The following is a 72,089-nucleotide window of genomic DNA, read 5'->3' as shown; positions in this document are numbered from 1 at the left end:
TTAATATCGTTGCTTGAGGAAGTAAAATCTAAATGTTGCTCATTCTCCTCGGAAGCTGTTGCTTTTATCTCTAGCCACGCTGCCTCAGCCCAGTGTTCTCAGCTTTTATTTAATAAAGTTCAGCAGTGCGGAGCAATGTGGAGGAACAACATCCCGGCTGCTCTGCAACACGCTCAGGACAAAAAGTCCTCGCACACTCCCATCAGCGGGGCAGTGGAGCGAACCAACCGGGCGCAAGAAAAGGGGAAGAGGCTGGCAGCAGTAAAACTAAATTACTCATAAAAGCCCCAGAATATTCAGCACCAGGCGTATAAACACAAAGCGCTGCCTTTGTCTCTTCTGTTTTCACCCAACACAGCGTGTGCAGCAGGCAGAAGAAACACAACGCTACCATAGGTTTGCCGCGTCTGCCTCTGCTAATACGTCCACGGTGTGTTCGGGTCTGTTCATCTGTTGGGAGTTCAAGTGGACATTTATGCCAGGTTGAACACGTTCCTGCACCACTGTGGGCAAACTAGACGAGATGAAGGTTTAAAGTTCATCCTTGAGTGGGCTGAACTTGAACACATTCCGTCCTCTTACGTACATTCACAGTGACTTTGACCTTTGAGCACCAAAGTGTGTAAATTTTGCTTTTTAGTAAGTAAGTAAAAATAGCAAATATGCAAATAATCAGATGTTGTTATAATATTATTATAATTATAGTAATAAACACAGATGTTGTTAATGACATGATTAAAACTTGACAATATAAAATAATGGAACTAATGGAAAACTCCAATGTCCTTAGTTGCATGTCTTTAAGAAGAGGTGCCCGCTGCATATAATTGCTATAAAACAATATCAAAAATCTAATCGCAGCCATCACGAGTTGCAAAGAAGTACAGAACACACACGTTGCATCAGGCTGCTCAGTTCTCAGGATCTTTGGTCTGGCCACTGCAAAAAAATGACTTCATTCTTCTCAGGGAGGTCAATATGAAGACAATTTTAGCCAATGATATATTCTCTGTGGCGTAGCCCAGCATTCCTCAGCTGTCGTCACCACCCCGGCTCAATAACTTTGAAAGATTGTCCTGGACAAGGTCAGCCCTCAGTCACGGTGTCCCTGTAGTTTAGTGGATCTTCCTGCAGTCCTGAGGAGACTGAGAATGATGGAGCACATGCTAATACGTGAATAGGGTTAAAGCAAACAGAGCAGTGCAGGGAGTGATAACGTTCTGAATGTGTGGGTGGACCCTGTCTCCACTTACACCTAGAAACATATAGAATTACCATAGAAGTACAATATATTTCATTTTGATGTGACATGGATGATCCTTACTGAACAATAATAAATCATTGTAATGACATTCAGAAGTATTATAATAATATATTTCTTTTCTTCAAAAGTACTTTGTTTTAATCTGAAAGAATGAAAATATCAGCAATGCTCCTATAATGACGCACAGCCATGAATAAATTTCTTGATGAATCCATCTGAAAAGAACAATTCATGCTGTGATTTCATTATTTTCTTCTCTTCTGCTGCAGTCAGTTTTAATAAACATTAAATTCTTACTTCTTCTGTTTATATTATTAATTATTACATTATTAGCAAACAAGCAAACCTCAAACTTCATCTGTAATGAAGTTGTATTTGTTAAATATTATTGTGAAAAATTTTAAATGATAACGAGATGGTGTCAAACCAAACAGTAAGACAGTTTTACTGTTCAGGTCCAAATGCTAACGTTAGCTCAACTCTGCTCACGGTGACAAAATGCTAATATGTAGAACTTGATGCTATGCTAATGCTAGTGCCACACACACAGTAAGACGTGCTAAAGAGGATGACGGTGACATCGTTGGTCTTAGTTTGTGGGAATAAACTGAGCAGGAATAATTAGATAACAGTTCATTAGCTAATATATTTTTTTTATAAATATCCAGGATTTTAATAGAAAAGAGACGTAGTTGCCCGGTGTCCAGTCAGTGATGCTACCTTCCCTGGAGCTAGGCTGCTACCACGGCTAAAAAAGGGCAAATTTCTTTTTACCATTTGTTGTTCATCTTTTTTTTTTTATATTAGCAGAAAATCTCTTCTGAATTCCACTGATATGTTTTTGGATTTCAGCATTGCTGCAATAACAGATGGTGAAAAAATGTCCTTCACACTGCTAAAAAAAAACAATTTCCAGCACTGAACCCACAGCACAGAACACCGCTCAGATTTGGTTCTTCTTTGCCACAGTCTCATGTATTTTTTTTTTAAACCAACTGTATTGAAGTAATTTACATTTTAAAAGATCATTGTGACACGGTGGAATAGAAATACCAGCGTACGGCATCAAAGAATGGCAAGGATATGAGCAATTATGAATCCATTATCGGGGGAAATTTTTTTTATCCTACAGTGAAACACAAAACAGGCCTGTCAGTCACTGGGGTTCAACAAACACGGATTAGCTGCAGTAGATCAGGAAATAAAAGCAGCAACTGCTCAGATTGGAATAAAAATAAAATCACTGACAGAAATGAAATCCGGCGGACTTTAAAGGTGATAGCACACTGTGCCTCGGGAACAAAGACAAACACTCGGCTCCCAGCGGTGGCTAATGTGGAGACTCTCCTGAAGGCTAACAACGCTTCCTCACCTGAAGACCGCGGCTACATTCACTCAGCTAAATGCTTCCTACCACCACCGCTGCCTTGTCTGCACTAATATAAGTTACTGCATTGATCAAAAAACAATAGTGATTACATTTATTTATTTTTTTTATATTTAATGCTTACGCCAGACCTGAATGCACTGATGTATGGATTCATGACTGTGATTTATGACCTGGGTGCGCGGAGGACACATCGCTTAAATAAAACTAAATATATTCATCAATATAGTTCTAGTCCACAGTCCCAGCGTCTATTGATCCCGGCCTCACGGGGCACAGGTGCCGGTCGCCCTTTGGCCGTCTCGTCATCAATACTTAAAACCCCGTAATGCACAATTTCACGCAAGAACAATAGGAGCAAGTGGCACAGACGAGTCCGCCTTTGACAGACAACCGGCGTTATTAAAACGCAAACGGCTCTGTGTTTTATGAAGCGCCTGTGCTGTGTGTGTTTAGACTCTCGCCATGCGATTTCCCGGCATATTGCGTGTTGTTTGAGATGCGGGTGCGTTTATTAGCCTGCGACCGCCCTCCTGTCCGTCTCCTAGTATTCAAACATCCTTCACCGAACGCGGGGTAACACACAGTAGCACCAGTCACAACCTGTGCTCCCAATATTGGTGTGTAATAAACATAAACTCCCTAAAACCTGTTGTTGGCGTCGCGCGGAGAGGATGAAACCGTCGCCGAGTACTTTAGTATCTTACTTCTCCATTGGAAATCCTCAAGTCGGGCCTCACGGAGTTGGGACGCGTCATTACATGGGACTGAACTCAATATCACGGTGACTCGCGGCGCGATCTTTAGCGAAAAGCACAGCTCGGATGACAAAATGTTTCATATTGGCCAATTAAACGGCCCTATTTGTGTGTCCGCTCCCTCCGCGTGTGTCCAGTCAACATCCAAAATTGATTTGGCTGCAGGCGCTTTAGAGCTGTCCTCCCCAGTCCGTCTTCCCTTGAACCCGGAGCCCCCACTTGGGGGCTTCGACTCCGGCCCCCTCGTCCTGTGCCTCTGTCTGACGGAGTTTCTGCAACACAGCAACATTTATATTTCAGGGGCTGAGTATGAATTATGCACAATAAGCAGTGAGAAGGAATTTAATGATGCCTCGCTGGTACAGTCTGCCTGAACAAACGGAGGGAGCGACTCCCCTTGTCTTAGCTGCAGGGATGGAGGTGCTGATTTGAACAAATCTTTGACCCCCCCCCCCCTCCTCCTTCTCCATCCCTCTTGTTGCTTAAGGTTTGCAGTCACTGCACAGGTTTGAAGACGGAGACGGGACCGAGGGTCCATCACCCTGTCAGAATATTGATCGGCTCTGACATCTAATCTAATGATTCTTTGTCAGTAAAGAAATGACTGGACAAGCTGAATTTGGGTCGTATCACCAGTGACTTTTAATTAAGACTCCCCTGCCATCTCCTTATGACCTCGTCATCCATAGCGCGCCGCAGCCAATAAGTGTTGATTTTCTTTCTTTTTTTTTTTTTTTTGTGATCATGCAGAGACTGAAAGTGAATGCGTTGTCCTCTGCGGCTCGGCGCGACCTTGATTTGCCGAATGAAACAAAAATCAAATATTAGTTTACATCTATGCGACACAAGCTACAGTGAATTAGTTTAAAAAAATAATGTACAACTAAACTGAGTCTTTTGATTATTATTCTGAAACACGATTGAAATGAATTAGATGCTGGATCTTTACCAACCATAAGCCAATATAAGTAAATAAAAACAAACAAACCTCGGTCCTGTGACGCGTGAGGTGTTCTTCCGCATGGGCGCGTGCCACGAAGCTGCAGGACGGCGGCGCGAGGAGAGTTCCCGCGGCTTTTGTCACGGAGCCAGTTCAAACCCTTATAATTAGAAGCTCCTGCGCGGGGACCGGCGTTAAAATAGAAAGGTGAGAGGCCGCTCGCCGGCCTGGCGTGCTGACTGGGGGATATTAATCACGCCCATTAGGGGGAACACATACAACTCGTAATGTGCAGTATTAATCTGATTTGCGCGCGCGCGGAGCGGGCGGACGCGCGGCGCGCGGCTCACGCCCTTCCTCGTCCTTGTGCCCGGGAACCCGCAGCTATCGGCGCGGACGCGTCCTGCCGCGCCGCGAAATAGGTCAGAGAATAAACATATTTCATAGTGCGACGTTGAAGGTGTCTTTGTTTATCAGGAGCCAAAGTGCTTCCTCCGTCTGAGTCACGGACGATTCGCTTCATTTTCATTATTTGGGGACGGATTCCTTTGTTTTCATTTGCATTTTACAACATATTACAGGGTTCAAAGGTCATTTAACCTCCTGAAGCTGATCCATACAGTAACTGTACTTACTAATAAAAACTCTAATAATAGTCAATTCATTTATATGTCCTGATATATTTATATATCAAGGCACAAACTAAAACTTACACAATAAAAAATTAATGAATAAAATAAATATTTGAATACAGCACAAGCTCTGTGTCTTTGGCTAATAGCATTTATAGTGTTTCATTGTGGCTGCGGCGTAGGGGCTGCTGGTACAACTGGCCCAGGTCCTCCCATGTTGTTAATCTGATGTGTAATTAGTGTTTTAGCTAATACACTCCACAACACAGTCCTCCTCTTCTTCCTTGTTTGTAGTTTTTAGGACCTGCTTTCTGCATTTTGGGCAGATGGGGAGGCTGCGTTAGCCGTTGCAGACATTAACATATCACTTGCTGTTTGACAGCATGGGCAGCAGGCAGGGAATACCTGCGCGCCGCTGTGCAATCCCGAAAAGGTTGATTACGCTAAACCCGCTCAAACCGAATTCCCGACAGGAAACATTTAACAAACGCACGCGCGCTATTTGAAGCGCCGCTCTCTCTATATTTCACGTTTATGGGCATTTTCCCTCCTCCCTCCGTTGCCCTCATTGTCATTCACTTAGCAAAGCCGCCTGATGCTCGGCACTGAAAGCAACGCTCTCATGTGCTGCAGCCACTCAGAAGTCTTAGTTATCTCTAAGAGACAAATTATGTCTTCATGCACTCACCATATTTTCTCCTTTGCATCGCTGTGCCCTGTTTTGCTCCGGAGTTGAATTGCTGGAGGCAGAAACCTGACATGACTTTGAGTCCTGCATCATTCATGCCTTGTCAGCATCAGGATGCCACGGTTGCGGCAGACTCAGTCCACTGAACAAACATATTGACAGTTGCCACCCACTGAAAGATTAAATCAAAGACTTTATTTGCTCCATATCGTTCCACTGGAAAAAGGCAGAGCTTTATTTAAAGTCGATACAGAGAGGAATGAAGGTAAAATAATGTTATAGGAATACACTGTACGCTAGCACAATATATTTTCCTACAGTATTTTGCTTATCTATAAACGCGTGGGTGAATTATAGTAATGCACAATAAGCTTTAACGCTATCATTGTGAATGATACAGTATGTTATGGGTGGAGTAACGCATTGAGCCTAAATCATCATCATCATCGCGATCCCGCCCTGATTCGCATTCAGTCCCACGGAGCTTTTCGTCATCCGCAGATTTATGCCTGCCACGCGTGGGGTCAAGTGTGCTCCTTCAAACTTTATCTCGGGGCTGACAGAGGTAGTGTCGGCGGAGGGGGCGATAGATCACTTAGTCACACTCATAGAGGAAAGCGTGTGCTGATGGAGATTGTAAAGCAGAGGGAAGACTGAGCCGTCCGTCACCGCGTCGCGTTCAACCGTCACATTAACAACGACAGGCCAGATTTGAACACATCCGCACTCATCCACTCGTCCACTCATCCGCAGAGGCTTTTATTTTGGTACTTTGAGAATTAACACGCGTCCTCTCTGTCTTTTCCCACACAAAATATCCTCATTAGCTCCAGACAACGGGCCGCTGGGCGTGAAGTCCCTGAAGGATGAGCGCGTCGGCTTCTCTTCAGCGTCGCGGTCGTGGAGCGCGAGCTCCTCTTCCTCCCACCCACACAAAAAGACCCCTCCACCCAAACACCGTCCTCTCACTCTCTAACTTATAAACAGCCTTTTGATTTCGACGGAGACGCCGGCGAGCCGCATTTTTCATCTTCTCTTTGCACGTTTTAAATATTTTATTCTCCTCGGCGACAAGAACGATGGCGCCTCTTTAGTCCCCTCCTTGTTCAATAAACATCTTTTTTTAATAAAAACCTCTCGCTACATGCCGCTGGTGACCTTCCAGCGTGTCAGGCCTTACTATTCGAAACACACTCGCTTTATGCACCTTTTTTTTTTTTTTTTTTTTCCACTTGCCTTGTTTCTGTAAAACTCCCGGTTTGGCAGAGGATTTACTGGACTCCTGTTGGAGATGCTTTTCACAGGAGTCAGTAAAAAATGATATTCCAATGTTGAATCCCTTCAGCCGACGTGAGGCTCATGTGAGCAGTGCTGAACACCAAACAGTAAGTGTACTAGTAGCATTGTCTGGTGTGGTCTATTATCCAATAATCACATGTATGTGGGATTAGGGATGACTTTAAAACTGCTTTTAAGTTGCAGTAGTTGGAGCATCATCAGTCTTCTAACAGACAGGGCACCACTCATGCAAGCGAAGGAGGGAAAATCCTCAGTTCTGGTACCGTGTCTATAAAATACCACAGGAGTCATCTCAACAGCTTCCACAACCAGGGAAATGAACCTCGGAGGATTTAAATCCTATTCTAAATGTTATTGTGAGGCTGCAGTGGAGGCGTGACCAGGCGCTGCCCAGGAATCCGACCGCCTCCTGCAAGTTCACGAGCATTCAGAGCATGATAATTGTCCTCAATGTCCACGCATGACTTCACAAAACCAGACACTTAATCCTCCTTGTTACGTCTGTGTGAGGAGATTAGATCAGTTCTGGTGTTGATTTCGACGGATCGATGAGCCGACGCTTCGAGGCCGGGGAGTCGGCCGGACATCGCGGAGGACCTCGAGCGCTGGGAGCCTATTAATTGTTTTGTTTATGTAGCTCCCATCACAACATACCACACCTCTCTCCCGGAAAATTAATGATTACTGGCAAAAGGTTAATATCCACTCAGCTGAAAATAAATCAACACTGAATTAATGAGATCATTACCTGCATGGATTGGTAATGAAATTAGTCTTCTATCAAAGCAGGACTTTCTGGGATGTGGACGTATTGATTTGAAAAATAATGCATCTGTTGGAGAAGCCCTTGACCAGATGGTCTGCGCTGAGCTGTTCTCCACTGCTGGAGGTCGCGGTCAATAAAAGAACTACTGAGGCTGGAACGAAATGTACTTCATAGACGGTAATGTTGTACTTATATAAAATGACATTCATACAGTATTAATTCATACGAAATATTTTGATTTCTATTTGACAAATAACACAATTTAGATTGTGATTTAGATTTTTTTGGGTACTTTTATAAACCCACTCCAAAAACCATGCAATTATCTCCAACATTGTAATAGTTATGATATCAGACTAAAGGTTTCATCCTGCACAAACCTGTTTTCGTAGTCTTGCAGTAGGAAAACTATCAGCAGGTCCCCGCAGTAATTTCAGGAGTGATTCATGCTCATGAAACGTGTCTCTGCAGAAAATTGTTCGGGGGTTATTAATTGGCAGGGATTCAGACAGTGCTTAGAAAAGACTCCAGAGATGCTTGATTCACGCATCAATCCTTCATTCAAAGTGAAGCGCTCCAACAGAACCTGCACCGGCTCTGGTTCCCTGTCAGTCCGACCGCACTGCAGCTGTGGTGTGATTTACCGGCACCATGAACCCTGAACCCTCAACCCCAGCTACTGTAGTTACCGGAGCTCCCACGCGATGATCCCAGTCAGATGCGCTGGAACACGTGAGTCCAGACTGAGCCACAACAGGACGCGGCAGCGTGTCGGGTGAGCAAATACAAGGGCTGTAACCGCCGTGTGTGCTTATGCAAATGGAGCGTCCCCCGAGCGGCAGCAGCAGGGCTGAGGTGACGCTGTGAGCTGGGATCACACGCCAAGCTGCAACCAGTTATCACAATAAACAGTCCATTCTATCAGGATGCTCGGTCCCAGCACCTTTTTATACTGTACGCTCTTATTATTACACTGACTGAACCAGCTGAACACTGTTTTAGAGTCAGAAACGACCTTATTTACCGCTTTTGTATTTTATCTTTACTATTAAATGTTTAATTACCTAATTTGTCCAAAAATTTCAGAAAAACAAATCTAATTAAAACTCTCCTCCCGGCGCTGCTGTCCTGCTTCTCATCATTATGCCGTTGTTGTCTGAAGCCCAAAACTACATTTTTTTTACGTTCAGTGGTTAATTTGAGACTTTGTTTTGTTTCTATTGCCAGTTGAAATGATGAATACAGGCAGGCAAATAGATTTTTTCTGGTCAGCATCCAGCAGCTAATTTGTGGAGCTAAATAATGTCCCTGTTAGATGCTGAAGTCCCTTCATTTAACAGTTTACTGTGTTTAAACGCGAGGACTAGTCCGACGCTGCCCGACTCGAAGGAACCCATTCAGTGTGAATGTGATATTTGGGCCTTTGGAAAAAACGACTGTGGAATTTAATATTTTTGAACCCGATGTGTGTTTGTCTGTTTGTTTGTCCTCTAGCTGGGCTCTGCTAACAGCACGGCCCGTAGCTGCATCCCCTGTCCTTCAGCCAGCTCTGAAGCCTCATGTTCATTAACATTGAGGCCTGGCTTCTGGAGTAGAACGTACTGTAGCTGAATCCAGCTCTGACGCGAGCGCCTCAGGCTGCCGGCTGCGCTCGTCATTACCAGAATTTACACCAACAGGAAGAAATCCAAACCGAACCAAGACAGTCTTACACATTCCCAAGTCCTACGCGTTTGGGAAAAGCCACTTCACGGAAAGGTCACGAGTTCACAAAGAAGCGAGTGAATCCTTCGAGTGTATTTTCCCAAGACCTTGAGAAAGGAGCAGCACTGCTTCTATAAAGGCCTCAATTCAAGGTGACAGAGAAACACCTCAGAAGAGCTTTTCTGCCGCTGGAAGTGCTGGGCTTCATGACAAGCCCCTGTTTTGGCCTCGAGCCTAGATATTCGGCTCGGCTCCTCGAGGACGGGCGTCCTCCAGGATTTTGAGCTCCTTTCTGATCTCGCTTCATCGTTCGCGCACCGCACACGGTGTCAAGGAGAGACACACCAGACCGGGCGCCTTGTTAACTGTTGGGGAGAATCAATCACCTTCAGCGCGCTGTGAGGAGCCGCGGAATTTAGCTCCGGCGGTGGAAACGCTGCCGCTCTCACTGCTGTTTGCCTGTCGGTACGTCGGCTCCACCTTCTTGGATTCCACACCTTTTTTTGCTGCTCCAGACTGTCTCGTTTCTGTTTTTCCATTATTCTGAGAGGACTGAATGAATAGTAGATGTGTAGTGATGTTAAAGTGATGCCATTAAAAAGCTCACTGAGGCAAAACCTTGATCTGCATCTAGTAATAAAACCCATGTATTTATAGGAATGCAGAACATTTCACAGAGAAGAACTAATATCGAGCTTTTCAGTGATTTGCCAGAAAGCAAACACTCATAATACGACTTATTAAGTGCATATACAGAAGCGTTGAGTGATAGCGTAGAGTCTTAAATGACCTCGCTGTCATGTTTAAGTCAGTTTATTATAAGAATGATAATAATTTCCCTGCTCTCATTGTCTCCAGTAGCTGTTTGTGGTGAATCACATCTCCGTTAGACATTGTTGTCGTCCGTTGAAATGATGACTATCCTCACAAAGACTAACACAGTGATTTCAGATGAAAGTGTATTTAATATCCCAAATACAAAATCATGGTTTCTGATATTATTATTTTGTTAAAAGTTGTCAGATGCACCTTACTCCATTGGGCTGTGATGGAAATCTGAATAATCCATTACACGCATGGAGGTTGATGTCATTCGCCCGCTTCCCTCGGCTCAGGCCTCGCTGGGCCCTTTCCCAGCTGTCAGTGGGGCGAGGGGTGGACAGGTCACAGGAGCTTCAGCTCATACAGTAATGTGTGTTTATTGTTCTGTAAACTAAATGATCAAACATCTCACCTGTACTCATTACTGTACATTAGGAGTGTTTCTCTGCAGTCCAGCGTGGTTTTGACAGGACACACACACTTTGGTGGTAGTTCAGTTGTGATTAGACTGTCTCTACAGTATGTTTGGTTTGACTCGGGTCACTCTGATCTATAAGCGGTTGAGGACCCCCCCCCCCTCCATGCACTCAGCCCCGTTCCTGTCTCCATCCGTTTCCCTCGCTCCGTAGCTGCACCCTTCGCTCTCTGTCTCCCCCTCTCTGCACCTTTCTGCAAGTCTGGAGTTTCCACTATGGAATAATACTTAACAAAATGTAAGGAATAAGATCTAGTATACAAGAAGGTTAGAATATAAAGGAGATAACAAAATCAATATCAATTTCTTTCAGCTGAAATCAGCTTTCTGTCATTCGTATACAAATATGTGACACGAATGTAACAACCTGTCACGACAGGTCACAATGTAATAACTTACCTTTGCAGTTTATCATATGCTGGAATGAATACTGATTAATTAGACTTCATGTAGCGTATTATTATGGAAGCATTTCTAAGATACTTTTATCAGATTTTCATTTTCATACGGTATTTACATTTTCAATGTGCTTGTTCTTGGGTGAAGTCGAAGCACAGGCCCGTCTGCCAGTCCTGGCTGTGGGTCTTTGCATGTGTCGGCTAATGACCCTTGCTGCTCCCTGATTAGAAAGGAGCTCAGCGGTGGTCTCCAATCCTTAACGCTGAGAGCATCCGTTTAGCCAGTGTTTGCTTGGATGCCACTACATGACAATAACAGCCCAACCGCCCCCTGTGTTGGTGTGTGTTAGAGGGACACTGATGGGGGTGATGGCATCAGGGGGGGTTGCACTGAGTAATATAATTCATTGTCATAGCGTAATTCAAAGTCACTGTGATTTTCTTCAGATGTCATTTACATGCAGCGATTGAGCCTAAATGATTTGCTTACATTATCAACATGTTTATCTTAGTCATTATTGTTTAATTAGTGATTTAGGTGATACAGTGTCTGTGAGCATGGATGCTCAGTGAGAGAGAGAGAGGGGAGGGGGTACTGTATATACAATACAAAATCTGATTATAAAAAAGGGAAACAAATTACTAGTAAACAACTAAGGGAGTTGGAAATTATGTAATACTAATCTAAGTATCGAGCCAGTCTTTATTTTGGTTATTACAAACCAAACTAGCATTTATAGTCATTTAAACAATTAAACATGGTGATGCCAATATTTGTAGGTATAAATCACGACTAGGGATTTGCAAGAGCACAGAAACAAGCAGGACTCAGAGAGTGTAGAAGGCAACATCAGCCCGACGGCACAGAGGAAAGAGGTTTTTGAGTCAAGATTTATGACAGGATGCTTTTCTTCTCCCGAGGTAGTTAAAGAGGAAGTTCCTGATTCAGGAAACAGCATCGGATGAAATGATTACTTCTGGCTGTGGAAACGGTTGGAGCTGGGTAGAGTCGAGTGTAAACGCTAGGAACCCCGCGTGGCTGGAGACATTTTACTCATTGTGGCGGTTAATGTGACGACGCTCATCCTTGTTTTGTCATCTGAAGTTAGCTGGAGTTTAACTTGGGTTTTAAGTGGACAAAAGTGGGAATAAAGAGCCTCACATTTACAGTATGCTGGGTTGTGAATCTCAGTTTGCTCAGTCACCAATGTGCAGGTTGTCCCTGGCAACCAGTGTATGCATTGTCCTCGTTTAGCACCCCCCCCCCTCCAAACACACACACACACACACACACACACACACACACACACACACACACACACACACACACACACACACACACACACACACACACACACACCACCACCACCTACACCTGAAACAAAGATATTGAAAATAGAGAAATAGACGATGAGCGTAACGGCACAGGGGGGAGTTAATCTGGTGATCAATACGATTCTATTTGCGTCCATAGCACTTGAACGCAGGCGGTGACTAATCACCTCGGGAGCATTTCCATACGGATGCAATTTCAGAAAGGGATGAACGGCCGATGAAACGGATGGGCGCGTAGGGACAGGGTACAGTGGAGCTCACTTCATTCGGTGCCTTAAACACCCCGTGCTGGTAATAATGAAACCAGTAAATAGACGTTGTTTTGCAGATATGTAAATGCCTCGATGAAACGGCACAGCACGTAGGAGCCGATGGTGAATTTGGCTGTCAGCGGGCGTGAATGCGGGGACAGCTAGGGACTACATTACCGGCTAATTCAGAGTGGATTAGTGCAAAGTTAGTTGTTGAAGTTTACGCCGCGATGCCTTTTTACACAGCTGGCAATCATTTACTCAAATGAAGTGAAAAACCAATTAGTTGGTCGCAATGGACACTTCGCATTTCCGGAACCAAAACTATTCACACTGGTTTCATTCAAACCGAGTTGCCTTTTTTTTTTATGCTGTACCCTTTCATTATGTCCTTCAGCAGTGTATCATTATAGATCATATAACAGGAGAGTGAATACAACACTTTAAAACGTCTGTCAAATGCAGATTACAGCCCTTCAACAAAATATAAACACGCTAGCTGCTGCCGCTAATCATTTCCAGGTACATCCAGGTACCGCGGGCCGCCGTCGAGGCTCTTTGCCAAATTAACGCCTGACAAATAGGAATTTGTACTTCGTTTTGAGATGATGACACTTAAGCGGTGGCGGTTTGATGAGCAGGTGATGCTCATTTACCGCAACAGCCTTCCTCGCCGTGCAGCGCGGCGTGACCCTCGCTGGGAGGTACACGTGAAGGGCAGCTTAGCATGTCTTTCATGCATGGCGCGTCCCGCCGGATGTATCACAGGACTCCGCCTGTACCTAAAACAAGCAGGAGGTAGGAAAGAAAAGAGGCCTGTGCGTGTGTGTTTGTTAATGAGAGGTTGGATTTTAAGAATTCCCCCATGTGTCTGCTGCTGGAAATGCAAATGATAGAACAAGTGCATATTCATAAATGGGAAATAGAGTCCTCAAATATCCTAATAACACTGTAGGGCGCCTGTTTGGAATTCTTGGAGCATCTCTACACTGAGTAGGAGGGACTGTCTGGTTTAGAAGCTAGATTATATGGGGAAAAATGGGAATAAATAATTGATGATGAAAGGCCTTTCTTAAGTTCATGATTTGCAAGTGTGTATACAGTTCAGTTATCCTTATAATAGGAGTTGCACTCTTGTAGAACAGCCTCCCATCACGCTGTATCAGCTCAAAGGGTATCGTCACCAAAGGAAAAAGAAAGTCGGGGGGGAGGAGGAGGAGAGGCGGAGAGGAGGTGAAAGCGCAGAAAGACAGAGGGATTGTCGGAAAACACAGAGGGATGGCTGCACAGAGGAAAAAGCTCAAAGTGGAAGTTGTGGCTCTGGGATAGTGCGACTCCGAGGTAAGTGTTCAGGCTCGGCGCTACAAAAGGGCAGCGCGGTGGTTACTTTGATTGAATCAATTGCTCTGTGTAAGTAGCTGCTGGTGCCGGCCTCCCCAGGGTGACAGAGAGGTCCGCGTGCAGAGAACCAATCCAGCCATCCGTGGCCAGAGAACAGGGAGGATTAACAGAGCAATGCATCAGAGCCGCGGCGACCAGTGGTGTGTAGCAGACTGTATTTATTGACTCATTGACTGTATTGATTGTCTCAATTGATGAAAAGTCCAGAGACAACAGGCAGACGCACATCGAGATATGCAACAAAAAAAACAACAAAGGTTAAACTGAAGGCGGGGGGGTTACGCTGATTTTTCATTGCATGAGTTAAAAGGAACATTTCACATCAAAACCCTGTTGCTTCGAACGTGACCGTCCGCCCACTTCTTGCCCATCGCAAGCACCGCGGCCTCAGTCGAGCTAAACACACACAGTAATGGCTTGGTAATTCACCTGGGCACGAATGTGGCTTTTCCTTGACAGCGGATCCTGTCTGACATTGACACTGTTCCAGTGGCAGCAGTTTATTTAACACGCCATTAATCTCTAACGGCGAAAAGGACCACGTCGCAGCAGATGTTTGTTAGCGAACGGTTAGCCGACGTGCGCCGCTCTCGCTAACAGTCGGAGCCCTTTTCGGAGCTTACCGGCGTTTTGGGTGCGTTTTTTTTTTTGGTCAATGTGCAGATGAGTCCGATGCACAGATGCCATGTGATATTTAAAGCACAGAGATTCATTCGTCAAATTCTGCCAAAACCACTGATACTGCACCACACGTGAGTGCCTGGTCATCAGTATGCTAATATTCAGCTATACAGGGAAACAACCCAATTATTGAGTGATGGTCAACTCTGGGGTTGTGTATGTGTGCAATTAACGAGTGCAGAGCAAATAGGATGATGAAACGAAAGCAATTATTATCATAACTTAAACTGATAAAAACAATGGATTGTCTCTGCTCAGCATTTGAACGAACACGTCAGAATGGACCATACGAATCTCCTTTTTCCAATCTCTCTGTCGTGAAGCAGCAGATCGTGTTAAAAAGAAATAATACAGAGCACTTTGTGGCCTCCGCCGTTCAAATAGAATATCTTTTTGCACTGGATGCTGGTGAGTGGGTGTGAGGGCAACAAACTGCAGGAAAGTAAAGGGAGAAGAAACAGGCAGAGTTTACCCTTAGGACTCATGAGGTAAGGACACTTAACTCATCGCATGCATCGCCATAGTCAACACGATTTTCATATTGGTGCTATGCTTTGGAAACAAAACAAATAAATCATCTCCTTTTTCACAAATATAAATATATTTTATGTTTAGTATGTACAATAATGATTTGCCATTGTCAACGACATTAGTATTGGAGGGAGAGAAAAAAGCATGTTGGAGAACTCCTGCTAATGGATACAGACACTGCAAAGACAGCCATGGTTTCGTCGGCGTGCTCAAGCACTCGCTCTGAAGATGAAGCAAGACAACGTCAGTCGTACTGAGAAGGCTGGTGGTGTGGCTGTGACGCGCCGCAGTCCGCTAGTCCTGAGAGCCACGGGTTTCGCCGTCCTCCTCCAGCTCCCACTCAAAGTTCTGGCCGGTCATTTGGTAGAACATCATGTTAAAGGGCTTGTAGAACTTGTGCAGTCGCCGAATCACGTCCGGGTCGATTTTGGGGTGAGTTCTCCCTTTGGACTTGCCCAGGCACCGGGGGGTGCTGCTGTCCTCCGGCTTTTTCAGACACGGGAAGCCTTTCGTTTTGTTGAAGTAAAAGTGTTTGTCTGTGACGATGCGCTTCAGTCCCAGGAAGTCCTGCACTTTGGCCATCTCGCCCGCCGGGTCCACGATGAGCCGCTCTCCGCTAACAAAGTGCATTTGGGAGAGGGGGAAGTACTGCATCCAGCTCTCCAGGTGCAGCGCATATATTCCTATACGCAGCGCGCTCCACGAGGCGTCGATGAGGCCCAGTGTCCGGTTCTTAAAAGCCAGAACCTCAAAGGTGGGGATCTCGGGTTTTTTTGACAAAGTCTGTGTGTAGTCTGAAATGGCTCTGGTGACAGGATTACGGACTACAATAATAAGCTTGATGTCCCTGGCCATGGAGTGGATACGCTTTGGGGCATGGTTAGTCACAAAGTAGCTGGGTGTCTTCTCCATGGTGATCTGGCCCTCCAGCGTCGAAGGCATCAGGTCTCTGGGAACACAAACAGCAGAGGAGAAAGAGAGAAAGGCGGTTTAGCACGGCTTCATCCTCGACACCTCTCAAGGTGCAAAACAAAGGCCCAAGGACGTGATGCCAGCAAATTGGGTACATTTATTAAGCAGTTCATTATTTGAAATTACAAGTGAAAATAAGCGTTATTATCACTGGACATTATGTTGCGTGGAGAAACATACAGCTAATTACATCCATAGAGTAATACGCGGGAGATAAAAGAACGGAGATGAAACGGCAGGCAAGCGAGTATGCTCATTGCTTAATTGACTCCATCTGTGTTACTCCAGGAGCTGTTTTGGAACTTTAATAATGAGTTTGCTGCATATCATTAGTGCCGGGGGTGCCTGGGGTATTGTTTTGTCATACATTTATTATGCATGCTAGGCTCACACTCTGTGCAGTCGGGTTTATTCCTTATGCACACACGCTTCCTGAGCGTGGGGTTCAGGCGGCTCTTTTCTTCTTCTACTACGTTTAAGGTTAGGTGCCGCTCACTGAAGGCAGCGGTGACTAATTATCAGTTTCAGGGTGATAATTTGTAGTACAATAGAAATGCCCCCCCACCACCACCTGGGAGATTTATATCACTGACAACAGGAATCCATTTGCAATTTGCCTACAAATAATATGTTCAAGTTAGTCTTTGAGAGAGTGAGTTGTAAAACGACACGGGCGAGTGTGGATTACGCTCAGAAGCAAGTCTGGTTCCTACAGTTTCTATTTTTGTATCGATAATAAAGCGTAGCATGTGCCTCGAGCAAATCCTTATCAAATGTTTACACTGATGTTCAATCCAGTCCGTGCTGTTTTCTTTGTTTGTAGGCTATGTGATTCAGTGCTAAATTGGTACATGAAATCCTCTGTGAGACGTGCCATTTATTTAACTACTCACAAATGCGAGCGCAGGAGCTGCACATTGTAATAATAAAAGAAGAAGAAGAATCCAAACACCAATTTTATCATCCAAATTTAGCTACGATTGCTCGGCCAAAATCCAAAATATTCCATTCAGAGATCGTCATTCAATAAAAAAAAGCTGCTTCTTTTATCCTGCAATATGTTTTTTTTTCTCCCCCTTAGGCGTCGACGCAACACAAACTTACAGTTGTTACGATACAGTCACATCAATCATTTGCATCTCGGACACATTGTAAATTAACTGCTCTCCGGCAAAAGAATCCAATTTACTCTGCAAAAACATAAGAGCTGTTATGCACATATCGACCACCCCTCGCACACACAGATGCACCCATGGATACTGGGCTGAAAGTCTCACAAGTGGCCTGGTAATTGCATCTCAGTAACAGTATTGCCTTCCTGATGGGTAATTTCCCTCTGGATTATCTTTGTCTCTTGACAGGCTACAACTGTGGTTACTTTTGGCGCCCGGCGATGGGATAAACACATCTACACAAAGCATGGTGATTACGAATAGTATTAGTTTTCACCATATTCCCTCCATTTTCTGCATTTCCTCCTTTTACAGTAATAAACAGATTTTCGTAAGCTTTTAAGGACGTGGGCTCTGTCGCCTGTCAGCTTTCAGTACAGTAGGTTGTCTGAGGCGGCGGCATCGCTGGGAATGGCAACAACCTTGACCAGCTGATATCCTACGGTACAGACACGAGCCGCTAATGCGATGTGCATCTGTGGAGCACATCCAATCGACAGGACGCGCGGTTACAAGGTTACCTTTCGGAAGATGCGCGCGTAACAAGTCATCGACCTCATTGGACTCAAAGCTAAGCGTCGTACAGTAATTATAAATCAACGGCGACTGCACAAGCCAAACACTCGCGTTGTTGCGGCTCCATTTCTGATGGGGAATCAGTCATGGATCATGGCCGTCTGAAATGTCAGCGGGACGGCGGGGCGGCGCGCGAATCAGAATGCGGGTAAACACGCTAATTTCTCCGCGCGCGCGGCAAACGACTCCTCTGGCCTTGCAGTCGAGTGGAACTGGTGTAAACAAGAGCAATCAGTTAACTCCGGCTTATTTCTTTCTTTTTTGTGTGTGTGTGTGTCTGTGTCTCTGCATCAGCTGCTTAGTTCTACACGGGTCATTCAGGTGGGTAGGTAAATAGAATCCATAGCGCTAAAGAGGCCGCAAACCATCTGCTGTTTACTGCCTCGCACGGGGAACGCGCCGCGTGGCGTTCGCTTTCATGCATCGGAACACGCGCACGCGTCCAAAGTGGGAATATGGATCTGTGCATCTTGTTGTGGAGAAGAGTCTCCACAATAAGATGCACGTCTCAGTATGTTAAGAGGAACCGACGTTTTATTAAATAACTCTTGAGCAGAAAGGGGTAGTGGAAACCTAAACGCGTTTCCCGTGACTCGTGTACGAGACATAAAAACGCTGAAACGCAGCTGAACATCATTCCGCGCAGACAAACAAATGATCACAGAGAAAATCACCCTCTAAAACTGCAGCCGCGTCGAGGTCACGCACGAAAACTTAGGAAGGAAATCCATTTCACTCCCACTCCGCGAGACTCCGATGTGGAGGACGCCCGCTTGTCTCCGAAGGGTTGATTCATCATTCAGCGCGTGCACTATACAAAATCAAAGCCCATTTCTGTGTTTGTTAGGACCGATTCTAATCTTCGTGCATAATCACAAGTCTTCGTGGTTAAACGCCCACCACCGAAGTGCTCCGGAACATGCCCAGGCATTTAACTCAAAGTTTTATTATCATTATGCGCCGTCGAAACCGGTGCTCAGGGAATATTTTTGAGGCGTGATGAGGTGAGGGTTCACGCTAATTTACATTCCCAGATACTAATGGGTCCGAGCTGCTAGTGGGGGGAGAGGCTTTCTTCAGAGAAGCTTAGCTGCGTCTAATAAACTTTGGCAGAGGAATAAAAGCTCCCCCAGTCTCTCATTTGGATTGATCAGGGTTCGGCTGCAGAGTATCAATCCGCCCAGCCTCCTCCGTGTCATGTCAAATACAATCAATTATTCTAAAGAGTCCACTCATAATAAGCTCCGGAGTCCTTGGAGAGCAAATTTTTGTGACAGCGCCAGTGATGTGGGCAGACTTCTGTGATCCTCTGAGTAATTCCTAAAAAATAACGTGATGACATTCTGAATGAACCGTCTGAAATTCACTGTCTGTATAATGATTCTGTCATAATTGTGCAGCAAACTCAGGATTTTTAAAGCAGCAATTTTTTTCGCAGTGCAGGTCGGCAACGGAGATGAAAAAGGAGCCGTTGCTGTTTTGAGATTTTGTGACTCTGAGCCTGATTGCAAATATCAACAGAGGACGCGGCGCGTCGATTCACCGGGAACAGCCAGTCAGGACGTCTGAAGCGAGAGATGCTGTGGTCAGTTTGCAGTGAATAATCCTATTATTACACCCTGAGTGACATGTTTGTGAATAAACCCAGCGCCGAGAACAAAAGCATTGTTTCACGGAGGAAAAAAAAAACAAAAGAGTCAAATGAGTCATTCTTCGCTCGGCTTTCAACAAGTGGATGCGTGTGTTTGTGCGTATCTGGCACAAGCAGGAAAACAAGCCCACAGGCCAGAGCAAAAGGGTCCTGGTGGGTCTGTTTTGGAGTGGGAGGCATTGTTTTGTCACGGTTAAGGTGCAACTTTTAGGAGGAAAACAAATACAAGCGTACGCTGCCGTCCTCCGTGATGGGATCAGGCTCAAGTATCGGTGGAGAGTTTGGCTTGTTTTGTGCGCTCCATCCCATTCTGACCTTTTCCACCCGACTGTAGTGGAGAGGATCCTGCACCGGCTCAGTTACGCAACGCGCTGTGGCGTTCCACCCTCCCTCGCTTCCTTCAGGGCCGACGGACGGCTGACGGGAACACGCGCTGCCCGATACGTTGGCAGGCGCCGGCAGCAGCGGGATGCGTCACTGCAGCGCCCGCTTTGTCCACACGCTGGATATGTGACCGTGATGTGGTGGCCGCCTCGCCCCGACACCCCTCACTCACACCTTCACTTCTCAATATCCTGCCGTCCAATTCACATTCTTCACACATTTGCTCCCAAACGTATTCTCGCTCATTTCTCTGTCATTCATTCCGTTTTTGATTCTTGCCCGGTCCAGGTCCAACACGTTTAGAACGGAATGGTAAAATACAGTCTGAGGCCAGACGCCTAAAAGGAAGCTCAGCACTTGTCCATGTACTACATGGATGTAACATGGTGGTGAAATGCATTATATCTGCCTGTGTATCCTGAGTTTAGTCTTTAGTGACTGTGTTTGCTGAATGGCCACAGAGAATAAAATGGTGAGACTAATTAAAACACAGCAACCTCAGCACTGTGAATAAGCCTATTATACTGCTGCAGGACTGTGGGCTTTGACAGAGTAATAGAAGAGAGAAGTGACAGCTGGTCCTGATCAAAAAGCTATTCCCCGGTTTCTTCCCAACATCCCCAAAGACCGGCCCGTTTCTTGCCAGGTACTCTCCCTGCATCAGCAGACTGCAGCCATGAGAGTCTGCGGCTGCGTTGAGTCGCCCTATGGAAAGAAAGCATCACGAATAAAGTGCGGCGGTGGGGGGAGACGATGGGGTGTTTGAAATGCTGCATTATGAGACCATAACAGTGCACACGAGCCTGAAAATGAGTCTATTTTTAACTGGGTTGAAGTTAGAGAGAGAGAGAGAGAGAGAGAGAGAGAGAGAGCAGTCCTATCAACTCAAAGGTTATTGGACCTCTAAACTTACACATTAGTGGCTATAAAAAGGCCCAGGCTTGTCCCCACATGTGTAGCACAGACTAGTGCTAAAATAATATTCTTACATAACAGCAGGCTCAGCTGTTCTTTTATTGGGCCTTGTTTATTTGCTTTGAGACGAGCGGATGAGAGCAGTTCAGGCGACGTTCATTCAGTCTGATCAGCGTCGCCCTCCGTGCTCCGTTACTGACGTTGTCACAGCAGGAACAAACAGCGACGTGCTCATTCCTCATCGACCCAGGGCTAAACGTGAGCGCTCCCATTTTCTAGCAAATGATGTCATGTAAGGTACTTTAACACGTTGTTCTCGGTTTCTAATAAGGCAACAGGTCGATTATTGTTTGTTTGTTTTTAATTCAACCAAGTTGCAAAAAAACGCTCTGAAAATGTTTATTAACTCAGAAATAAGAAGCGCACGGCGACCAGCTGTAATTGGAAGTCACACCTGAATACGTCGGAGTCAAAGGCTAAAATTTACATCCTGGAAATGTTCGAAATGAAAAGGATCCGGCTCAGTTAAGCAGAACCAATTAATATGACAGTTTGAACATGATAGATCTCGTTGCCTGAGAAAAATGGCCAACGCTAAAGCATCCTGTCATTTCACTGGAGATGAACTCTGCACCTGACCGACATTTTATGTGAATTCTCTCCATTTTTATTCAGTATTTACATTTTATACAGCTTCTGTAGAACTTTGTATACAATGTGTAAATTACAGTAGTACACTGTACAGTTTATATGCAGATGGGTAAACAGTAGCTATAAAGGATAAAAACAATAGAAATACCGTCATAAGGAAAAAGGTGCTCATTAAAGGTGTCACGATTAACATTATGTGTATTTTCAGTTTTTAATTTTGCTAGATTCATGCATCTGACACTGTATCAGACTCGCAGCGTACAGGAGAATATGTGACAGGGACACCATCTGTCCTTTTTCCCTTTTTTATGTCTGAGAGGTTCTTTTTTGGCAGCACTATCAGTTAAACACCTGAACATGAACCATTCCAAGAAATTACCTATCACAGTCACTTTCTCTCCATTTTTTTTCCAATTCATTATAAAGCTATAGGTCAGCGTGACACCACAAAGGAAGGGGCTGCACAAACTCTTTCCATTTTCTCTGCCAGACATCGGCACCTACTACAATATATCCGGTAATAGAGACAGAGCCCGATTCAGGGAATCAGATAAAAATTAATCATTTTTCTCCCTTTTTAGAGGAATTGACGTTAACTCACAAAATGTCAGGATGAATACCAGGAAAAAAGTTACATCAGGCAGGTGGTGCTTTGACATTTCTTACATTGCTGAAATTGGCGATGTGCCATAAAACAGTAGGGAAATGTCAGTGTCAGTCTTTGTCTGGCCAAGGATCAGCAACACATACAGAGTCGGCATATTTAAGCAGTCTTTATGATCTGTATGAATCCAGGAGGTCAGAAGTGACTGATGCTCCGACTGTCCTGACTGTTGCTTGATTCGCATCATCACAAATCTGTATGGAACATATTAACAAGCTACTGTGTGACGGTAAAAACAGAAATCAGCAGTTTTGCGTTGTTTGCTCGGCTTTGCTCCACTTCAGCAGGTATTCCACAGGGAGCGCCTGGGACGCGTTTGCTTTGTCAAGAATGAAAGAAGCAAGAAATTTAGGATGACAGAAACATTAGCCTTAAAATATTTACATTAATAATTAGCAGAACAAATTCAGTTCAGCTCATCTGAGGCAACTTGAAAAGCAAAATGTCTGAAATGCAACAACCGACAACAACATATTAATTGGATTCCTTTGAGCACTGAGGTTGAAGAGATGAAACTCTCTTCATCTCTGAGCCGGTGGAGGTGAGGTTAGGCCCTGATCGCCTGCACCAGCCTCTGTGACATGTTGAGAAAGTAGGAAAGATTTAGTAATGACCTGTGTGTTACCTCGTTGTTAGGCGTCCATTAACATCATTACCGCGACAAGCTTTTATCCATTATGCCACTTCCTGCTATTTTCAGTTCCAAAATGTTGGACATTCTTATTTTAATTTCATTTGTGCTAAATTACATCTGAAGCTGATTTAATGAGGACGAGTAGAGAACTAATTACAGAATAAAAGTGTCGTCCCTGTCATAATTCTTCTATATTTCCAGGTGCCTCCATCAGAAGACGAGCTACGCATGCTCTGTGACTCGCGTTTGACCCTTTGTCACAAGGACAGCTGACATGGAACAGTAGGTGGATGCTGACCAGCAACGTAATATTTGCATTAAGATAAACTATGATGTGTTCATTCAACCACAGAACATTTCTCTTTAGACGGCATCAGAGGGAGAATTTTCTTATTATGTTGATAAACAGTGAATTCATTTTTTAATAGAATCTGAGAAATTCTGGTATCTGGAGACCGTTGTTTGATTTCGTCTTCAAATCCATGAATGACTTTTATTTTGAAATTCCCAATTTACATTGACATTTGTGATTATTTATGCTAATGTACTGGAGTCAAACACCAATTTCTTTTGATGCAGTGTTGATTTTCAAGTAATTTAATAGAACTATAGTAAATAGAGTTAAAACATGAGGCTGATCTGTTTTTAGTTCGCTCCTGTTTGACACATCTGCTCCAGTAATGGTTAACATTTTCCAACTTTCTGCCATTTCTTTCCCGTTTTTTCCAGGAGGAAAACCAAACCCAGACATGCAGGCATGTTGTCGTTGTTGTTGGTTTGTATGTTGCAGAGCAGCGCAGTGGGTTTCGTGGAGGAGTCCCGCCTCTCGGGTTCTGATAGAACGCATGTTGACAGGCCACGCCGCTTCTGGGAGACCGTTCCTCGGACAGATGAAAGACGACGAGAGCGTTTTGTTGAGTCGCATCAGCGCCGCGTTGGGCGAGGAACAAACCCAAGCCTTCAAAACAAAGGCGGACGCCCCCCACAGTGTAACACGGACGAGTCGCCGTCGTGTGAGGGGGCTGCTTTCGTGGCTTTGTTGTGTTTGGCTCATGGAGCCTTTAATCTGTGCAGGTAGCGGTGGATGGAGATTATCAAGGCATTGTGGAGGTTAACATACCCCCCAGTGGTACAAGTAGCATAACCACCTGTGTATTGCAGTATTGTACTGAAAGTATTTGTTTTACAGCAGAACATCATTTTGTGCTAGAACAGAGAGAGTGATTTTAACCTTCAACATCACACATCTTATTTAATTGTCCTTGTCACCCTGATGCTTTCTGGTCCAGGCAATAGACTAATTACTGAACAAGCCTGAAGACAACAGTGGGCTTGAAGCAGAGCTTCTGTCCACTCACCGCGCCGCACTTCTAAAGGCTTTGCGCTCTCTGTGTTCAGAGAACGCCTGCGATTTCGGGGGATCAAGATGAATTTAGCTCTTTTCACAGCTTTGAAGCAGGCGCGTTTGATTTTACTGCTTTTCAGCAAAAACGGAAAATTGTTTTAATGGATGCTAAGTGTGCCGACACTTTTCAGTCACGCACGTGACGATTCTGTGCAAATGCTGCGTGAATGAAGTATACGTGAAGATGCTTCGTATTCGTTGACTGAAATTTTGGTTCATGAGGAGAAAGTGAAAGAAAACTCAAAAAGGCATAAATAAAAGCATAAAAACAAGTATCTGGTGTCTTTATATAAGAAATTTACTCAACTGGCTCCAAGCATCACTTGAAAGACACAAACCTACACATACAGTACTTATTACACTTAATGAAAAATGGTGAGATCTGCTGCAAACGTAGTGACTGAGCCACAGCCATGTCGACCAGACATCAGGAGGAAAATATCAGATCAATCATCAATAGCAAGAGCTCCTGATGAAACATTTGGTTCAGGACGCCTCAACAGCAACTGATCAGTCAGTGCTTCTATTTTTATCTCGCTGTTTCTCACCACATCTGCTTCTCAAACAACACAAGTAAAGTCAAGATATCCACACGCTGTAAAAAAAAAAATCCTTTAGCACTGTAAAAAAATCAATGTTTCAATTCCTAATAGAGCTGCTGCATCTGATTAAATGGTATTATCGTACATATTCTAATCTGATTTCCTGACTAATGTGAGGGTTCCAACAAAAACCTGTTGTTGCCATTGTTTTAATGATGTAACTCGTGTAGTGTCAATAGCAGTAAATGATGTCATGAAACCCACGATCACAGGAAGCTGGGGACCTTCTTCTGCCAGACTGAACCGCCCAGCAGTTTACACAAACGCTGGAGCTGTCATTTTGCAAAAAGCAAAAGGAAGTATGGATTTTTTGTTCGAGCAATGTCTTCTTCAGCTTCATCGCTGACAAACACTCCTCGTGAACTTTTCAAACATCTTTGCTTGTTTATTGATCTGCTTAAAATGAAAATGCTGAGAATCTCCATGTACAGTAGACATCACACCCTTGATTCATTGAGGTAAGTGAGTTTACTACACACACACACACACACACACACACACACACACACACACACACACACACACACACACACACACACACACACACACACACACACACACACACACACACACTGGAGATGTCAGTGAATATGAGCAATAATTCAATTTATCATCTGTTTGTTTCATCAGAACAGCTGGAAGCATCTGGAGCAGCTGTAGCTTAAGGACTGAACTGTTTACAACAAATTACTGCTGAAAGCTTGGAGAAATCTTAGTTTTTGAACTGTGGCTATTTAAATGCAAAACGTGTACAAATGACAGAGCTGCTAAATATGAACGAACCAAAAGGCATTCTCCATTTGCCAGCGCTTCCAACTGAAGTCTCACGGCTGAAACATTTTACTGCGACTCAAGCAGTTAAACATTGTTTAAGTTGACATTATGCTACTTCATTCTATAAACAGACCCAACTGCAAAATCATTCACAAGATAATAACACTTACAGTACTGTAAATTGATTGTGAGGCATAAAAGATGAACAACTACAACTAGAAACATTTAATACTTACAAGCAATTATACGGACATTCATTAGCATCCAGTTACAATTAGGCCTCTCATCAAAATGCATTTTATGCCAAGATGCTTCAGATGCGTTTACAATTTCACATCCATGTTTTAAAAATGTTGTCTTGGGCTCAGGGGCTGTAACATCTGGATGCATGACAAATAGGCTGTTGGGACAGTTGTAATCAGGCGGACGAGGCCTAAGCTGCTCCATTAGGGGCTAAGCTGACCTATCAGTGGGCTTTTAATCCATAGGCCTGCTGGGAGGGGAGACAGGATCACACGGTCACCTGCCATCTGAACCGCTATCACCTCAAAGGTGTTGATCTCATTGGATCATATGGACGGAAAAAAGAGGCTCTTTTATTTATAAAACGCCATTTTCTTGAGGAATATTCCACGATGTAAATGTCAGCTATGACCAGTCTGGAGCCTTGAGCGAGCTTCCGTTTGACGCCAGCTTCATAGCCCGAGCTGCTACACTTACATCACGCTCAAATGTGCTGAGTGACAGCTATGTTTACAGCTGCAGACAGGGGAAGGCTCAGAAAGTCGTCTTTTATGTAAGAATTACCGTGTTTACTCGCACAGGCACCGTCTCGTGTCTGACAAAAAGCTTCTTTAGGGTGCGTCTGTTTAAAGGGTGTCGGCGAAATGCTTTTCCAGATTCTGGTCGAGTCTGTTTCTGTGGGTTTTCTGTTGTTTTGCTTGTGTGTGTGTGTGTGTGTGGGGGGGGGCATTCCAGGCCTAATACTGTAGGAGCTGACTCCATAGATGCGCATGGACGTTGTCAGCTAGGGTGACATGACACAGGGGAAATTAATTTGCTACGGTCATATAATGCTCGGTTATTTAATCACTGTTAGATTTAATCTAACACCTTAATCTCGGCGGGCGGGTGCCTTCTACCTCCCGGCCTTTTCATACCTGCGTATGCTGAGGAGATTAGCGAGCGTCTCCTCCGAGGATCAAAAGGCACGGTCACGCTTCTGTCAGAAGGCAAACATTCATTTACATTTAAATGCCACTGTTCATCATGCGATGACATTCTAGCTTTCTGGTTCCTGGTCACACATAAAACTCTCAAGATGAAAGAATAGTCATGTAAGCGCCTTTCCCCGCCCTCTCTGCAAGCGTACTGTTACGTAAACCCCGAGCCGGGAGCTCCACTCAGAGCACAGAAAGTGTCTGCAGGACCTCTAACCTGTTTATTATGGCTGTTCCACATGATTTCTGCTGGTTACAGCCCCCAAACCAACACAACGATATTCTTTATCATTGAGGAAATGGGCAGACAACACCTCAACTGTGAAATGGCTGTTGCAATTCATTGAACATCTCACTGGCTTTCAATACTCGAGATGGGGAGGAGATATGAGAATGTAATCCTTGAATGGATCTGGGTATAGCCCTGAGCCCTACGCGCTGCTTGTTTGAGCACTTTCAGCAAAGCCCTGTACATACGCTTAATCTCCCCAGCAGAGGTGGTTTCGACGCAGCGCGCGAATCCACCATAAACACACACGTCACAAACTCAGGATAAGGTTTTAGAGACATACAGATTAACTTGCGTAAATCCGAGTTCCCAAAGGGGGGAGTTTAAATAGCAACGTGTCAAATGGTTTTAGATGGAGTGAAACCAAACTTGATTCCTCAAAGATTCTCCTTCTGAATATCATTCAGCGTCTTGGTGCTGCGGCGTCACAAAGCAATTTGCAATTAATTTGGAAGACAAGGGTGTTAGATGCATAAAAAATGGATTCTGCCCCAAAGACATAAGCAAAAGTCATCCACGCGGGACACTCGCGTGGACACTCGACTGCTGTGTCAGCTGGACAAGTGCTAAGTGATGAAAATTGCAGAATTCCCATGTGGTCAAAGCCAAAGCACAGAAGCTCAGCAGGTTGGTTGACATGTTTCATCCATCCTACATGGAACCGTGCTTTTTAATGTGCATGTGACGGCTCCGAGTGGACCTTCGGGGAGGGAGCATGAGAAGCTGCACACAGCTGATAGTTCGGTGGAGGCAGTCAGTCGAGCACCTGCACCTTAAGGCGGACCCAAGGTTTAGTCTAAAATCTGAATATCTGAATTCCAAAAACTAAAACCAACTATTGTTGTTACCACTCGAAACTGCCCCCAACCGACGGACCTTCTGCCTGATAGTTACAGTAACTATGAATGAATTCCTCTAATTGCTCACCATGCAGGCCTGTGTGCCGGCTCAGTTCCACCCGGGAAGACACTGGGCAAGGAAACGCTACGAAGACCCTACGAAGAACGCTACGAAGACAGGAGCAGCGGAATCACAGCGTCCCCAGCACGTTTGCTAGCTGTCGCTCAGCCCAGAGAAGGATCGGCTGTTTAAAAAATACCCACTAACACTGTGCACACTGCGCTCTGTTGACCCTGAAGCTGAACTTCATGAAGGCTGCCGTACAGCGACTGTGACAACGCTCCGTCGCCTGCAACGCATCTCGTACGTCTTCCAAGTGTGAACCCGTTTCTTTCCGAAGCCGCCTGTTAGCTCAGTTAGCGCATAGAGCTAACTATATGCATTCACTTTCTCAGCGGCAAACTGACCATGAATCTCCCTGATCAATAAACATCACTTAAAGCGGCTACACGTCCAGCGCGGGCGATAAATGAGTTACAGCAAATTATCCATACGGGGCCGAGTAGCGTGTTTTAATTACTGGTGAAAGCCGCCCTGTTATCTCCAGCCGTCTGCATCTCACATCAGCATTCAATTAAGCGCCGTGATCCGTTGATTTGGCAGCGCCGACTGCATTGCGGCTTTCGGACGCGTCTCCCCTAAGCTAATGCAACGCGCTTCACAAAGGCCGCGTTGTATCTGATGAAGAATAAAACATAATTGGTGAATCATGTGGCACAAGTACTTTGAGAGTATCTAACAAATACATCAGAGTATTTATGCAAGCCCTTGCTGATGCGCTGCAGTAAATGTCGATCCTCCCCTTTAATGAAAGAAAAGCACTTTTGATTTCATTTAAAATGAACTTGAACTCAAATCCTGCCTTGTGTTGCTATTGAATTGGACACAGGAGTGTGTAAAGTTGTACAATAAAGAAATCGCCTAACATCTCCTGCACATATGAGCAATATATTCCACTGATGGCAGTGGTAGAAAGGGGTTTCTGAAAGCCTCACGCTTTAGTTGAGGGGCCTCACAAAGGCGGCAAACAAAAGGCCTTTGTCGGTCCCAGACGTATCTTGTAATCTCGTAATGACAGCTTAGATATCATTCTCAGCGCAACGATTTCGCATTCTCTTCAATTGGAAGCTGTTTAGGCAATAAATATGTGAGGAGAACTCAAAACAACTTAGCTGAAGGCCCTCTCCAGTGGCTTTATCAGCTCATTCAAAAACAGCAGAAATGTGTTAAGGGAAAAAAAAAAAAAACACTTTGAAGTTCGAAGTGATGTATGATTATCTCCTCCAGTCAGAAATTTGGTGTAAATGAGGCTCCAGTGTGAAGTACAAGATTTAGGGCAGGGATCTCCAGCTGCTATTTCATTTAGCAGCGTTGCACCTTTCTTTGGAGGAAACTGATGCCAGAAAGGTAAAGATGCCAGTAGCTACAGCACACGCGTGGATTTACTGTCTAAACTAAAGGAAATGACAATAAATCCATCAACAGGTTGTGTTTGGTCATCAAAGAGTCACCTACAGTGAGAGGAAGTCTCCATCCTGCAACCTGGAGGCACCTGATGCTAAAAGAGGCTCTGAACTCACGCCTCACTACAACCCAGTCGTTCTAATGAGAGCGTTTTACCCATTTGAGTGTGGGACACGTCGACCGGCGTCCGCGGGCCTCTGGTCTAAGCTGCATCAAAACACCTTGAGGATGAAGTGCGAACGCGGGCTGTCGGCCATGCACATCAGAGAACATCAGTGTCCAAACCAAGCTAAAGCTCTTCTGGCTTAATGGGAGCAAATCCCTGCAGCCAGGATCCAGGATCATTTGGAAAGCCTTCCCAGAAAAGCCTTTTAGCAGACGCACCAGGTTCGAATGGTGGTGTAATATCCACGGGATGATTTGGGCCCTGTGATGTACCCAGCAGGAGCAACAGGCACGATGTTATATTACAAGTCCTGTATAAATGACATTTTCCACAGTTCTTTGCTTATTGAAAATGTCATTATGGAAAACACAACGCAGTTGTGTTCGTGTGCTGTTGCGGAGTTTGAGTCTCGCTGCCTCCATTTTTTGCCGCTTCCTGCAGTTCCGCGGAGCAGATGTTGTTATAATTAATATTACACAACAGAGTCATTTTCACACAACAAGGATTTATGCTCCGTGATTTTAAACCGTAAAGTATCACACTGCTTCCCCCCCACCACCTCCGACCCTGTGCATTGCAATTGTTGTATCTGCAAGACGTTGCGAGAAAAATAAGTACGGTTCCATCAGGGATGAACCCACATGAACTGAAATGGGCAAAGAGATATTCATAGTTTTAATGGACAGTTTTTATATCTCAGCATAGCAGTTAAAAGCCTGTCGGAAAGTATTTTCTCCTCAATTAATCCTCCGCTTGGTGGTTCACATGATCGCGTTTCAAATGTGCATTTTCAAGTCAACAGGCACCACTAATCTTTACAAGCCCAGCTGAACGCGGCACGCAAACCTCCCCCAATTTACATGAATCGTATATTAATATTTCCAACACGGCTGAAACATGTAACGCGTTGCCGGCTGCTTCCAGATGTAACGAGCAGGTCTGCCGTTTTTGTTTGGGCGAGTGTTTTGTGAGTCATGAGGCCCACCTAATGATTGTCTCATTATAAATGGTCTGAACATTGACTTTTACCTCAGCGAGAGAGAGGGCTATTAAAATTTTTTTCTTTCTTCTCCTGCTGGATGTTCATTATTTGTCACAGTTAAGAATGTTGACATCTCAAACAAAAGCCCTGAAAGTGACCATTCTTCAGCCTTGCAGAGGGTGTTGAGATAAGCCTGGTCTTCATTAACTCATTGTACTGGTCAGGAATGGGTAGATATGATCACGATGCCGTTGTTATGGGCAAATGAGCATGCGTCCTATACACAATGCATCTCTTAAGCTAATCGCTGGAGTAGAAGCTTTCTATACAGCTACTGTACTGAACATGTATTATTGATGAAGCCATCATTCACACTCACTTTACCAAGAGAAGCGGAGGCTCAGCTTGTGGTAACTTCCAGCACAGCTGGAATCCTTATACTGAGAAAAAAAAGGACAGTATATAAACTAGAGGCTCCAACAAGCCAGAGAGCGACAATGACAGTCTGTCAGGTCGTTAAAATTAAAACCGAGGTTAACCATGTTAGCTTAGGCTAATAATCGGATCAGACGCTTCTTATGAGGATCAGGGTTTGGCATCAGAGTGGACTGGACCCATGATATTTCCCCGTTATTCTCAGAACAGATGTTCAGTGTGACATGCCGGAGCAACACGGGCACATGAAGAAGATGCTAAAACACATGTTCAGTGGCTAAACTGAGCTCGCTCGCTGCATTTTGTTGGTTCCATGTTTACATCTGCTTGGTGCAATTCCAATAAATCCCTTTGATGGATGAAAGCTAGTTTAAACCTTGGCTGCTTTATCTGTATATCACATCTGTATATCAACGTATACATGATTAGCTTCACGCTGCCTGTAACTATTTAGTTTTTATGTTGCTTCAGCTTTGCTTCACTTTCCTGAAACCGGTGAGTTTTGGGATGTTGTGATATAATGATGCTCTCTCTCTCGCTCTCTCTCTCGCCCTGTTTTCAGGTTCTCTTCTTGGCCTCCACCCCTGCCGCGAGCTGAGTGACAGAGCGCCTCGTCCGGCCTGACCGTGACAGGGAAGGCGCGTGGCTGCCTGCGACGCCGATCCCCGATCTCACCCGGAACGAGCCGTGTTCAGGCGCTGCCGTCTGTAACAGGAGCCCTGAATACCTGTCAAGACACGTCACTGTTGTTCCTCCTGGCAATTTTAACTAAAGCGGCTCCACAACAAACACAACAGAGGCTCATTCTGCCCACCTAGACCTCCTGCCCCACAACTGACAGACTCATCATCTCTTGTTTTGGTGCATATTGTCATGCAGGAGGAGCCGTCCTCTGCACAGCAGCATACTTCCCTACACTTCGTGTACAGTCGAATGGCAAGACTCTAAGCCAGAAGCATTTAAAATCCTCCATGTTTATTATAAGCACATGCCTTAAAACCTTAATTTGAGTATTTTCTCAACACAACAACATGAGACAAACCTGCTTGGTGTGCACATAACGCTCCTTCCCCATTATTTCACTGCATTCACGGCACATGTCAGAGTCTCATTAGAACAAGAGACTGATCAACAAACTCGGGATTTCTATAGGGAATAGCGCATAAAGAGATTGTCTGAAATAGCCTTCCTGTTCTGCATAACAATCACACGTCCAGAGTATTTTTAAATCTGTCAGGAGACTTTTAAAGAAGACAATGCTCAGCTTTGGCCTTAGAAACATGCTTTTAGCATATTGTCATTCTGCCTGTCGGTACACTATATTCGAGTGGCCACATAGGAAATAATCTGGATTTTTCTTACACTTGGATGAAGTGTTTGCACTTATTCATTGGAATAAATATGGTCTAAAAGTCCCATCATGTCTCTGGAGTGGAGCTATTTCAGAGGTTGTACAGAGGAGTTAGTGAGGCTATTACCCACATAGGCAGACGTGCTTTCATACAGTACTAGCTGCCTTCGTAGAGTGGCCTTGTGAGATGAAATATGTTAAAGAAGACAGTCAAAGCAGGTAAAGGTGATCTGAAATGCACAAGTGATCAAGGCCCAAAACGTCACGGCAGCCAATTAAAAGTAAATATGCCACGGCGGGATGCGAGAGGCGCCCGGGTGATCGGGTCACTTCCATTTCATAGCAATTAGTGGACTGTAGAGTCGAGGCTCTTCGGGCGGGTGCTGGAGGTGTGCGGACCCGGCACACGGCATCGGTTAGTGCAAATCAAAGTATCTGACCTTTGGTGCCACAAACAGTGTATGTGGTGCCGTGATCTCTGGAGCTCCACAGTGCCGCATATCACAGTGACGGCTGATTAATGGCCCCCCGGGCCGACGCCTGGGCCACTTGACCGTACACTTGTTATTCGCATTCACGCTGTGCATGTACAACACGTGGCCTTTATTGGCTCCAAAAGTAAAGAAATGCACGACCTTTTGAATGTTCTACCACTGCCATTAAAATTGACCCGCGCTTCCAATTATCTGCCTTTCTTGTATTCCGGCGCGAACGTCTGAGGGAGAAAGAGCAATTTACAGGCCGACAACAGGAGACTAAAGGGTTAACGTGTCATTACACGCACGACGACAACAGCCACCTCGGCGCGAATGGTTACAAAACACGCGCCGCTTTCAGCGAAGCTGCAGCTTTATTGAGTTTAGCAGAAACGACGATGTGTTACGAACCTTTTTGTGTGAGAGCACGTCCAGTCTGACCTCGGCCTGGCCACTCAATTAACCTTTGCTCGGGTTCGAATTGAAATGCTAACATCGCTAATACAGAAAGAAGGCAACAATGAATGAAATTCCAGCAATTTGTAATGAGGAGCCAGGCCAGTGTCCTTCCTACCCCCAGTTCTCACATACAGAGCGCATCACTGAAGCAACATCACACATTTGCACTCCTGCGATATTATTATGTTAGTGACAAATCACTGCAGTGATTTATTCAAGAGGGACTAATTCTAAAAAAAAAAAAAGCTTAATTCTAGGCAGCAGTTTAAAGGTTCGGCACAAACCGCCGGCTGAAGGCGTCGTGTTCGTGGGGAGAAGAAGCTTAAAGCAACGACCGGAGTGACAGCGACAAAACACAGGCGGAATTAAAAACCTATTAGTTTGTTAGTCACTCCCCGGAGGCTGGAGCGCAGCTCCCAAAGCCGGACATCGGAGAATCCGCCGCCTTTTTGGAAAGTTAAACCGATCGGATGGAGGGAAAACACTCGACGGACACAAGGATAATGTGAATAAAATAGGCGCCCATTAAGTGATTAGGTAGGAAAGGTTCTATTGATTTCACTCTTCTGCTGAGGTCTTCACATTCTCCACCTGCTCCTGAGCAAAAAGAAAAGCGTAGATACTGATTTAAAATCATCTGCGTCACTTTGAGTAGTTGATACATTATTGTGTTAGCCTGAATATTTTATTTATGGGCGTCTTCGGTGCCGACTTTTGACTGTTACGGATCCAGATGCGCCTGTGGCATGTGTTGTTGTAAAGCTGCTACTCCCCGTGCAATATCAAAGTTGATGTACTGTAGTATTGTAGCTACAGCGAGACAAACAATGCAACATTAATACCCAGCCCGTAGCGTTCAGCGCACCGTGGGCTGAATTATTGATGGCCTTTTGTAACTTTGGCGAGGCGGTCGTCCCCCGCGCTGCCCGGGGTCTAACAGGTTAATCACTCAACCACATTAAATGACAACATTTGTTCCAGGTCGACACGAAAAATAAAAATAACACGCTAAAAGTTTGATGATTTGATGCTATACATGCAGCACTTGGCCAGGATTGAGCTCAGGAGGCAAAGGAAGCCAGAAACAAACAATGTCATTAAATATAGATGTTTATTTTACCAAGTAATGGATTGTTCGAGTAGCGATTGAGACAGAGACAAAGGGTAGTCGAGCAAACAACGCCGTCCTTCGAGAGGATATGATCGCAGTGAAATATACACAGTTTCTTATGCGTAAGTGTGCGCAGACAGTGGAAGTGCCTGGGAAGAGACTACACACTCCAACTTTCGCCCGCTTGACAAGGACTGTCTCCGGTTTTCACTCGTGAACTGTGCTTTCTTTGATGTTTCGCTCCGACATCCGATGTTCATCGAGTCTGCTGCTTAAAATCATCTCTCAGCTGTTCTTTCTCAGACGCGTTTCCTTTGTCTCCTCTATTTTCCCTTTCAGTCCACTAATTGGCACACGTGAACAACTCGCCGCACCGGTGACACCGCGACGTGTTGTTGCGACGCGGCGACAGTGAGTTTGAAATCTACTCACTTGACTGAAAAGCGGCTGCAAAATAAGACTGAACAAACTGAACGGGCGCCTTGAAGAAGCAGAGATTTTCTGTCACTCTCCACAATGAAGCTGTAGGTTGTCAAAGCATGAGGCCTATGGGGTCAAAGGTCAGTGACATCAATATGGATCTAAGCGCTATCAGTTATTGCCATCTGTCTTCCTTATGATGTTTCAGCTACAGATTAAGGTTCAGGTTTATAGAATATCCACACACCAAATAAAATGTGACTCCTCGTGGACGTCGGTGCAGCTCAGCCTACACGTCCAGGGTCTTCGTGGTAAAAGTAAGCGCCACCACTTTAGCAACATCCTGGTGTGACTCTCCTTCAGCAGCGCACGGTTTAATACATGTCGCAGTTTTAAATATAAGAGCACTCGCTCATTCAGGTTTCATTTTATGTCTCAGCGTCAAGGTAGAAAATAACAGTTGTCCCAGTCGACATTAGGCAGATTTTTGTTGTGTCTCATCGCGCGTTTTAACTCCGGGGAACAACACAACCTCTGTTCGGTTTTACTTTGAAGGCCCGTCTGAAGCGCGCCAAGCTGCGGGGCTTATTTACTCCTCGCGTCCATCAGCTGCACGTCAAAAAACACTTTTGAAACTCGTATCGCCTCATCTGAGGGAGAAGAAATAAAACGGCACGGCGAAATGAGAAACGCAACTAATAATGACAGGCGGCACTGACATGCAACAGCAGTGGTTTGATATCAAACCAAAAAAAGGAAAAGTCCATAGATAGATTCAATAAAAACGGATCAAGCTTCAAATTCACTGTGACCTGGGTGAGGGATAAGTTTGCACCTGCATATGGTTACCATAGCAACAAAACGTAGTAAACAGCACACAACTGTAGCGACCTGTTGTCACAATGTTAACAAGAACTGATTCAAAGACACATACATTAAAAGGACCCTGAACAAACACTTAATGCAAGAACCCACAGAAATAGTATGAATAACAAAACACACTACGGACGTTTCAGCAGCCGCTAATGAGCAGTAGCTTAGAACATCTTTCCAACAGATCACTGAATTACTGTAAAACATTTTTTTATAAAAAGGATAAATGATTTGGTGAAAGGGAAATGATTATTTTCACAAAGGTCACAGGAGTTAGAAGCTCTGAAATGGCTTCATTCGAATCATATTTGTAATGTTTTTGCCTGAAATGAAATGAAAAGTGACTTTTCAGAGTGTACTGTAGAGATAGATTTCTTTTTAAACGCAAACAGAACCTCCCAGAACTGCGTAACCCTGGCAACCCCTTAAAGCAACACGTGACGTGATGGTCAGTCGTGATCGGCAGCTGTGGTCGACGACCTACTGTACAGGCGCGTTGCGTGAAGCCGTAGTTATTTTATTTGGGAATGAAACAGACAATGATCATTATTAAAATGAATGACAGCAAAAAAAAATAATAAAAAAAACAGACAAACTAATTGAGCGTGTTAAATGTCCCTGAGCCAAATGAGGTATGACTAACTGCATCCTTGGAAATACAAAGCTGCATTAGGTTTTGGAAAACAAAGAGTCATTGTGCTCTTCGGCAAACGTCGCAGCGAGCGGCGGCATATGGTTCCGTGCCAGATACATAAAATCAGCAATCAGCAGAAAGCGCGTGCCAAGGAACAACCCCATGATTTCCAAATTCGCTGTGACCATGATGGAAATCCTAAATAAGCTGTGCGCTGCGTGCTGGTCTTTTTTATCAGCATGTGATGTGCTGTCTGTTAAGCTTCAAACAAGCAGTGACGGCATCCAGACACGGGGAAATACAGATGGTAATGCTTCTACTAATTTACAGGACCGATGTCAAACATTTGAGATGAGCCGACGTAGAGCGAGTGAGAAGCGCTCTCCCTCCAGACTGCCGTGCTGCCAAACACTGGTCTCTTCATGAGCTCTATTGGTTTTATTTCCCTGTGACAATGAAAGACCGTAAAAATAGACATTGATCAAAGGCACATCTGGGACCGGTGAAAAGGAAGAATTCATCAGCCGTCAGAGAAAGTGGGTCTGTGGGCTCACGGCTAAAAGCAAAGTTGAAACTTGCAGCGCGGCTCCTCGCGAGTCGGCTCTGAGAGCCAGGTGCTCGGAAACCACCTGAGGTCACGGAGTCCCCTCCCGCGTGGGCTCCCGTGCCCCGTGCAGGCGCTATCAATGTTTAAAAGCTTTATAAAGCGCACGGAGACTAAGAGGCAGAAAAAGGGGGTTTGTCGGATAAAACTAAAAGCAAGGGGAAAAACTATTAGAGCAAGAATCGGGGGAAGGAGAAAAAAAAGCAGAGTTTGGGGAGTGGACGGGGGAGATGGAGGATGGATGGTGGAGGGTGGAGGGTGAAGGGGGGGGGGGGGGGGGGGGGGGGGTATAGCTTCAAAAACCTCTTATTTCTAAAACCCAAAGTGGGTCACTCAGTTTGGACAGTTTCAGTCAGGCACATCTAATAAATCGTCTCCCTAGTTAAAAGCGGAGCAGGACACAGGCATGAAACATTGATGGGAAACAAAAGACGCCGCTTCCCGATCACCAATTAAATGTCCGAGCTGCGGCGTCGAGGCTTTGCCCGCGATAATCACGCGGAAGTGTCTGCCGCACACTTGACGGTGATTCATCTGAACAGGAGCAGCGCCGCACCTCACAGCACGCGAGCTCACATAATTTAATTATCGCCGACAATTACGTCCCGGAGCTGAGACGCCTGTTGTTGGTGACGTGGCGCTTTGCGGGAGGATTCTCAGCAGCGTCACAGAGAGAGTCGCTTCCAGCGGAGCTGAGGTCCGGAAGCCTGTGGTTCTGGGCAGAAGTGGGCCAGGCGAGTCATCGCCACTGTAAGTGTGAGGGTATTCCTGGTAGAATCGCTCCTGATTTGGGGAAAGCAACACGGAGTGGGCTGCACAGTGTGTTTTCTTTGACGGAGCATGAATCACAGCTTTGCCCTCAACACAGAGAAAGACTTTCTACCTCCGCTGTCCATCACTCAGATGAAAGAGCCAGAGACATACTTTGACCCAGCGGGGGGTCAGAGTATCAGCCAGTTGCCAGCTGCTGATCGTACAGAGTCCTCTCCTGCACGTAAATGCTTAAATTCATGCTTTTTACATCATATACATAATTACTGACACTCACACTGAGTGGACGTTAAGTAGCTCGTCGTCAAACGGAGCCTCATTAGCGGCAGCATCATTAGGCTGAAGCAACACTTTGCCGCGTGACGAGGCCGTCAGACACGCGTCTCCAAACGGAATCTGTCTCCGGGCCTCGGACTCTCCCTTCGAGTCGCCAGCGTCGCCCCTGGGCGCTGTGAAAGCGACCCGCTGTGCTGTAAACGAGACGAGATGAGTCCCGTTGAGAGGCGGCCTGTCTGCTGTCGTGCGCCTTTTGACCTTCCGGCGGGCGAGTCACGAGCGCGAGATCGTCCGAGGAGGAGGATACGGAGGGTTGAGACCACGGTGCACAGAGACCCATTTCATACCCACCCTGGAACGCTGATAACAGAATCCCTTTGACATTAGGAAGGAGGCTGGGCTCCCATTTTAATTACCTGAGAAACACCGAGCCAAACTGTATTATTATTACGTCTTTGATGGCATTCCTCATTTTAGAGCAATAGGAAAGCTGTCAAGTAGGACTAACCCGTCTCTAAACCGGCACATAGATTTACGGCTAATCCAGGTGGGAGATGGAGAATGAATGAGTAAACACGGAATGGAACTGAGCAAGCAAACACTTTTAGCCACTGCTCAGAGCTCGGCCTGAAGTGAGACAGCGCCAAGAAACGCTCCTAAATTGCCGCACTCCAAAACAGAGGACGAGTTGGTCTCATTTCAAAGCGAGGGGGAAAGAAGCTCCAAACTCATATGTGGCTGGTCTTAGTTATTCATCACGGTTTAGGTGCAGCTCATCTCAGAATGGGTCGGAATAGCCTTCGAATGGGACTGTGCCAGTCCATTGTGAGCCACAGGCCCCGGGTGAAACGTGGCTAAAAGCCGGAGCTCCTGTGTGACCCGCGCTGCGTTTAATGGCATGGAGCCGCCCGGGGTCAGCGCCTCCATGTTTGCTTTGGTAATGGTGGAGCGTCTCCCCCGATTTGTGCTCGAGTAATTAATGAGGTCACAGGATCATGAGAGCACGTTTCTGCCCAGAGGTCGTGTTCGCTCAGAGGTTCTTATTAACGTGCGGGCGGCCTCATAATCTTAAACGCGACGTGGCTGAACAAAAATGAACTATTCATTTAGAGAATGTTTGCATTTGCTCTGATATTGAAAGCTTTGCTTCGCCGTTAATTAAGAAGAGGCTTAGAATTATATCACAGCTGCTGATATAATTCTCCTTATACAGGGTTTTATCTTTGCGTTGCAGCTAAAGCCAGACTTTCCTCAGACACAGGATCGACGCTCAAGTCGATGTCTAACACTCATCGTGAGCCGCTCTCAGCGCTGACGGGTCAGCACAGAGGTTCTGCCGCCTGACGAACCCGGCGCCGGTTCTCTCGCGCTGCAGATTCCTGTTCTCTGTGCTCTGCGCCGCATGTGTAAACACCATCTGGCAAATATTTGCTTAAGTACAACACGTATTAAATATATAATTATGTTTTTTGCCATAGTTTCAGCACTATTATCCAACGATCCAAACACAGCCTGAAATATGAAAACCTTTCCAACAAATACGTTTTTGAGCTGGTCTCAGTCGAGGAATATCGTGCCATTTGCTATTGTTAGTATTGAAAAGACTCCAAACATGTGGAATCAGCGTGAAGCCCGTTCGGCACCGCCATAACACCACAAGTATGTTTCTTTAAACCCGGTTGCTTACGTAGCTCTGGAATAATAAAAACCATCTCGCTCGAGGCCCAGCGAAGGCTTTAATTATATTGGCTTGCTATGGTGACGTTTCAGGTTTCAGACGGTGTTCTTTTTCCCGAGCAGTCCGTGTTGGGTATCATTCAGAGCTGTGGTTAAAGTAGCACAGCGAGGTGATGATGAATAACTCCGAAGGCGAATCACATTTCTCTTCCTGATAAATGTTATCCTGCCTGTGTTTTTTTTCTCCACCGTGTTCCACACTCTGTTCTTGTCCACTTGCAGTAAGTGTCCCTCGAGATAGTGTCACCAGAAGGGTACGCCGAGCACTTTAACGCTGCACCGGCGTAACCCCCCCCCCCTCCGGGTCTCCGGTTCTCTAGACGCTCCGTGTCGCTCATCAAGCATCCAACTAGACATGGTCAAGCACGTTCAAAGGTTATCTGTGGACATTGCATGTAGCCATTTAAGATAACACCCTGAGTCAGGGGTTCTAGGGGGGTGCTGGGAGGTGCATAGCAAAAGCACAAAGAAACTTTAAAAAGCTGGTATTTCGCTCCATGGCAGGTTTCCTCCCCAGCGCTGTTTCTACTACGGTAAACAACACCCTTAAACCCTGGCTAAACTGTGTGATTTTCAGAAAACTGAAACAAAATATGTCTCGGGAGAGGCGAAGGAGAGGAGCGCGCTCGTTTGATTCGCAGCAGAGACGGCGGAGACGGGGAACTTGAAAGACGCAGGTTTACTAGAGTGCAGCGAGGCTTCCCCCGACACACACCAAATTATCCTCCTCACTTTGAAATTTAGAAGCAGAACCAGAATTGGAAAACAGCCATTGGGAAAAGATGGACATCTGTTATGGGAGAGAAAAACACTATGGATTTTCTATGTACTGTGTCAGATCTTTACTGAAATCCTTTATGTTCCGATTTATTAACTAAATAACTACATTCAACATTTGAATGCATTCATGATCCTGTACTCGAGTTTCTTCACGTATGTAAAGTCAGAGCTACCATCACTGAGGACTGTTGCTTTTCCTGTTGTGACATTTAGCGAAGCTCATTTTTACTTTCCACAGGCCCGTGATTAGATGCACAGTATGCGACGGACCCTTGAGTGAGAGGCCTGCAGATAAATTGCGCGCTGAGTGATGCCATTTGTGTGCAAATGTTAACACTTACGATTTTCCTCGTGGAGATTCGAAACTGCTTCGCTACCAATTAGAGCCGAACACCACAAATCAAGAGGACGGTGAGGGATGTGGGAGACTTTATCTTGTCCCAACACTATTTGAGCATTAAAGTAGCATTTACGGCGAATGGGGAGAAGTATGTCTTTTTAACGTGCTTGTCATAAAGCACGGGTTCCTTAATATGCCTTCAGCGGCTGATGAAGAGGTGAAAAGGCCCTGACTGGGGTAAATTAAGATTCTCCTTTCTACTCGTGACGAAGCCCATGAGTAGAAAGGCTAAGCCTCTGGTTTAAGCCATCAGAAGTAGTCTGCTGGAAGATGTGCTGTCTACCCAAAAGCCTTTATAGTCAGTCAGGGTGAGAATGTGAAAAAAGACAATTTACCAAATGATCGGACTCAGCCCATCTACAGTAACCTGAATTCTGAGAGGTGCACTTTGATGACATAGCCCCCCCCCCCCTCCCCTTAACCGCCATTCATGTACAGTAGCTTGCGAAAAACCTGCAGGAGCGACGGCCGCTGTTCTTTGTAAAAGAGACCCTACTCCGTGGCCCTGAGCTCCACAGATTCAAACAGCCGCATCACAAAAGGGAGCTGAGAAAAGGCTCGCTCTTATTAAACCCACGCAACCGCCGGTTCAAAAGAAGCCTGAAACTGCCGGCCCATTCTCCAGCCGCACGGGTGGACGTGCGGTCAGGTCGCCGCACAGACGGACTCTCACCCCCCCGCGTGCGAACACGCAGCTCCACTGGGTCCCTTAGAACCCGAGAAGTGCACGCGGTGGTACAGCAGACCCCTCATCCCCACAGCTCCGCTGCTAATCAAACATTTGTGCTACTTTCCCACTGCTTCCAAATGCGCTTTTACTGTTTTTCGGTTATTCCTTACACTTCACTTGATTTAATGAGACCTGCATATATGATTGCTGACAAGATTCAATAAGATTCGATACAACATAAATATTCAGCGGATGTAAATGAGCCTCCTGAACCTAATTAAAAGACTGCGGTTGTTTATACAGTGTGCAAATTGGGGTTTGCTGCCCGGGCTGTAAAAATGTAGCACAGGCAGCCTGTAAACAAGACACGTGTACAGAGAGCGAGAAAGTCAGCGGATGAACTTGGCCTTGTTCTATCCGGAGCTTCAGCAGCCGATCAACACCCTCTTGGTCAGTTGAAGAAAGAGTACAGATGCTTAACTTTTAACGTGCCTCCTCACTTATTCATTTTCTGCATGCATGGTGCCTGGTGTCAAACATCCCGGCCTAAAGGGGGCAATCTTGTGCAGCAGAGGTAGACGGTCGTGTAGCGTACAGTAACAGAGCAGCAGGTTTGTGTAGTCTGTTGTGTAAATGTTTTAATATGAGCTAGAAACACATGCTCAGTTTACTCATTTAAATAATCCCACATCAGATATCCAAGCAATTAAACTATTAGGTCACTTAGGCTAAAAGCTTTTGTTCCGTAACGTATGAAATGTGCCTGGATGGTCATCAAATTCTATTAGTGCCAACGCATTTGAAGATGCTCTGACAGAGGCTGAGATGGACACAAGCAAGTCGCAGGGCGAGCGTGAGACGCGTTAAAGTCTTAAAATAGCCCCGAACGGGTGAAGAGGTACAGCGCGTGTATGGATGTGCAGATGAGAAGAGATTTTAAGTGCTGATGAGCGGGAACGTGCTGCAGGAGTGCAGCGCCGACACTTTGCCTCCGCAGAACATTTGTCACTGTATCCAAGTTCTTGTGTGACACGCGTTTTAGGTCACGGAGTGTCCGGCGTCGCCCGAACCGGGGAGGGGGGGGAGAAGAAGAATGTGCCCGAGCGGCATAAAATGCGTGGCAAACAGTTCATCTTGCTGTGAGCAGACAATGGCGGACGCTGCATGTTGCGCGGGGCCGTAATGAATTGTCGGAGCGTTTCCAGCGATGTGCCTTCTATGCAGGATGAGAACACAAGACAAAGGGATAACAGAGCAAGGTGTCTCCGATATTGGATAGCCACGCTGTGCCTGTGGAATCACTAATGAACTTCATCCAGTTTCATGCTAATGGTTATCGCAGTGATTTCATCCCTCTGGCCTTTGTGTGTAATTATTGATTGTCCTAAGAAAGGTGGGGTGGACAAAGCCCAGCAAACAGCAGGTAATTAGTATTTCTGGACCTCTGGCAGGAGTAATGTGCTGTGTTGCTTGGATTTGTATGCATGAAAGCAGGGAATTAAAAAAAAATCTTTTCACACGTGACCATAACTGGGATCGAATCCCGAAGCCCCGTTTTATCTTCGGCCTTAATGACGTTGACATTGCAGCTGGTAAACAGTCAAGTTTTCAATTAAAAGTTAGAAGAAGAAGATTCTGAGCCATGTTCAAAAGCTTCCCAAGCTGTTTTAAGAACATCACTCTCATCACAGTCGTTTTGAAGCTGCATGGAAATACAATTACCTGCATGTGTGACTTCTCCTCCTTCCAGAGGACAAATGAAAATAAAGAACTATTAGGTATAATTGAGGAGGCAGGCGTTTATAATCATGGAGGGTCTCAGCTTGAAGTCACAGTGGTGGTTCATAGCAGTCACAGCGTAGCAATTGTGAGGGGTTGTGTGTGTGTGTGTGTGTGTGTGTGTGTGTGTGTGTGTGTGTGTGTGTGTGTGTGTGTGTGTGTGTGTGTGTGTGTGTGAATATGGCTTTTGTCCAATCAACCAAATAATCTCAAAGATACTGAGGTTTTTCTCTTTTTTTCAAAATCACAGAACACTGATCATTTTCAATTGCAATGAATTTCCAATCCTTCAACAAGCTGCTCAGTTAGAAACTGAATCGTAGTGAAAGTCGACCGAGGAGCTTTCCAAAGTAAGGTCTAAATGGTTACACAACACAAGCACAGCTACACAGACGGATGAACTGTAAAAATCCCAGCCAATTACATCTGAGCAACACTTGTCAACAGCAAAGAGGAAAAACTCAAGGTTGGGATGGACGGCCGTCTGCCATCTTGTTCTGTTTATTCGCTTAGTACTACTGTGTGTATTTATCTGTGTAATTCTCCGCTTTATGCTTGAGCTGAGTTGTAGTACAGCCACGCTCACAGAGTAAAGACACCTGTAGTTTGTTTTTTTTCTCATTACACGGCCTCTACTTGAGCAGCTGAAGGAACATATCTATTAAGCTACCTTTAATGGCTCCCAGACCTCCGCTCCTTAGCACTGATTACTACACCTCTGCAGGTGAGTCGCACAATCTTGACTTTACGTCAGTAAAGCAGTTCACCATAAACGTGAGGTGAGTTAGTTTCTCATGCATGTGGAAGCTTTTCTTGTATTTTTAATTACAGGATGCAGCCACTCATCAACAATAGGCCATTTTTCGTGTCTTTGGAGCAGAGAGGAATGGGATGCTGGCGCAGCTCGGTGAAGCATCACCTCGACTGGCATGGTTGGGATCGCCTGTGTTGAGCTGGTAAGAACACAACAGACCCCCGTGAAATGCAACAGCCCATTAATGGACGTTTGTTGTGGATCACTCACTCCAAAATGTCAACACAGTTGCAGCTGTTTTTCTCCTTTCCAGACCTGGGAGCACAGGAACACAAACCTATAGCTTGAAAGCCCCAGCAGCTTAGTGAATGCATCATTTATGGTCTGGAAACAATATACATACTGAAAAAGAGCTGGAAAACACTGCAGCAAATGTCTCGACAATATGATTGTTTTGTTTTTTGTTTTTAAGGAACAGACTAACACAGTTTCACAGTTTGGCAATGCTACAATTACTGCTATTCATGATAATAATAATAATAATAATAATAATAATAATAATAATAATAATAATAATAATAATAATAATAATAATAATAATAATAATAATAATAATATTTAATATTCTGCAATGGATTAGCGACCTGTCCAGGGTGTACCCTGCCTCTCGCCCATAGGTAGCTGGGATAGCCTCCAGGCCCCCACAACCCCACATGGGACTAAGCGGTAGAAAATGGGTGGATGGATATTTACAGTAATAGTAATAATAATAATAATAATAATAATAATAATAATAATAATAATAATAATAATAAGAAGAAGAAGAAGAAGAAGAAGAAGAAGAAGAAGAAGAAGAAGAAGAAGAAGAAAAGTAAAATCAAAATGAGAATGAGAGGATGAAGGAAACTAAGGAGCAGGAGAAGAAAGAAGAAGAAGAAGAAGAAGAAGAAGAAGAAGAAGAAGAAGAAGGGGGAGGAGGAGGAGGAGGAGGAAGAGGAGGAGGAGGAGGAGCAGGAGGAGGGAAATGAGAATGAGAAGAGGAAGAAAAATAAAATATATTTGTTGTATATATATTTGTTGACTCATCTGTTTACTCTATTAAGACACATGTTTGTACAGTATGTCCATGAATTATTTACACCTGTACGGATTCTGAGGCTACAGAAAAATTAAATTAGAGTTTAAAAAATGAATTTCCTTGTCCTACTATTATAAGCAGAACAGACTATGGAGGAAAGATGCAAGTATGTTTACATTTCAATCAAAATTAAGAGTAAAATGATGATGGATTTAGTTGGTAGGTTTGTAACAAACACCACCTGCAGTGACATATGCTGCTTCTATCCTCATGCTGGAATAAATCAGGCGCAACACTCTAAAAATAAAAACACCAAACGAGTAACTTACAGGTGATTCAGCTGCGATCATGTCGTGAAGAGACTTCCTCCTAACATTTATCACCGATTTATTAACAGCCACTAAAGAGAAATGCTAGCACTAAGCGATGCTACAGTAGCTAATGAAACCAGTGTCTGCATGCGTCTCAACCCCAAATCGTTCTGATGTGAAGGCCCCAGAGCAAAACGTTAAATATTTTAGAGATATTTGCAAATCCTCTGAGTGGAAGCACAAAAACCTACTCTGGTCTGTGTACCTGATGCATTATTGAAGCCTGGTTTAATGACAGCAGGCTGTCTGAATCTTTAACTAACACCAAGGAGGCACCCACTAATTGAATCAATGCTTTCATTCACGCACATGTGTGGAAGAGGTGCCGGCAGAGTCCTGGGGCCTGAGAAGGTTGCTCCGCTCCCTGATGGACATTTTGCCTCTGGACTCAACTGTCTCCCCGTGACAACAGATGACCCGGCTGATTATGTCCACTGCCAGTCTTCCTGAGAGCTGCCAATATCCAGTGTCTTGCCAGAATAGAGGCATCAAGTGTGCACCTACAATTGCAAAGCTTCAAGGCCTCGTGTGCACCTGATCTGCAGGCGAAACCTTCCTACAAACTCCAGGCGCCGTCATTTTTTTTTCTTTTTTTTGAGTTAGATATTAAAGTCGTCACTGGCTCGACGCTGCTTTTGTTAAAGTTAAGAGAGCGAGATAAGCTCCAGCCGTTTCAAGGTATAAGATAATTACCGCGCCGTCGTCACCTACTCCCTTTTATCCACCGCGCCGTTAGATATCGCCTCGGATGAAATATGGAGCCAATACATCATAAAAGCAGAGGCAGGAGTCGAACCCGCGCCTGTTAAGAACTTCCCCAAGTGTTATTTAAAGGTGAAAAAACACACTTCATTAAAAAGATAAATGTGAGCGGTGACGAGACATGAGCGGCGAACAGGGATGTGTATCAGGACAACACACCTCTGCCTTTAATTAATTCCGCTGCACAGCTCTCACTATAGCGTCTCAGATTACAGAAAGCAAATTGCTATGTAATTACATGCTAAAAGTTGGACAATTACATTGATGCAGTAACAGCTGCATAATTACATGTAAATTAGTTTTGGGTGCTTTTATCACTTACGGATGTGAATGGCATGCTGAAATCAGCAATGCAGGGCAATTTGTCTCAACCATATCACTTTTCTGCCATTAGGAGTAACAACAATTCATGCCGCGAGAACGACAAAGGAGTCGGTTCGTGAAGCCACTTTTAAGGGTTCAAACATGTCTGCCGCGCGACTACAGCAACAGTCTTTCCAAATGACGGCGATTCGTGTATTCGGCGCGTTTAGCTCCGCAGAAACGGCGTCGCTAGGAGCGTGAGGCGACGCGGGGCGCGCCTTGGTTTCACTGCATTAGCTCCTGGCGATCACCAATCAGGAGGCAAATGAGCTCGGTCGTTGACCTGGTGCCCTTTGGCACTCATTAGTGCGGCGTGACAGTGATGGAAGGGTGCGCTTGTCGCGGGAGTGCGCTACTCAAGCAGCGAACGCACGGGTCACAACTGGTGGGAGGCCGGATTAGCTTGCGCCGGCGCGAGCCCTCCGCTGAGCCGGGCCCCCGGGCAGGTTCTGCTCGCTCCCCCCCCCCAACCAAAACCTTTATTCCAACATTTTTTTTTTCTCTTCTTGTTACCTTGGTAAGTGAAAGGGAAAGGGAGAAATGGAGAGTGGCTCGGTGAGTGATGTCATATAGCTCAGGCAAGCACTCAGGGCATTATGGGCCCAATGTGCTGAGTGCACTGAAATGAGAGAAGATCAGCCGCGGCTTTCTAACACTTTCTATAGCGTCGCCGGGCCGTGCACAGAGTGGCATCTCTGGAGGAGCCCTGGGGTCACTGTGGCACCGAGCGAACGAGGGGGTTGTTACAGCCCAGCAAATTATGGGAGTGGGACAGTAAGAGCTTTGGTGAGATATAAAGTCGATAATAGCCTCCATATTAGAATACAAGTCTTCTCCTCTATTGTGAATTATACTGTAATAGCAAACAGTTATTGTATAGCGCTGTGGTTATTTATTGGTCAAACAACAACCTTTTTCCTAGTGTACCCATTGTAGATGCTTTAAAAGCCCCCAGTCACAATAACATTACAATAGTGAGGCCTTCACTTAATTCTTTTTTAATCATCGGGTCTATTTTCGGATCCACACATCCCCTCCCACGTCGTCACTGATCCACCTATAAAGGCTGGATTTTCCTGTAGGTGCAGCCACTGACGCATTCGGAGGCTCCTTCCTGCAGCTTAGGGTGCCCGTTGCCCGCGCTTCCCTAAATAACACGGAGTGCGATGCGCACGCACGGAACCATCTGCAATTGGTGTAATTGCCGCATGCGACAGGAAATACGCAAAGAAATCGCAAATGAAGGAGAGGCTCGCGGACGTGGGCCGCGTGTCTAATTTCATTCTTTGGTACAGGCGAGTGTGAACACTGTGGAATAGTGCTCGCCCACACACTGTATTGTCCAGATTAAGCTTGTTGGACAGAGGCTCCCGTGGTATTTAATCAGCTTCCCCAGACCATTACCCCAGTATGGGGGAGTGCAAACACCCAGTATTGTCTTTTCTCTAATTCTATGCTATCTCTTATTAAACCAGCATGACAAGAGCAGACGTGGGAGCTGCGGCGTTGGAGTCTGTCTGCCTGCCTGCGTGTGTGCGTGTGTGTGTGTGTGTGTGTGTGTGTCTGTGTGTGTGTGTGTGTGTGTGTGTGTGGAGGACTGGACTTGTGTAACGCTATAAGGACGGACAAGAGCAAGGAAGTCCACAGAGAGAAGGTAAATAAAGGACCATCTCAACCTCTAACGAGGATTTTAATTGACTATTCAACGATGTAATTACACATACTTTGAGTAACAATTGCTCCAAATATATGACCTTCCGTGCTATTAGCTGTAACCAAATTGGCATTGCAACTCTATAGCGCTGGTGTCCTTTTCAATAATGAATTAATACTCTATTAAAAATTATGAAAGAACAGAGGCTGGAGATAAGCGGAGAACGGGTGCTTAAACCCAGACTCGCAGGACAGGTTCCAGCGTCTTTGTGAAAGTTGATATTACAGTGAAAAAAACATTTAAATGAAAAAAACCTGACCTACTTTGACCTGGTTGTAAACAGTACACGCTGCAGTGACACATTCCCAGCTGACCTTCCCCCCCGTTCTTGCCCAAACGATCCCGATCCCTTCATTTCTCTCCACAGACCAAAGAGTTTGTCCGGTTCGAGGATCAGCCTGTGGAAATGAAACGGGGGGTGGGGGGGGGTGCGACGACACGAGCGGACTCAGCTCTTTCTCTTGGTATTGAGTTAATGCAGTTGTGCCACTAAACCTGTCAGAGGCTGTAACAGCGGGGCAGATGTACAGCTGCTAGCGCTAAAATGCTATTACTGGCGTTACAGTCAACAGCCGCCTCAGAGCGAAGGACTCACTTCTCAGAGTCGACTGTTTTTGTCAGCTGACGCGGGGGTTTTATTTCCTATAACGGCTGCTTTATTTTTGCGATTTGACACGATGAGATAATCACGCGTTTAATTTGGCCCGGCACAAGACGCCGGAGCGCTCACCGGCGACAGGAGAGTCTGTGTTTGCAGTGTGACGCGTCTTTGTTCTGTGGATGAGAAGATTTGAAAGCCGTGTCGCACTTTCATCTCGGGCTGTCTGACTTCACAGGCCGGTCCCCTCGAATACGGCTACAGTACGATTTGAATAGTGTTTTTATGTGTTATAGATCCATCCCAATATTCAAAACAAGGACACGGGAGGAGCAACAGCAGGAACGGATCAGACCCCAGAGCATTTTTCTGCCAATACCGTTTTCTCCCTACATCTATTGTCTTCCCGCTTCAGAAAATCTCAGAGGGGAAGGGAGGAAGATTTACTTTGTCTAATACAATAGAGGCCGCGAGCCTTATAGCGAGGGCCGAGCCCCGCGGAGGATTGTCTGACCAGCTCTGGCAGCTAATCAGAGACGACCTCCGCAGCCGCAGTCATCAGACGAGGCCCACGCTGTACACGAGTGAAACAAGCTCAAATAAAAACGGAGATGATAACATCATGCTTTTATCAGCCACTAATCCCCCACTACCCTTTGTGCTACAGCGCGGTGCAATCCTGCAGGTTTATGATCATTTAAAACCACGTCTGTGCCTTTCTAGAGTCAGACGTGGGAACCCTTGCGCAGTCGTGACAGCCTAAGCCATACGGCTCATCCTACGGCCTGTAACGAGGGTTTTAATCCCAGCAGCGTGTTCAATGCATAATTTATCAGCTATTGTTTACACTGACGTGGTTGTGGAAATATTGTTTCAAACTTAATTATTGTGAAAGACTCATTAGATAAATTAAACATGGAAATTGACTCAAGCTCCAATCAGTTACTGGAGCAAGATAAAGGATTTTGAAGCTACTTGGTGCATACAGTATTATGTTGAAATTATATTGTGTGAAGCTAAAATGTAAATTAATAATGAAAGGTTTGCAGGTTTAAAAATTATACTATAGCATAAAAACTATATTATTGCTCAAATGATCTTGCATGAAAGATGTATTTATTTAACTAATAGTTTTAGAGAAATGTGTAAAGGAACAAATGTGAAAAGGTAAGTAGCTTATGCTGTAAGTGTAGAACTGAACTCAGCAGCATTTTGTTCACTGAATGACTGGAGATACTTGCAATCAAACTCAAAACACAAACGGAACATTCGTCCCAGCTCTGTGACTCGCATTTATCCGAGACGGATAACGTTCTTCAGCCGAGGCTCATTACGTGCCTTGATTCGAGGGCGGTTCTTTAGCTAATCTGTTGTGCGGTGTCAAGAGCTGGTTGTGATGAGCCAGCTAGCGCAGGGAAACGCTGCTTTACTGTTGCCATGGGCAACCGTGCTTCGCGCAGTCCTGTGATTGAAAAGACGATTGTGGATCAAAGACTGACCAATGATGAGTTCTTAAATGTATTAACCTGTTGCATTGCTAGACACGTCCACTAGCTGTGTTGCATTGTGATCGGGCGAGTCCGTTTGGAGACATCCATCAGCACGAGTGGAGTGGGTACTGTATTACCAGACAGGAATCACCACAGCCAGAATGAAAGAGGACAAGAATGAAGGTGGATATTAACATATCCTCTCATTTCCATATTAACAGTGTGCATGGAAATGTGGCCCCGGCACTTACCTCAATTAAACTACAGTTGAATCTCAAGGTCAGTGCAACGTTAAATCTGATCTTTCAAAAGGCACAATATAAGACGTGGCTTCTACCTGACAGAGGGGTCACGAGGGTGAGGGGGTATTTTTCTGTTCTATGCATTTTGTGTCATGATCCCTGTTCTGCTCACTCGTTATGGCTTCAGTGTGGTTCTGGCTCGGTCCATGTTGACCGGATACAGCCTGTAGCCAGAGAGGATTGGCTTCAAAAACCAACCCTTATTCACTAAAGCAACTAAAAAGCTTAGGAGGGCAAAAACTACAAAACACAAAATGGCGAGTGGCCACAAAGCATCATGGGAACAAGCAGTCTTAGTATGGCATGGTCCCAACAGAATTAACCTCCTAATAAACATGTATTGCACATATATATATATATATATATATATATATATATATATATATATATATATATATATATATATATATATATATATATACTGTAGTGTCTAATCTTCAGCAACAGGATCTTCTAGACAAAACATGAAACTTGGGCTGAACTAAAACATCTCCATAAATAATAATCAAAAATGTGACTTGAACCGGAATAATTTTGCTTGAAAAACTGACATCAAGAAGACTCTGCTCAAACAGGGGTGTTTATAAAGTGGGAAAGCACAGGGGGAGGATAGTTGGCTAATGAGGCAGGAAGTGGGAGTGGTTAGTGGAAAGGGGCGTGGCTGGAAAAGCTACGGGGAGCAATGTGGCTGTGACTGAGTATTAGTTGATGACAGTAGTATTAGAAGGTGAAATGGAAGTTGAAATACTGGTGTTTGTCCCTTTTGCAGTGTGACAGATGGGGACATGTAGGTTAACATACGCTGAGGCAGGAAGCTGCAGAGCCACACTGCTTGCATAATACTCCAGGGGGAGTTGAGAGCCTCACACACTATCGCATGATACCCAACATTACACACTTCATGACATTATTGGACACGCAAAGCGCTGACTTTAATCAGTAACTCATACGGTGTATAAATAAAGTGTAAAGCGCGCAGGCCGGGTTCAGAGGTGCTGCAAGTGTTCAGCAAAACATCACAACGGGCAGAATGTGCGATCCCAACGTGTCATGACTGTTGGTAGCAGACTGAAAGCAGCCAGTCTTCGGGGATTTGGCACATTGTAGTTTGATGTTTAACACAGAACAGCGTGATAAGCTAAAATAAACATGACATGGTGCCTGAAGATGGAGATGTTTTTTTGTTTTTTTTTTAATACCCACGCTTGAACACCAGTGTGCACCTAAACATCAGCGCTGACTAAATGCATCCCTTCAAGCTCAGAGTGTATCATTTTCATGTGACACAGTGTTGTTTAAAGAGGAAAAAAAAATTCCAAGGCGACTTTATTTCCCTCCAAACGCCTGTGGAGTCCTCAGATAAACCCGACGCGGCGCCTCGGAGATGAGGTGGAACATGTTTGCAGCAAACATGTTCTGCCAAGAATCTGCAGGAGCAGCATGATGCCATTGAGTCTCCTGTGGAACGTTGTTAAATCCATTCCTGGAAATTTCTGCATGGTCTTATCACAACTAGATACTGAACGAGGCCGTTATTAGGTACAGTTGACGTGTTTCTGTTGACTCAACTGGATTTTATGGAGGATTTGAGGTTTACGTTTGTTGTGATATTACACAGAATACAGAAGCCTGGCAGGAAAGTTGTCCCATTATTACCAGTGTTGGATATTGTTCTGTTCTTATGATGTGTTCTATTAAATTAGCACCATCACACTTCGGCAATAAGACGCTTTGTACTACTTTTACTTTGAAATATCATTAGAAATTCCACTAATTATTCGATCATCATCTTAGCTACCTGTAAAATAACAAGGATGAGAGAAATCTAATATCTAGAAAAGGTCAAATACGCACAGTTTATTAAATATTAAAAAGGGAAGATACCAAACTGTTGTGTTTACTTCCTACAGTATTAAACGATCTCCTGCATCTCCTGCGACTCAGCCGTCGCCCTCTTGTCAATACGTCGCCGCCGCAGGCTGTCAGCCTGAGCAATGGGCCGCCGGAGCCCCGTCCGCGGGGCGGCGCGAATTGAGTTGCACAGCTGGAGTTATGTTAAACGTAAGCCGAAGTGACAGAAATGCTAATCAAGCATCAAAAGTGACACGGCGCTCCCATCGATGCACATCACACCCTCCGTGATTTATTAGTCGACGCCGAAGCGCGTGTCACCGCGCTGAGTGGCCCGCGGATAAACACGGTGCACCACTTACCGGAGCCCCCCCCCCCCATCTGTGTTTCCTCTCCAGCCTGAACAGCACTTTGCACGAGGGCCGCTGAAGAGCAGCTTTCAGAACCAGGTAAGCCACACGCAGCATATATCCAACCAAGTCACTCACCGCCGACTAAAGGGCCATTATCGGAGCAGGAGGTGGAGAGGGGGGCGCGCGTCCCTACTTCAAATGGCATCTTCTGCTGAGTAAGCCGACTTCCGTTCCCCCTCCCTGTCCCCCTGATCACAGGGAGGATGGAGAGTCGCAGCACGGCCCAATTATCTGACAGCCACTCACAATCCTTCATTTACCTCCTCAATCACTAGCTCGACGCCGCGTTCGCTTTAGCCGGGATCTTCCAGCCGGAGCCTTTGAGAGGTTAAACACTGTTTCTGCTCCCCCACCTCACCTCCACCACCACCATACTGGATATTACCACACGGCAGACGAAAGTTGTCTGTCTCTACCCTGGTGTTGCCAATTAATTGTGCGTTTCTTTGTGAGCATTTTGCTGGAGCGGCGCCCGGCTTGATGGATAAACAATGCTCCGGTGCATAATTTAGGTGAGCGGGGAAGTGAAGAGCAGAGGATCCATCCGCTCGCTGTCCCCGCTGTATTCTTAGCATCCACTTAAGTTGACTGCGGACTCGTAATGAGACGACTGTAATCGAGCAACTCAAAATCTGATAATTGGGCGGCGCCTTTGTCACGCGACTGACAGCAGCGGCGACTAGTAATTATCAAACCTAAACACATATCATGTCAGCGCCCCCCCCCCCCCCCCCCCCCCCCCCCCTATAGAATAAAGAACACCGCAAACACGGATAAATATTGAAATAGCTGCTTTCTGCATAATTCATACACGCTAACATCTGAGACGCTTGCCTTCAAGACATTTCACTGGGTGCCCTGCAAAACAAGACGGATTCCCCGCTGCCAGGTTGAGCAGCTCTGGTGGGTGTGTTCATATTTATTAGCATGTGGAGAAAAACATAGAATGGCTAATGACCGTTATTTAGCTGAGCGGACCGACGGGTTCGGGTTTCCCTCCAGAACAGCAGGAGTCCTGACGGAGCCATGGCCGTGACACCCCCACCCACAGTCTCATCTCTAAGCATTTTCAAGTAATGTTTAAAGTGTATATTCCGCCCCACACACACATACACATATGTAATTAATGCAGAATGTTGAAATACTTCCATATAATTTGCAGAAGTAGGTGAAATGAATATTCTCCTCCAGGTGAAATTAGCTAAAGTGTATTTTCACAACATGTTAATTATGCATAATAGAATCTCCTCAGCCGTAAACATCGACGTCCCTGATTCTTTTAAGCTGTCGAGTCCAGGCGTTCCTCTATTACAGTAGCGACTGTACGAGTCGCTGTAGCATGGAACTAGCCCGCAGACATTCACTCCATGGTTTTATGTGAAAAGTGAAGGTGAGCGCGCTTTTGGAGATTACAGTTGCATAAACAATAGAGATAACGGCACAAAAGTGGAGCTCCGGACATATTTTGCCTTTAATCTTTGCCCATTATTTCCTTAGATTATTATACAAAGCCCAAACTCTGTCAGAAACCGTGCAGCTGCGTTTACATGGCTTCCTGAACACGCAGACCTTCGTGGATTATTCCTGATGATTTCCTAACTAAAAAAAAGCTCTTTTGGCCAGACCCGTGTCGCTGACTGATGGGACCCACATGATATGCATGTGCAGGGAGCGGATCGCTGCCAAGACAAGACCACACATCACATTGTTTCCTAAATAAAACAAATCGCTTGTCAAAGACGTTTACCAACTGAGTGAACATTACAGATCTTATGAATCTCACAGAACCATTTAGGTCCCTGGGAGAATTGCTAATGGGATGCAAATGGCGCTATCCCGCAGGGAATGCCACCTATATTAATTTAGACATAGAGCACATGTTTTGGTCTTGGAGATTGAGGTGTAAACAGATGAATGTGGGGCGATACATCTCCTCTATGTAATAAAAGTGTCCCCATAGTGCTCCCAAATAGCTCTAATATGCAAGGGAGGAAATTCACCCAGCGGTTTGATTTATTTGGTTGTTATTAATGGGGCGGTGTTGAAGGAAGTGGTCTGTGGCAGCCGGTACAATATCTGACCTCTGAGAGTGCATTAAATCAGGGCATTAGGGGACGGAGTAATAGAGAGGACGGCGAAGGCATCGAAGCAAACCGCAACAGCAGAGAGCGCCTGGTGTCGCGCAGCAGGGAGCTGCTGCAGGTACGAGCCGCTCTTTTCACACTGAACAGTTGATCAGTCAACGGATTAGTTGCACTTTCTTAGTAAGCGTCCGTTTCCAGCCTCTTCGGCCCCTCTCTGCTGCGGAGCAGAGTCACAGGCAAAAGCAGCTAATCTGTCCGGAACCCTGCGCTCGAAGCCCGTGGCACCGGCTGAGGCGCCTTCATGTACCGCCGCGTTACAACTTACAACATTGCAACAACAACCCGGAAAAAAAGAGCCTTTAACCTGCCTCTAGCTTCCAAATGACTTTCCACTTGTCAAAACTTCACAGTTAATGTGGTTAAATGCGGTCGTCTACTTGTGCCTTTTTTCCCTCTCGTCGATGGAGAGTGGAGCGTCGGGCCCGAGCCTGTGCGTCACTTCAGTCGCTGCACTCACCCGGAGCTGTCGCCGTACGCAAACAACCCTCCGCGGACGCAGCCCACACATAACCAGGCTCTTGACTCCCACTCACATCTACTTGATCCGTCAACACAAGCCCTTTTTTATTTAATCTTTACTTGCGTACACGCTTTATGCTTTAACGCCCAGACGTCCGCTATTAAAAAATGAAGTGATACGTCTCGGCCCCGAGTTTAGTTGCACATATATCAAAACGTATATTTTCGTCACTTCCGTCCTGTGTTCATAAAACAGAACGGCAGCCGCTCCTCGTTCCCCAAAACGCCAGTCGTGTGATATTCGCCCGCGCACGGAGCCTGATGGAGAGAGAGCAGCCCCCCTGTTTTACATGCTCATAGCTCAAAGTCCTGACATTCAGTTTTTTTTTTTTTTTTTTTTTGTAATTGTGTCAAAAACAACGGGAGGCCGGGGCGATTACATTAATTTTCGCCGCACGGTTTCACTGGCGACTTTCAAAAAGTGACAGAATGTGCTGCGGACATTGTCGTGCGTTTGAGAGCGTGAGCTTTTCATGAGCTACGAAAAAAAGAGTCTGGAAACAAAGAACATGAGCCGTGTCTGACTCTGTGGGCTAGCACTTATCTAGTGGGGGGGGCAGAGCCTCTACTGTATGATGTCAAACCCAGGGCATCGGGTCCGAACCCCTGAAACGTCCCCCGCGTGAACAGAAGACTGACAAGTCTCAGCAAAACGAAATGTGATCCAAAACTATGTTTCCTTTAAACTTTTGCCCAATTCTCGACGACTAATTACTGCAGAGTAGCTGGGTTTCAAAGCAAACGGGCGTTCTCCGAGACTCAAAGGCCCGCTGGTTCTCACTCTGAACGTTTAATCAGGAAGTTGTTTTACACCTGAGACGCCAGGTGAAGGCAATTACCTACAATCAAGTCGCTGGCGGGAGAGAAAGCGGCGCCTCGTCCCCCGACAGCCCGGAGCTGTACTCATCGGCGTCCACGAAGTCGCACGTGGTTTCACACGGAGCGTCCCGTCATGCGTCTGAACGGGAACATCCTCGCATTCCCGTTACAAGCGGGAGCTTCTCCAGGTCAGAGCTTACAACAGCCACTCAGGCTGTTTGCAAACGCCGCTCGCAGCGTGAAATCGGTGCCGCGTTCCACCCTCCGAGTGGAAACAAAGGGATACAGTAGAGCGGCCATGAAATAGCATAAAGAAACATATGCACATTACAGGCAAGGCAAATTAAACTATATATTATTAAACTCAGGTGTGAAATTCCCTCCTCTGGCAATCCACCGTGGCTTAACTAATTATCATGGCACATTAATTTTATAAACCCCGAAGCCTTTGTTGAGTTTACCCAAAGTGCAAAGAGTGTGTGTTTATTCCCGTAGTGAAAAAAAAAGGTGTATTACAAATTTAAGAGAAGGCAATTTGCTCGGAGCCAAGACAACTCAGTCCCAGCAGCTGCAGGGGCCGCTTCATTTGTATTCCACAGATTATATCAGGAATTTGGAAAAATGTTAATTGGAAACAATGTGTTAAGAGGCAGATATGGTTTGACATGTAGCCAACATAATAATATTAGGAGGGAATTAGTTATTACGACGTGCTGAGAATAAAAAAAAGAAAGCGCTGCCGTCCTCCGTCCACAGGAAAGAGGTGGGAGATAGAGAAGATGGAGACGAGCGCCGCCGACAGCGGCGTCGTCCCGCGTTCAAAAAGAAACCAGGACTGCCTCCTCACCTCGCGCTGCGCCGGCTCCCCGACAAACCACAGGACGCGGCTCCAGTGACCTCGGATCCAAAGACGGCGGCCGTGTCCTTGTCCGTCAATCAAATCAATTAAGACCCAAGTCGGCCCGCGGGTCGAGGCCCACGCGGGTCCGCGGGTGGTGTCCACACGCAAACGCACGCTCATTCCAAAATCAATTCATATCAGGGTTCTGCCTCCCCACGACTTTCAGACGTGAAGTCGAGCTGGAGGTCGATTAGAGCAGAAAACGACTCCGGGGAGCGACGAACACCCGCCGGACCCAACCGACCCACAGACCACAGTGGGACAGTGAGAGTTGCTGCTCCTTCGTTCCTACAGACATTGCAGGTAAGCCAAGGTGAGAACGTGTCTAAAGACATGAATCGATATTTTCTGTTAGAGAGACAGCGGCTGCGCAGGTGGTCAGAGGCAGCGATCGATGCGGTCTTGCAGATTTGGGACCGTTAGCGTGGACACGGCTCAGTGCTGGTGACTGTAGTTGGTCAGTGCTACAGTGGGTGTGTGTTCGACAGCAAACAGCGGCTGTTTTCGTCCAACCCTGGATGTTCCTCATAGCGATGGCAAACGCTGGCGTTTCTGCGATGCGATTTTACAAGCGAATCCACTGATTTTCGTCAGATTTTCGTCTGATTTTCGCCTGGCTAGTGTTGAGTGCGTAGCGGCTCGGTCCAGCACACCTCCCTTCAACCCACGTGTGGGTGTAGAGCGACAGCGCCGGGAACTGGGCCGCTGACGTTTTCCACATGCTGCTTGTTTACCTGGAGGATTCAGTAGGAGGATTCGCTTCATCGTGACGTTGCGTTGCCAGTTTTGACCCAAAACGTTCAGACTGGGTTCTATGTTAGTGGGGAAGTTACTGTAAGGACCCAAGTTTGTACTTTTGCCTCTTTTCTCCTGCTTGTTTGCCCATTTTAATCTTTTGTCATTTTTCTTGATTAGCTTGATTGTAAGCAAAGCTGTAAACATCGTTCTTGGTGCAATAATGTGCAACGGGCGTCTGTTTACACTGCACGGTGTGGCGTTCGGGTACAGACAAATGTCTGTATTCTGTGAATGTTGCTGTTATTAAGGCAGAATAAGGTTTCAAAAAGTTCTTATTGTTTCTTTTTTTTTAATCCCTTTTCAAATGAGATTATTTTATCTTTAATCAATTGCTATTTTCCATTCGTGTGGTTGTCAGGTGCTGTCAGGTTACTCATTACCCTGCATGGGAATATTTGGCCTCCTGATTGACAGGTAACAGCTTTATTTGAGAATCAGAACACTGAGTCTCCCTTAGATAATGAAATCATCAAATAAAACAACGCATTAACTCCCGTTCCAGCAATTATCAATTAGCAGAACTTCTAAATGCATTGGTTTGCATTTAAATGGCTTACTCCAACTCTCAGAGCAGTTTGGTGGGAACTAGAGCTTCAACAGTGCAGACGTGATGCCACGCAGAGCGCGACTCCTTCCCCAAAGTTCCGCTCGGTCCATCTTCACAGCGTCTCCGCCGTACGTACACTGTGCTGAGAACAGCCGAGGCGTCTCGCACTCGGTTCATACATTGTTCCTCACTGTGCTAAAATTATTCTAATGGAATACCCCCATGGTGATCTGAGGGAAAGAGAGAGCATGAATAAGTAAACACCATAAAGTGATGAGAAACTTCAAAGGCGACGGGACAATCACAGCAAACAAGGATCCTGGAAGCCAATGAATGTGTTTGTCTTTGTTTGTGACAGTGACTCAGGGGTGTAAACAGAGGAATTAGCTCACGCCTCCAGAATCTCAACACATCAGGCAGCCATAATTGAATTAAGTCTGTCAGGTTGGTGCCGCGCTGTAGATGGTATCAGGAGCGCGAGATGCGTTTTGCTGCTTTGAACGTTCGTAACTTTTTATTTCCCTCAACTCGACTCAAATAAAACGTAATCGGTGATAAGTGAGAAGCTTGAGAAGCGGCTGAAAACTCAATTTTTTCCAAACTCCATTGTGCTTAGCAGCTGATTTTAAAACGATGTGCTTCGACAAAGTAACCATGGCTTTTATTTATTTATTTATTTATTTATTTTTTGATGGGGGAGGGAGAGAAAAGCCATACGCTGCATATTGCCGCATATGTCTAGCGCACAATGGCCATATGATAATGCTTCCGATCCCGGAGGGGAAAGCCAACATTTTTATTCCCCCCATCTCTCACCATAACACACTACAGCGGCGCATATCAGCTCACGGACACACATTCGAATCGTCCTCCCAGCAGCCCTTGTATCTTGGCTTCATGACCATTCCTGTCAGGGCTTTTCCCTTTGACTGAACAAATGCATCAGCTTGTGTCATGAGACTGCATCCCTCGCAGCCAATGAGGAGCCCGGGCGGCGCGAGTGCTCCAGGAGATGTGGAGAGAAAATTGGAATCTTGACAAGTATGATTGACATGTGTATTTGTCCCTAGGTAGTCTTATTTGCAGAGATTTAAAGACGCCTGTAAAGCAGCATTCTGCCCGAACAGAATCATTGTTTCTCCTCCAGCATATCACCGCAATTCTGTTGCATGCAAATAATCTTTGGGGAGAGAGGAATACCTTTGAGCATGAAACGACTTCAGCCCATACTTTATTTCGAGGCCAGAATAAATAATTTAGCAGATGAAGCTATGTCTTTCATTGCGAGACAATCCGCCCATGTCGCGGCACAAAAACAAAGTGTAAGTCTTCCCTTCAGTCTCGGAGAAGGACGGAGGAGACGGCTGCTCTGAATTTTATCTTTTGATGGACACAAAAATAAAGTGGATATGAGACCTGATGTGAACCATAACCCACGGCCTCTTCATAGCAATGGAAGGGGGGGGAAAAATGGTGAATTAAATTCTAACCATAAGTAAAATAGACTTCCACTTGAAAGCATCAGAGTGTAGCTGGAGCAGGGCAAGAGAATGAGATGAATGTGTGTGTGTGGGGGGGGCGCATGAATTCTGAGCAGGACCAAAGGCAGGATGAAATTGGCTATACCCATTAACTGCTTGAAACATTTTTTTTTCTCCATATGTAGAAAAGGATGGAGCGGTATTACTTCCTTACCTCAGTAATTCGCGTGTTACAATACAGATCACTAGAAGGAGATCAAACCAATCCGTAACATGGAATGGTTAGAAAAAAGAGAGCCGCCGTTCAGTAAAAACAAAATAAAAATAAAAAACAAGAAATAAAGAAAAGAAGAGCTTTGAGCTGTGGATGCGTGGAGCCACATTAGGATATTTGCAGCAGGAAACGTGAAACGTGCAGAATAGTGTTGTAACGCTTGTACTAATAAGATGAGCTGCTTTGTGGCTCTGAACCTGTTGAAAATTCAAATCCACAGAATATCACAAAAGCGAGTCAAAGCATTTTAAATCTACATAATCTCCCTTATATCTGCAGAACAGAGTCCGACTGCACGGGCCATTTCCATGATAATCCACGTGCCCTGGAAGTCATAGTGGGAATTCTGTGGGTTTAGTCGGGAATATAAAGAGCTACTGCACACTAGGTCTAAACATGGTCAAACACCTGGTGACGTCACACAGGAATCAGCTGATGCATCGCCCACGCACAGACACGCACACACCCGTCCCTGCGCAGCACACGCTGTAATGTTTGCACAGGAAATGGAATTAATTATGCATGTAAGCTGATGCCGCTATACACAGATTCATCAATACGAGGCGGTCGTCAATGTCGCGTTTGACGTAGCGCCTGTAATCACAATTAGCGAATTACGGAGGAGGGGCGAGTGCTGATTTATGGGCCCGTTCGCACGCGGGAAAAAAATGCGGTTCTTCCTGGCGCCGGACTATAATGGGTAATTCACCCCCCCCCCCCCATGCTATGCCGCATCCAAACAGAGACTGGAGCGCGAGGTAAACATGATTGCTCCTGCGCTAACGGGAACCGCGGCTCCGTGATGCTTGGGAGCCTAATCAAGTGGAAAGACGCCGTCGCAGTGAGGGAGAAGCCCGACTGAAGAGGTCCGCTCTCCCGGCGGCGCGCGGCTGCGCTGCTAATTAAAAAGTTTAATTCCACAACTGCAGCACTGGCATCAGAGCACTCAGAGGTACGTCCTTGTGAGTCTTGGCAGGCGTCTTATCGGGCGCAGGCACATTCTGCCGCTCTGGGGCGGCGCCGGACAGCGCGGGGCCCGGCTGGAGGCCGTGGCGTCCTGCCCGCTCGGGGATAGGCCCCTCCCCCCCGCGGAGCCGAGTCTTGGGCTCCCAGTCAGGTGGCGAGAGTCAGGGGCTAAACTGCCCGCGGAGCGGCGGGGAGCGCGAAAGCAGGGCTAAACAAGGGATAAACGCTGGATTTAGGCTTGGTGCTGCCGGGCTCGGCAGTGGATCCGTGTCTCCATTACACACCTCCTGTCACCGGGTCCCGTCTCAGGGCCGGAGGTTGTGGACACACTAAAGCAGTACACACTGTTCCTCCGCCGCGGCACGGCAGCTGAATCATAAATGATACGCTGACGCCGCCTCCACGAATAGGCTTTAATATTTCACAGAGCTATAACACAGTGCAAAGAAAGGATCCATAGCTCCTGATGAGGCGAGGTGAGGAGTGGACGGCCTTGGTCAGTGGAAAGTTTTGTAGCTGTGTCGGATTTAACGACGGGATCACATTGCAGCTCACAAAGGAAGAAGAGTCGCAGCGTGACACGCTTTCAAAAGGTCGTGACCTTCAAGGCATCGGGAAAAACACAGGCGAAAAAAAAAACAAAAAACAAAGCAGGCCACAAAATGGACAAAGATCCGGAGTGAGCTGAAACCGAACCAGCGTCTAATCACCGCGGGGCTGGAAGTTATGCCTGACTCATTCTCTAGCACAGAGACGAGGCCCTTAAAGGCTGAGAGCAGCGCCTGGAAGATTTATAGGTACATCTCCTCCACCTTTATTGCGAAAGGGGTTAAAGTGTCATTTTAATAACACAGAGATATTAGAGGCTTGCAAACCTCAGTAAAACATTGGTTCTAGTTCACAGCCAGCTGATTTATCTAGCGTTTTAAATATATTCCAGACACAGGACACAGGGAAATTGCTATGCGACTCCAGACGGGTCTCATGTTTACCTGATGCCCTTAAACGCATCGTTTTGTGCCCGGGATTGTTTCTTTTTTTTCCCACAGTCGTGTGAAAGTTCCGCGACGACTTCCATCAACGCGCGTCCAGATTACGACCGGCTGTTGCTTCATCTCCACCCCCCCCCCTTAAAATACACCTCTAATTTATCGCCGCCGAGTCCCGATCGGGCCGTGAGTTTGATAAATGATGTATTCACCTCATAAACAGGTGAGTTGGGCAATAAATCCTCTTTTCACACTGGGTCAAATCCAAAGAGTCGGCGGTGGAAGCGGGGAAGGTGGCAGCCGTAGCGCGCTAGCGGTAAGCCTGACAGAAAAGATAAGTTATTCGGAGGCGCCGCCTGTGGTTTTCAGGTGCAGGAGCCGCATTCTGGGCTCCCTCTCACCCAATCACGCCGTCTGTTCCTCCTGGCTGCGCGTTTTAGCCATGCATCATTGTTCCGCCCGGTTATGTGGTGTAAAACCCAGCATATGGACGCAGCGCGTGCAGTATGGCGACGAGAGTAACTGTGTCGCCCGCGTGAGCATTAGCTAAAAGACAAACAGCGGTGAAGGGGATTATGGGATTTATGTGGCGCACCTGCTACAGGTGTGTACACTGAGCTACTTGGACGAGAGCGACGGCTTTGCTGTGATTTAAAGCTGCTTTCCATCCACACTGTGGCGATCGGCTCGCTGGTGCCACTGGGTTTGTCCACGTTGCCTTTGCTGCACACACAAATACGCCAGCATCACAAGGCTTGAGTTTCCCAGCCGTTATTGATTTTTGATGAATTTCACATATTTGGTTCAGACTTGTGGTTCTGTGTCACAGCGACTGTACCTCTGGCTCCTAATGATTTTTTCAGAAGGCACCGGCTCATCCTTGCACCTCGGCAGATACAGATACAGAAGCTGTCGATGTCGAGTGTCAGGATGTTTTTAAGGCAGCTTGAGGACGATACATTTCATATATTATCACATTACAGCACACAGTAGCACATAGACGTGTTTACGTGTTCTGGTCTCTGGCCTTTGTGGAAAAGACGCGCGTTCCTAAACGCTCAGTTCCCACGTCAGTCGATGAGAAGCTTTGTGTCTCCCGCTGAATTATTTGATCTGGTCACACATTTATTCCAACTGGAATGAATCCAGCAGAGACGTTCTGACACGTTTCAATACGCTGTTATTTTGAAAGGCTGAGGCTGCCACTGTTAATCTTCCACTTAACTCTGGCGGTGAAGTGCATGAAAACATCCCAATATGAAAAGTCATGACTAATTATAATGTTTTACACCCGCTCAAATTCTCCTTGTTATTATTATTAGAGGATACTTTTGACTTTATTTTGGTTAACAATGACGTAAACATCATTTGTTTGGCATTTTGATGAAATGCCAAAAACGCCAAGCAGCCGACCTCACTAACAACCCCTCATTAAACTTTAGCTACACACTTTGCTGAGGCTGCTCATCCACCACGGGCGTAAAGCTTAACGTGTGACTGAAAATCAATCATATCCTTCAGCTCAATTTATGAGGCACATTATTTTTTTCTAAGTGTAGGAGCATCGACACAGAGAGCCCCAGTAACAGTTGCTATATTGGTTACCGTGCATCAAACACGGGCATTTTGCACCAGGTTGAAGAATGCTCAGGAGGACGGATAAGTAAAATCCTTGCGGTGGTGCCTCATCCTCTTTACTCGGCAACACAGGCGACGTTAGAAGAGCCAGTTGGCTGATGAAAGTCCTCTGTGTACGGTAATGATGGTACTACATCGCTAATTGCTTGTTCAAGGAAGCTCAAAACACACTGGAGAAACCGTCCAAGAGCGCTAAAAAACGGGAACGCGGCACCAGACGCCGATCTGGGCCCATGTCACGCTCGAACCGGACCCGCCCGGAATGCGAAATCACGACGGGAACGTGAGTGGAGGCGGCATTCGTGAGGAAGAGACGAATTTCAAGGGGTCACGTCTCCAGTATGGACTGAAATACAGAAACTGCATTTAACAATGTGGAATCACTTAAGTGATTAACACGAACATTCATTTAAATGAAAAGGAAAACAAACGGTGTGGAGACTGCAAATTGTACAGGATTTCTGGACAATTTCCATTCATTATTCTACTAAACTGTTTTTTTATTGATTATATTTAAAGCATATTTAGTTACAGCTCTATAATAATATTGCAGATGAAATGTGTCGCCTTAAGCGAGAAGGACCTTTCTGTGCATGTACTCACTGGGTGTGTATATTATTACTATTTATTAAACGTATCTACAGTATACGCACAATTAGACAAGACTGGAAATCACATTTGTGTCATGAAAGAGAGTTTAAATTCAGCGTACTTCCAAAAGATCAGATGAGACTTCATTGATCCCACAATGACTGAATTCCTTTCACACCACATTTTCTCAACCAGGAAGTTGAGGAGGTTTTGGCTGGAGAAGGAGCAGGTTACTGCTGCGTTTGCTTGTGTGGCTGCCTGTTACTGTAATTTCCCCACCAACACGTTTGCAGGGAGGCAGGAGGGGGCGTAACCGGCCGCCTGCGTCTCCTCACAGAGTGCGGGTCCCTTCCCCTCCGCTGCCGTCACCCGCGCTTGACCGTGTACATTTGCCAGGATGATGACAGCATCCTTGGAGGAGTTTATTCATCACGAGAGGCGCCGGCAGAAAGCATCGACTTAACAGGAGCTTTAGTGCGAGAGAGGTTTGGAAAGGTTACAGCGCAGCGCCGCCACTACCAGGTGATTTCCCCTCGGCCCAACACCGGTCATTTTGCTTTTACGTGCATGTAAGAGTGTCACAGTAGAAACTAAAACTGACCTTCGCCGCGTGTTTTCTTTCTAAAGCTTCTCAAACAAAAAGGCAGTAAACGTCGGAGGAGGTTTTCCGTCATCCGGGTGGAGTTATCTGAAGGTTGAGTCGTGTCAACTGGATTTTCGACCTTCTCCTTGGAGAAGAATAAAACCAGTTGACACGAGTCAACCGTGAGATAAAAAGTCCCAATTCCACCACTTCAAAACCTGGATATGTGCAGGTTAGCAGGTCGATACACTCCTGCAGCAACACTCAATCATAATTTAGAGCAGACTGAATGTTAGCATGTCCATTATGCTCTTAATGAAATTCACAGCTAGTCTCTCATATCCATCAAAACAAGGGCCAGGTGTTAGTAAAGCAGCCCCCAGTTTATAAATTGTTTGCGATTACTGGTCTCATGCAACTACACCAATGTCAAACGGTTGCCAACATTTGTAACCGATCGTAATTTCACTTCCATTAAGTGCACATTAGCCAGAGCATCGCAGACAGCACGGAGTAATGCGGCATAATGCATCATTTAGGACAAACCAACAAACAAATAAACAACGTGGTCTGAATGCTATTTCATGCCAGCGTGTGGCACCTGAAACCATGGCACTTGTGATTCATTTAGCCATTAACACAAGTTGAAATAATGCGTCTGTGTGCTCCCATCGGACCCGAACGCCGCCTGAATGCATCATTCTAAGGTGAACACCACACACAAGACAATGGCAGATGTAACATTGAGGCTCCTTTGGAGATTCATTTGATTCAGGGGTCCCCAAACGCACCAGCACACTTATTATTATTTATGTAAGCATGTCATCCTGCTGTCTAATGAGCCTTTCACCGTAAGCGTAATGAAACAGCTTGCATTAGCACAGGCTAAATGAAACAGCCCACAGCCCCCTTGTCTGTGCAGCACGATGAAAGCAGATGCTCCGCAACCCAAACGCCCGGCGCAACAGACCCGGTTCTGTGGGGGAACCGGAAGGGACTTTCAGTCAGCATCGTTCTCATCAGCTCATTGACTCCATCAGAAGATCCTGAATTCCTCCTGTCAAACATCATTATGTGAGAACAATGCCTGGCTGAGCCGCGGCCGACTGACCGTGAACGCACCCCCAAATTGATTTTTCCCCCCTCCTTTCCTCCTATAAACAGTGCAATGATAAACAGGTTTTTCTTTGGCTAATAAAGCTGGCACACGCACGCAGGGTGGTGTAAACAACACGCACTCCTCCCAGAACCAACAGCAAAAAGGTAATTAAGGCATTTATACAACACCCGCAACTGCATAACTTGTTACACAGTTTAAGTGAAGGAGATGAGCTAGTAATTGATGATTTGAAAGGAAATTGAATTGAAAAATACTGACGAATATATAAAACTGAACCAGAGTGACTGGAAGCCTTGCTAGTAAATCTCCTCCCCTCTCCTCATCATGACTATGCGCTTACTGTATGTACAAGGGAACACAGAACTCAAAATACGACTGAATTACCGTAATGTGTCTCACAGTGTGTTTCATATTTTTTCTGTGCAGTGATATATTGTGTAACCTTGTTAAAAGGGTCTAAGCTTCAACCTTCGGGGTGAGAAAACACATCTTGATACAGGGATCTGGCACCGTGTTATTATTTCTAATAAAAACAACCATATGTCAAAGGGAGAGATCAGATCCTCGACCAGGATTTAATATATAAGAAAGGTGCACACAAGCAAAATGAAATGGAAAGTTTGCAGCTAGTATGTCTACAAACACAGTTTTATACTCAAGCGAAAGTGCTGCAAACATATGATCATTAGATGCAATTTCATATTCGTGAGTGAGGGGTTTGTGTATAATTTCCGTGAATTGTTTGTGAATCTGCTACTGCAAACACAAGATGCTGTTTTTCAGTGTGTAAATAGTTTTGCCAAAGTTGCAGGCTGCTAGTTTATTTCTCAAGAAGCTTCCTTACAATTAATAGATAAAGAGCATCTCCACTATTTTTGCTGCCATGTTTTTTTCTCTGATTTAGTGAAAAACATTACAAACAGGCGTCCATAATTATGTCTCAAACAGAGTTCAAGTATCATAAAAGGCGGAAAGACGGACAATAAAATAAACGTTCACGTGTTTTTTACACGCACGTGTGTTTCCTTCGCGTGTGTCTAATCTGGCGTTGACTCACCTGTACCAGTCCAGCCCCTTCTCGTAGTTCCTGTCAAAGAAATGTGGCTCATTCCCCACGGCTCTGACGTCCGGGTGCACCCTGAGCGCCTCCAGCAGGGCTCGCGTGCCCCCCTTCTTCACCCCGATGATGATGGCTTGGGGAAGTTTCTTCTCTCCGTAATCCGAGGTGCAGTTCACCCTGAGTTCGCTGTCCGTGGTGCTGAATTCCTGGTGCTCCCTTTCCAGCGCGCTGGTGTGAAACGCCGCCGCCGATTTAGTCGGGGACGCCTGAGTCCTAATCCACTCCACGGTCCTTTGTTCGGCCTCGGCATGATCCTTCACGCTGGAAACCGCGGTGGTTCTCTCGGCCTCGGTGAATTCGGTGAAGCCCGGGGACGCGGAGTAAAGTTTCTCCCTCAATGTCACAAAAGTTGTCTCCTCCGTCACCAGCCTCCCCTGAAACACGTAGTTTTCCTGCAGGGGGAACTGCAGCGAGTTGTAGCAGCTCATCAAGCTATAGAACAAGTAGGTGACAGAGAGGGAGAGGGTGAACATGAATAAGATTTTCCGGGGCACTTTAGAGGTAAAAACCGAAGTGCTGGACCAAAATGCCATCTCTGATAGCAGTGATCCTCTCAAAGAAGTGGCCAGACATGTTTCCACCCCGAGTCTTGCATGGACAAGATCAACAGCAATAATCAGTCACCATCAGCACTGATCCAGCTAAAAAGGCGTGAAGCAGGACCAAAGCAACCTGATCCAACCAGATCGCATATTTATAAGAGACCGCGCGGAAATATATCGTTAAGATTCCGAAAGAATATTCGTCAGTATCGATTTCTTATTCCACGGCTGACAGACAATGTCACAATTCATTGAACTGAACTTGCAGATTTGAGAGGCTGGAGGTCTGGCGTCCTTCCAAACGAGCAGCTTGGCGTCAACTGGACGGGGTATGGTGAATGAAATCCTGGCATTTTACGGAGAAGGTGCGAAGACGAGAAAAAAAAAGAGGAAATGAAGTGTTTAAAGTGCGCCTCTCCTCGTCAGCGGCTCAGTCCGAAGTGCAGTCCAGCCTGCGATGCGAGCGTGGACTTCCATCCGCGGGAGCCCAGCATCCATCGATTACATCCAAGAAGAGACAGCCGCGCGCGCGATCCTTTACGCGTCTCTGTGTTTGCTCGGAGTGTAAAAACTCGGCAGGCTCCGCGGAGAGGCATCCGCTCCTCGCCCCGCCGCGCACCAGGCTTCCGCTCGTCGTCCTCGCGCCTTCTCGCGTCGGTGGGATCCTACGGTGTGCGCATCGGCTGGCGGAGCTCATCCGAAGTGAAGCGCCGTGGAGACACGCAACACAACTAGTGCGTACACCCACTTTTCCTCTGCCCGCGTGCGAGTCGGGCCACGAACGTCAGATTTGCTAATCCGAGAGAGTTGCGTGGAAAAGCTGTCCATCGCCCGCTCGCGTCACACGCACCGACGTGGAAATCACAGCGGTCTCGCGTGTGAACCTGTGATGCACAGAGCCGCGTCTCACGGCGGCATAAAGTTCTCCACGAAACTCCATCTCAAAGACTATTCTGATGGAGATTATATTTCAAACAAAGCTCATGTCTGCACCCTGCTGGTTTTCGGTGGAGCATTACATAAGTTCATTTACAAATGAAAGGGGGAAAAAAGTTTGCCCTCATGCATAGAAGCTGGTGAGATGAATCAAAGTGGATGAAATAGTGATAAGTCACAACAGGGAACATCTTGTGTTTTAGTTCCAGTGGGCGTGAAGATGCTGCTGAACAGCAGATTTATTATATCTGAATGCAGATTATAATTATTGATGAGAACATTCACCAGACTCTAACTTGTTCACTCTGTTGCAGCACAGGGGTTTAGTTTCGTTTCTAATTCTCCCCGTATTAAAGGATCTCATTCATCACACACACGACGCGCCACGGAGTCGGCGTCACACGAACTACTGGGTCACAAATAAACAAACGGCTGCAATATTCAAAGTCCAGAGATGAAGAGCTGGAGGACGCGCCGCTCGACCGATCCGGCGTTTCCTGCAGCGTGCGCTCGTGGCCGCGAACCGCTGGTGACACGAGGCCATTTATTACAGAGCCTCGTGGCGCCACCGAAGGTTCTGCAGGCGCTCAGACGGTGCAGTTCCGCAGAATCAGCCAATGGGAAGCAATGCGAAGCTGTGAATGAAGTCAAAGAGTGGTCATGTGTGTTTTAATGTATTTGGTGGTGTCCAAATTGATCCCATTTGTTTGGAGTCATTGTTATTCCAACTGTACGTCCACATCCAGTGGAAATACCACGTTATTGGCAAAGGGGCCCCGTATATATGGAACGCAGGTGATTGTGAGGGGGTGGAACGCGTGGACAAGTGTTTGGAGCACAATGCTCACTGTGAGTTTGGCAGTCAAGAGCGCGTAGGAGAGCTCAATTGGTTTGTTGAAAATGTTGTATTCGTAAATTGCCACTTGGAGAGGAAACGGGTTCTCTTACGCGAAAATCCCCCCACTGCTGCCAGACTTCCTACCGGACTCCGCGTCCACCAAGACCCCCCCCCCCACGCTACTCCACGCCGCCGATAAGCTACTGTCACAGCACAAGGCTCCGTATGACGTCCCCTTTGTCGCGTCTGATATCGGGGCCGTTCATAAATCACCCAGACGTTGTCTGTCCCTGCGGAAGCCCGGCGCTCAGATTGCGTCGATTTGCATTTACAAACAGGCAGACGCGGAGAAACGTCGAGTTTATTGAAGTGAGGTCTAAGTGGAGGCAGCTCCTCTGGTTCGATCCCAATCTACTGGACGCGTCACCCGCGGACGTCTCCGTCTCGGCCGCCGGGCTCCTCTCGGCTCGTGTCGTGCAGTCGCGGCAGCATGTTAACATTCCGCTCGTGTCCAGATTGTGTTCCGATATGAATTATCCATGTTACATTAACACCTGGAATTAAACTGTGTTTCAGATTCCCCGTGTTTTCAATCCTGACAGAAATATCCACTCACAGATACAGAATTATCCGTCTAATCCGTTATAAATGTCACCTCAGTGTCACCTCACCTCACACGCTGCGTCGACTTCCCCGTCTTGCGTTATCTTAAAATGTTTAAATAATAATCTCATTTTTGAACACATACAGCGAGGAAACATTTGAAACAACATACTGTAGTCGTCATTCTGCCTTTAAATCCAAACCTCTGTACGCACTGACTGCTGTTCCGAACCGAGCAACCTGACGGCACAGATGAGGCTAAGTGTTAAACTCTATGCTATACGTTAGCATGACAGACTAATGTGGCCATAGAGAGGCTTCCAATCTGACACAGCACCATTATGGTTCAACACAAAAGACTCATGCTTTGTCATAAAGCCCCAAATATCATTAAACCACGCTCGTTCACGTCTCAGATGCACCACACACGAAGTAACTATGCCATTAATGCAAAGTCTATATATCAGGCCCGTGACACCTTCTTAATATAGTTACAGCTCAGGGGCTTCTGCAGCACCCGGAGATTTAGGTCCTGTAATATGAAATGACCTGATTCTGAACCCGGCTGCAGCCTGAGTCCGTCTGCTGGAGCTGAGATGAACAGCCATTGTGGGGCGGCTCTGGCAGGTGCAGCCAGTCTGGACTGTTCCATTGCTCGGTGTAATTCAAGTCAGAGCGCTGTGGCCGGTGCCACACCCTCCTGCTCCGCTGGGGCCGACACCAGAGACTGTGTGCGGGGCTGCAATTAGACAGAAATCCCCAGCATGACCTTCATTCGCTGTACCATCGGCTATTGACCGGTGGCAAAACTGCGTTTTTGTAACAGTAAACGTATATTTAAATGGTGTGAAGACAAAGCAAGCAATACAGACATTTATGGAAATGGAAAAAAAGAATCTACATTCAAGATTTACATCTGGACCAGTATCGCACAAACCTCAGGAGAGCTTTTTTTTTCCCCCAGCGCACAAAATCAATCAGGGATCTTGTTATGCACAGGTGAAGGCAGCCTGGACTTCAAGAGGGCCCGAGCCTGGAGCCATGCATCTAAACACAAAAGGTATGTACAGTATCACAAACACAAGCGCACATCTGTGGCCGCGCAGCATGAAGCCAGGCCTCCTTTCCTTTCAAAGGCTCCTCAGGATGAGGCCAGGGAGAGGGAGCCTTGCTTAACCAAGTTTGGAGGACACAACAATTTCGCTCCTCAGCCAAACGCTCACGACTCAGACGAGTCCTTGGAAGGACGGGGGAGGGGGTGGGGGGGTGTATTTACCACTCTCTGAGGACACGTGTGAAGATGTGAGTGCCACCCAAACGCTAGACTGGTTTTTATGGTCGAGGTTTTAGTCCGTGGGCTGAGTTTTGAACAGCGGCGTCGCCACAATAAGAGCTCACACACAATAACTGTATCAGTCAGAAAACTCAGAAAAATCAGTGAAATATATTATTATT

At 45.9% G+C, this 72,089-nt stretch overlaps 1 protein-coding gene and 1 long non-coding RNA gene across 2 annotated transcripts; one reads left to right on the top strand and one right to left on the bottom strand.

Annotated features, from left to right (window-relative positions):
* Positions 1 to 15,383: 15,383 nt before the first annotated feature.
* On the bottom strand, positions 15,384 to 69,196 carry hs3st4 (heparan sulfate (glucosamine) 3-O-sulfotransferase 4). Its single transcript, XM_029158399.3, has 2 exons — positions 67,653 to 69,196; positions 15,384 to 16,281 (listed from the first exon to the last, which is right to left on the bottom strand). The coding sequence occupies exons 1-2, from the start codon at positions 68,246 to 68,248 to the stop codon at positions 15,627 to 15,629; spliced, it is 1,251 nt and encodes a 416-aa protein (XP_029014232.1). The 5' UTR covers positions 68,249 to 69,196; the 3' UTR covers positions 15,384 to 15,626.
* On the top strand, positions 21,057 to 24,628 carry LOC114860097 (uncharacterized). The gene is made up of 3 exons (XR_003786579.3): positions 21,057 to 21,260; positions 23,153 to 23,233; positions 23,681 to 24,628. It is a non-coding gene; the product is annotated as an uncharacterized LOC114860097 (long non-coding RNA).
* Positions 69,197 to 72,089: the final 2,893 nt, after the last annotated feature.

This window comes from Betta splendens, chromosome 8 (genome assembly GCF_900634795.4).
Source record: "Betta splendens chromosome 8, fBetSpl5.4, whole genome shotgun sequence".
Taxonomy (NCBI): Eukaryota; Metazoa; Chordata; class Actinopteri; order Anabantiformes; family Osphronemidae; genus Betta; species Betta splendens.
This window is presented reverse-complemented; position numbering and strand designations above follow the sequence as displayed.

What these genes read in the sequence shown, in the direction of transcription:
- hs3st4 (XM_029158399.3), bottom strand. Translation starts at nt 68,248, where the DNA reads ATGGCATTTTGGTCCAGCACTTCGGTTTTTACCTCTAAAGTGCCCCGG. An exon ending in AAGGGGCTGGACTGGTACAG is followed by an intron (nt 16,282 to 67,652) that starts GTGAGTCAACGC and finishes TTGTGTTCCCAG; the next exon opens with AGACCTGATGCCTTCGACGC.